The 72,089-nt window shown below is 44.6% G+C and overlaps 2 protein-coding genes across 2 annotated transcripts; one reads left to right on the top strand and one right to left on the bottom strand.

The window, feature by feature from the left end:
- The first annotated feature begins 5,764 nt into the window (after positions 1 to 5,764).
- On the top strand, positions 5,765 to 7,074 carry LOC117524910 (trace amine-associated receptor 13c-like). The gene is made up of 2 exons (XM_034186727.1): positions 5,765 to 5,958; positions 6,249 to 7,074. Exons 1-2 carry the CDS (start codon positions 5,783 to 5,785, stop codon positions 7,063 to 7,065), a joined length of 993 nt encoding a protein of 330 aa, XP_034042618.1. The 5' UTR covers positions 5,765 to 5,782; the 3' UTR covers positions 7,066 to 7,074.
- Positions 7,075 to 28,111: 21,037 nt separating this feature from the next.
- On the bottom strand, positions 28,112 to 60,354 carry LOC117524714 (trace amine-associated receptor 13c-like). Its single transcript, XM_034186528.1, has 2 exons — positions 60,016 to 60,354; positions 28,112 to 28,928 (listed from the first exon to the last, which is right to left on the bottom strand). Exons 1-2 carry the CDS (start codon positions 60,189 to 60,191, stop codon positions 28,112 to 28,114), a joined length of 993 nt encoding a protein of 330 aa, XP_034042419.1. The 5' UTR covers positions 60,192 to 60,354.
- Positions 60,355 to 72,089: the final 11,735 nt, after the last annotated feature.

Here is a 72,089-nt window from a genome sequence, read left to right as displayed (position 1 = left end):
TTGATCAGAGCGTCCCAGCGGGGGGGAGGGGGGTGGAGGTGTAAGAGTCCTACACATTTGCGTAAAAAAGGTCCAGTATTTTATTGTCCCTGGTTTTACACATGATGTACTGGGTGAATGTGGGGAGGGTGGCGGAGAGGGAGGTGTGATTAAAGTCTCCGGTGATGAGGAAGAGCGCGCATGGTTTTGTGTCAGCAGCCCGCGTGACTGTACTGTGAATTGCTCACAGGCAGTGGTGGCCTCATGCTCCACCGCGAGTAGCTCCATGTCCGAGGAGCAGTTCTGATCCTTCACGTGAATATGAGACCTGCTGCACCATTTCTCGTTCACATAAACGGCGAGCCTCCTCTCTTTTTTCTGCTCTCCGCCAGCGTCCTGTCCACGTGAAGCCGTCCATGTTGATTAAAGAGTCCGGTACATGTTCATCCAACCATGTCTCCGTGAAGCACATGAGACTGCAGTCTTTATACAGCCTCGGGAAACGTGTTAGCTCTGCTAGCTCCTTGGTCTTGTTGCAGAGAGACCTTACAATTCCCCATGACCACAGACGGAATATAAGTCCTTCTCCGCTTTGTCCGGCCACCCCTGCAGCCCCCACGTTTCTTCTGAATGTCTGTAGGTACATCCGGACCCGGCCCACTGTGCATTGAGTCTCTTAGTCCAAGCAGCTGATCCCGGCTATAAACAATGGGACGTCCGGAGGAAACAAAGGAAACAAAGGGATTTCCCCGTGCTGCCTCGAAAAGTTCAGAGAGCATCATGAAAATAATCACCAGAGTAACAAATGTGGGTTTCCCATGTGCATACTTGCACAGGGTACCACCCACTGCAAATAAAAACAAATAAGCACAATTAAAAAGTATTAAAAATAGCGAAAGTAGGAAAATAGGGGCCAGAGCTGAAGTAACAGTCTGCTGCTTCAAAAGTGCCATCTTGGAAAAAAAATGGAAGTAAAATGGAGTGTTAAAATGGAAGTGTTCGGTTAACAGTACTGTGTAATTCTTCAGTTGACTCCTACCTGGCCAATTCAAGTGGCCAATCAGTTTTTTCAAGAGTTAATATCTATGGAGTATTTGTGCCATATTTGATGCTTGTATCACCATTTACAGGGTTCCACTCTAAATATTCTCTTATTTGCTGCACTAGATGTAAGATGCTCCTCAGTGCTTCACAACTGCCCTCAAAAGTATTGGAACACTTTGTATTTCACACAATTTAATTTGTTTATGCTATTTCAAATACAGTTTTTATTCAGTGAATTGGAAATGTTCATGTTTCAATCTCCTGACTTGAAAACTGGCAATAAAAGTGATTATTATTTACAGGTGTTATCAAGTTTTAGAGATTTGCTTGCAGAGCCCCCCCAGAAGCTGAAAGGTTTTAACCATGCTAATGCTCCCCTGAAGCATTTGCTCTAAAAAAGTCAGAAGGACCTAAACGACATGATGAGATGTTGAAGTGCTTCGCTCGTTCATGTCTGCGACATATATATATATATATATATATATATATATATATATATATATATATATATATATATATATGTCAACAAAAATATAAACGCAACACTTTTGGTTTTGCTCCCCTTTGTATGAGATGAACTCAAAGATCTAAAACTTTTTTCCACATACACAATATCCCCATTTCCCTCAAATATTTTTCACAAACCAGTCTAAATCTGTGATAGTGAGCACTTCTCCTTTGCTGAGATAATCCATCCCACCTCACAGGTGTGCCATATCAAGATGCTGATTAGACACCATGATTAGTGCACAGGTGTGCCTTAGACTGCCCACAATAAAAGGCCACTCTGAAAGGTGCAGTTTTGTTTCATGGGGGGGGGGGGGATACCAGTCAGTATCTGGTGTGACCACCATTTGCCTCATGCAGTGCAACACATCTCCTTTGCATCATCCGTGAAGAGAACACCTCTCCAACATGCCAAACGCCAGCGAATGTGAGCATTTGCCCACTCAAGTCGGTTACGACGATGAACTGGAGTCAGGTCGAGACCCCGATGTTGAGGACGACGAGCATGCAGATGAGCTTCCCTGAGACGGTTTCTGACAGTTTGTGCAGAAATTCTTTGGTTATGCAAACCGATTGTTCCAGCAGCTGTCCGAGTGGCTGGTCTCAGACGATCTTGGAGGTGAACATGCTGGATGTGGAGGTCCTGGGCTGGTGTGGTTACACGTGGTCTGCGGTTGTGAGGGCTGGTTGGATGTACTGCCAATTCTCTGAAACGCCTTTGGAGACGGCTTATGGTAGAGAAATGAACATTCAATACACGAGCAACAGCTCTGGTTGACATTCCTGCTGTCAGCATGCCAATTGCACGCTCCCTCAAATCTTGCGAGATCTGTGGCATTGTGCTGTGTGATAAAACTGCACCTTTCAGAGTGGCCTTTTATTGTGGGCAGTCTAAGGCACACCTGTGCACTAATCATGGTGTCTAATCAGCATCTTGATATGGCACACCTGTGAGGTGGGATGGATTATCTCAGCAAAGGAGAAGTGCTCACTATCGCAGATTTAGACTGGTTTGTGAACAATATTTGAGGGAAATGGTGATATTGTGTATGTGGAAAAAGTTTTAGAACTTTGAGTTCATCTCATACAAAATGGGAGCAAAACCAAAAGTGTTGCGTTTATATTTTTGTTGAGCAAATATTTTGGAGCAATAGCGGATTAAAGGCCTTGCCCAAGAGCCCTTAGTGATTTTCCAGTCAGGAGGGGATTTGAACCCAGGATCTTCTGGTCTCAAGCCCAACACCTTAACCACTAGAACATCACCTCTTCGCATCAATGTGAACAAGACAGCTCCTGTATCAGCCTCCAGCCAACATGGTCAATCTGTCCATTCTGTGAAACTGTATGGACAGGTCCTGGAGAATGTATAGAATGTATGTTTGTATAGTTGTACCTGGGCAGCCATGTGTAATCAAATGCACACATTGGCGACTAGATACACCAACTCAAGTGTTCAGGAACTGCCTTTGGCTGGTTATGTTTTCAACAACAGAGACCCTCTACACGACCAGCCCAGTCTCACATTTATTTTCGTCCTCCCGTCATGAAATGATTCAAATTTTTGTGACGGGTTTTTTTTAAACTCACTATTACTAACCCTACTCCTCCCCCCACCCTAGCCATACCCCCCCCCCCCCGCTGCACTTTTAATTACGTGAAACCATCACAGAATGAATTAGAATGAATTTGTGCTACCATGATGAAAATTTTGCACTTTTTGTGACAATATGATGAACCAATAGATTAATGTATATTTCGTGCTGCTGAATCACGACAATCCGTGAGACCAGGTTTACACGAGATTAAATTCCTCGTCTACAAAGCTGTCGTCATGTCAATGCTTCCGGACCACCTACTGCCACCACCTGTAGACCTTCAAGCGATTCTAGCAACATTGCTTGAGGAATATCCTCCGTATCAGGTGGGAAGACTACCGTGCCAAGATCAGCATCCTGGCTGAAGTCAAACTTCAGAGCACAGAGTGTGTCATCAGCCACAACCAGCTTCAGTGGCTGGGTCACATTGGGCCTCATGTATCAAAGTTGCGCACTTGTGGCGTAAATTTACGGTGTAAATTTGAAGTACACCAAAGTCGCCGTGACATGTATCAAGCACTGCGCACCTGCCCATTTCCAGCGTACGCCTGACGTGATCTTGATAAATGCGGCGGGTGGAAACGATCGTAATTATAATAAACACGCCCATAAATATTCAGACTCCGCTTCAGACACACCCTCATTTTACGACATGGAAGTCAGGTAGACGGCAAAGAAAAAGAACTCCACCAATCACGACGCGTGCCAATAGAGCGTCAAAAGCGGCCGTCGTATCAATTGTCTTGTAGTATATAATCAATAAAGTGTTACAGTGGTCCCTCGTTTATCGTGGGAGTTACGTTCTAAAAATAGCCCGTAATACGCGAAACCACGATGTAGTCAGCGTTATATTTTACAATTATTATAGACGTTTTAAAGCTGTAAAACCCCTGTAAAACCACTTTATACACTTTCTCAATCAGGCATGAACATTTTCTCACTTTTCTCTCGTGTGTAAACACTCTCAAAGTTCAAACCTTAGTAGAAAAATAAGACCAAACTGTTTTCAGGCCAAAACATTTGTTTGAGAAATAAAAATAGAACGTTTTCCTATAAATAATTATGATGGCTTTTAGAACTAACGAATTTAATTTTAACGATCAACCTACGAGGTTGGACACATAAGAAATTATTAATAGTGACTGACCAGTATTTCACAGATCGGGCCTCTGCGTCCTGACGTCGCGCCTTTTTCCACTCACACCTCACTGCAGGTGTCTGTTTCCGTGTGGCAAACACAGTTATGAGTAGTTGTTGGCGCTCTTTTTTCTTCTGGGCAACAAGATTCTTATAAACAGATACGCAGAACACAGAACACTGTAAAAAAAAAAGGCATCCAAAATTGGACTAAATACTCCGCGAGACTCCGAGGCCGGTGAACGGCGTTATAGCGAGGGACCACTGTATTCTCTTTTCACGTCAATAATTCTTGACGTGGATATTTGCTCGCTCAATTAATAAGACACGCCTAATTTTTCAGATTTCTTTATTCTTAAAATGTATTCATTTATTTATTTTATTGTGACAAACGAATGGAGACGACAAAACCTGGTTGCAGCACAGGCGAAGGGAATGACAACACTACAGTTGTTATTATCAATTTCATTGTCTAAAACGATCACACCACATGAAGTTAAGCTCAGCGCTGCTCTGGCTCCAGGCTCTGGAGAAAAAGGCGAGCAGCGCTGTCTTTGCAGTCAGCGCTGTGACCACGGATCGTGCTCCATAACAATCCCGCAAAGGCGGGATTTGTATTGATTATTATGTAGTATAATCAGGAAAGTGTTATTTATGTAACATATGCATTGATTTGTATAATGGCACTGTTTATCATGTTGATCATCTTCATTTTTATGTGGATTCCAGCGCTGGTTCATTTTGGCGTATAATTTACGCCACCTCTCAACCTGGTGTATATTTTCAGCGCAGCGTACGCCAACGACCACACTGATAAATGCCAAGTGGCGCAGCCGTTTTGGCGTACACCCCATATACGCTCAAATATCGCCGTACGCAACGTTGATACATGAGGCCCACTGTGAGGATGGATTATGAAGAACCTCCTCTCAGCTGAGCGAAGGAAACAGTCCAGAGGAAGTCAGAATAAATGTTGCAGTGACCTACTGAAGCACGACCTTCTTCCAGAAGGGCTTCTTCTGAGGCCATTGAAGTTTGTCGCTTGGTTAGACTTTACCCTTGTGAAGGACCTTGGGGTGACATATTGTGATTTGGGGCTGTAAAAATAAATTGAACTGAAAGTAAATGTAAGGATCAATGCCTTATTTACTTTTTTAATTAGACTGAAATTACTTCATGTGCTTGTAGAGTGCCATGTGCAAATGCATGATCTCGAAAAACCAGATCAGTCGTCCGTATCAGCAGATAATGTGAAATACCTCGAATCAGGATGAGGGCAAAAAACCTGATCAGGACATCCCAAAATATTATTATTGTTGTTGCTGTTATTTTTAAGACAGAGAAAAGGTGAGAGTTCAGAGTGCAGAACGATGATGATGATGATGCCAGTGATGCAAGAATAATGAAAGAAGAGGACCTCAGTGTCCAGAGAGATGGAGGAGTGTCAGAAAGAGATAAATCAGCTGTGTGGCTGAGTTTTGGTTAGAAAGCTGGTGGAGCTCAGCAGCTTCTCCTCTCTGATGATGGAGACCCAGGACGGAGCAGAGCTCTGCTTTCCAGAACTCCTCAACACCTCCTGCAGGAAGCCGGCACCTCCTGGTTCTGACGCTGTGCTTGGACCCATCCTGCTGTCCTCCATTTCTGTGCTCACTGTGACTCTCAACCTGCTGGTCATCATCTCAGTCTCACACTTCAGGTAAAGACTCACTTCAAAACATCAACTACATGATTTTATGTTTTAAACTTCAGCTACAATTTATCCATTTGTAAATGAGCTTATATGAGGTAATTGTTTGCACAAATTGAAACAGCTGAATAGTTAATTTTGGGGTTGACATGCTGACATGCTGTTTAAACAAACTTAGACATCAGCATGGTAGAATTATATTGTGGTTTCCTGATAATAATGACCAATCATCTGCATGTAACAAATATAAGATATATGAAATAATCTGTTTATGAGTGTTTTTCTTTGTTTCTCTGCAGGCAGCTTCACTTTCCCTCTAACCTCCTCCTCCTCTCTCTGGCTGTCTCTGATTTCTTTGTGGGTCTCGTCGTGTTGCCTGTTGAAATGCTCCGACATTCAGCCTGCTGGTTTCTTGGTGACCTCATGTGTTCTCTGTATAATTATGTGTCCTTCATCATAACGTCTGCCTCAGTAGGAGACATGGTCCTCATATCAGTGGACCGTTATGTGGCTGTTTGTCATCCTCTGCATTACTCCACCAGAGTCACTGTGAGAAGAGTTCAAACCTCTATCTGTCTGTGTTGGTTCTCATCTGCTTTCTACAACAGTTTGATTGTGATGGATGTACTGAATGAACCAGACAAACATCATACCTGCTCTGGACAGTGTGTGATAATTATTAACTACATCGCAGGAGTCGTTGACCTCGGTGTGACCTTTATCGGTCCCATCTCCGTCATCGTGGTTCTGTATGTGAGAGTGTTTGTGGTGGCTGTGTCTCAGGCTCGTGCCATGCGCTCTCATGTTACAGCTCTCACACACAAACCATCAGTGAACGTAAGAACCATGAAGTCTGAGCTGAAAGCAGCCAGAGCTCTGGGTGTCGTCGTCGTCGCGTTTCTGATATGTTTCTGTCCGTATTACTGTTTTGCTGTTTCAGGGAGTGCCTTGCTGAGCTCAGCAGCTGGAGCGTTCATTCACTATTTGTTTTCTTTTAACTCCTGTTTAAACCCTGTGATTTATGCTTTATTCTACCCCTGGTTTAGAAAATCCATTCGTCTTATTGTTTCCCTTCAGATCCTGCAGCCAGGATCTTCAGAGGCCAACATGCTGTAGAGGTTGATGATTTTGCTCTGTTCTGAATAATTTTGTGTACAACCAAAGCACAACTCCACAAATTGATCTGAACACATTTGCCAGCTGTATTTTGGTTAATCAGACTTCTGTAAAAAAAAAAAAGACAAGGAAAAATTGAGGTTGTTTTGCTACAGAAGATAAAAAAAAATAATAATAATGAAGCAGAGTTACACCAAGAAGCATAATTTTGCATTTGAAATTAATATATAAACTATTTGTTAACCTTTACTGAACAAATTTAGGGAGAAGTATATTTGAAACAGTGTAGCTGTGCAGTTGTGGTCAGATGTTTACATACACTCACCATAGGTATGAATGCCTTGGAAATATTTAGCTTAAATTATGTCTTTGAACTGTTCTTTTGCCAGGATGGACTGACTGTACAGCATGACTCCAAAAAAGAATTTGGTGCACAACATATATATATATATATATATATATATATATATATATATATATATATATATATATATATATTAGATAGATAGATACTTGCTCACCATCAACAAGCCTCTGCCAAAATTCTGTTTGGATATTTGACCACTCTTTGTCACACATCAGAGGCCTGTACTATGAAGCGGGGTTACTGGCTTATCAGGGTAACTTCGGGAGTAAGTTGATGACGTGTGGAGTAACTTCCCGGTTAACCCGTACTACGAAAGGTGGATAGGTTTTGATCTTCGAGGTATGCTGCCATGGCAATTTATGCTGTGTGCCAAACCTGCTTCGAGCAGGTTATGTTCTCGGTTAGCTTGAGGTTTTCGCTTAACCACTCCCTTTATAAGTACCATCCATCCACCTTCAATCACTCCGAAGACAATGCCGGTCTACCTGGATGATCCGTTTGATATTGGGGCACAAATTGTGAGGGGCTCTCTTCGCAGGGTGAGGGCTTTTAAAGACCGCCAGAATCCGCTGACATACCCGGACGATATTCTCTATGAAAGATATAGATTCTCAGCCGAGGGAATTCCTTATCTTTGTCAGCTGATCGGGCCAGACGTCTGTAACATCACCCATCGTACACTGTAAAAAAAGACTGATGTTTTTACAGGAAAACACTGGCAGCTATGGTCACCAGGGAATTCCTGTAAAAAATACAGCAGTTAAATGTACAAAAAAGAGAGCTCTTGTTTGTAGATTTAACAGTTCTTTTAATGTGAGTCAGCCGTGGTTCATTCACTGTAAATCCATATACATATTATGTCTGTAATGTTATCTACTGTGCTGCTGTATGTTTTACAGGAATTCCCTGGTAACCACAGCTGCCAGCGTTTTCCTGTAAAAACAAGTCATTTTTTACAGTGTAGCAATGCCCCGACGATCGAGCAGATAATGTGCCTTGTGCCTATTTTGCCAGTGGACAATTTATGTATTCCATCGGTGATGCTGAACATCTGAAATTTGCAAGGTAGCACTTGCTCTGTCTAAACTGTTGGATGCATTTGTCGTTTTCTCTGGCCATTTATCCACTATGCAAATCAAAGAAGGGTTTTATGCAATCGCGGGTAATTACTAATATCAAAATAGTTCTAATGCATGTCCATTAATTAGGCGAAGTGGGGCTTATCAAGCTCTGAATATAAACCTATGGTTCTGAAGGATGTTTTTATATTTCATCTTCACCTGCTGCCAGGTGCGTTTTGCACTGCTATTACATCTGAAATATTGACAGGATTAGGAATAGCAATCATACAGTCAAGGTAGCCTATTTAGGAAACATTAAATTAACCTAACATTTATTAGTAGGCCTATGCCCACTTCTGAATCGTGTTGCATCTGGGCGTAATTAATGAAAGTAGGTCAATTTTTTACACATATTAGACATTACACAGGTTAATCATCTGTAACAGATTTGGGGAACAATTGAATTGTACGTACACATTTACCCGATCAGCAGTACGTTGCCAACAAGCCTGTCTTGCTTTATTGGCAGACGATGTGTTCGATTTCCCCCTTAACATTAATTTAAATTCCTCGTAGCACCGCATAATAATCGTGCATTCTTCTCTGGTAAAGTAAGGTGACTGCGCCATCATTGAAAAATGGTGACGTGTGCTGCAACCCGCCCCTTTTATGTGAATGCGCACAAACTCCACTTAGGTTAACACAGGTTCAACAAATCAACATCTTATTCAGCGTCGTCGTACCGATTAACACCACTTGAGGAAACCAGGTTTTGTCAACCCCGGTTTAAGAGGTTGACCCTGGGTTACATCTGAGTAAATTAACCCCGCTTCGTAGTACAGGCCCAAGGTCGTCTCATTCACCTTGTTTTATTTTGGTGGTCATAGTTTCCTGGTGAACTTTGTTAGCTTTCTTCCTGTGTGTTTGCTCAACTGTCTCCAGCTTCCACTAATTAGTTCCTGGAGTATATATTGACTGTCTCCTCTGCCAGACTGTCTCGTGTTATTATGGCAAGATACTCAGTGTTCAGTATTCTCGTGCCCTTTCATTGCCGACCTTTGCTGCCTGATCCTGACTCTACCTCCAAGCCTGCTGTCTGGGACGTTGGTATAGTTGCCCTTTGTGTTTTGACCTCCTGCCTGCTGTACAAACTCCTGTTTTTGCTTAACTCCTCATGGACTTGGTTGATTCTTAGACTGATGTCTTTGTGTACTCTGACCCGTGTCTGCCAGCTGAGTCGGACTAAAGCACATTTTATCCACTCACCTGTGTTCCACTCTGTGCAGGGGGTCCCAGGTTGTGCTCCAGTCATTACACGCTTCTTGGCAGAATTAGTAGAGTTCATTTAAATTGGTTAGTTTCCTGGCACAGACCAGAGTCACACCCCTCCCCCATCTAGGGAACTCTGACCACAATCTGGTCCACCTACAGCCACAGTTTACCCCTGTGGTACAAAGGCAGCTGGTTACCACTTGCTCTGTCAGAAGGTGGTCCCCTGAAGTGGTAAGTGCCCTGAGAGACTGCTAGAACACCAAGATCTGGGATGAGTTGATCAACCCACATGGTGAGGACATGGAGGGGCTGACACACTGTCTGATGGATTATAGCTTAGCTACAGCTACAGCTATAGGAGAAAGATGGAGTACAACCTGAAACAAAATAACATGAGGGAGGTCTGGGAAGTTGTAAAAACCATCACAGGCCATAAACCAAAGACCAGGGGGGACAACGGAGAGACAAACTTAAAAACTTCTAGGAAGAGTGCCCACCCTTTGGAAGACTTCATGCATCATTCCATTTCCTAAGAATAACTGGTTCAGAAGCTGAATAACTTCCGTCCAGTGGCAGTCACTTCGCACCTGATGAAGACATTGGAGTGGCTCTTTCTCAACTTCCTCAAACCCCAAGGTGCAACACGCCCAGGACTGTCTGCAGTTTGCATATCGAGCAGGTGTTGGTGTGGAGGATGCCATCGCACCTGGATAAGGGAAACGGTGCAGTGAAGATTCTCTTCCTGGACTTCTTGAGTGCCTTCAACACCATCCAACCCCTTGTGCTCCAGGACAAACTGAACAGGATGTAAGTGGACCCCTGCCTGGTCACTTGGATCTCCAGCTACCTCACAGACAGGCCGCAGTATGTCAGGGTGAGGGACACCACGTCTGACACTGTGATCAGCAGCACCGGAGCACCCAAGGGCATGGTGCTGGCCCCTCTTCTCTTCACCCTGTACACCTTTGATGTCTGCTACAACTCTGAGCTGTGTCACATCCAGAAGTTTCCAGATGACACAGCCATTGTTGAATGCAACAGGGATGACAGAGATGAGGAGTACAGGAGCCTATTGAAGGACTTTGCTGCTTGGTGCCACACAAACCATCTACAGCTCAACACCTCAAAGACAAAAGAGCTGGCCATTGACTTTGGGATGTCCAGACCAAGTCCACAACCAGTTCTGATCAAGTGATCTGAGTTGGAGGCTGTGGATTCCTACAAGTACCTCAGGCTGTGGCTAGACAGCAAACTTGACTGGACAACCCACACCAACCACCTGTACAGGAAGGAACAGAGCAGGCTGTACTTTCTGAAGAGGTTGCAGTCATTTAACATCAGCAGGAAACTCCTGTTGATGTTCTACCAGTCCGTAGTAGCCAGCATCCCCTTTAACACTGTGGCATGCTGGGGGGAGCAGCACATCCAAGAAGGACACATCCAAGCTGGATAAATTGATCAGGCGGGGTGGCTCAGTGGATGGCATGAAGCCAGACTCTCTGGTGATGGTGGCAGAGAAGAGAACACTGGACAAACTGCTGGACATTATGGATGATACCAGTCACCCTCTGCACTCTGTCATCAGCAACTAGAGGAGCCTTTTCAGTCACAGACTGCTCCTTCCCAAGTACAGGACCAACAGACTGAAAACTCCTTTGTCCCTCAAGCCATCAGACTGTACAACTCTTCACTCAGGGGGAGGAGGAGTAACAGGAAGACAGAGGACGGGAATGAGAGGAACAGTAGTAGTCAGTAAACCAGTACTGATCAGTATGTCCAGTCTTTATTTTCTGTATCTATATTTATACTTGCAAACTGTTTTTCTTTTTCACTTTCACTTTTGATACTGTGTGCTTTTTCCCTGTGTGCTGCTATACAGTGCTGCTGGAACATCATTTTCCCTGAGGGAGTCTTCCCAAGAGATCAATAAAGTTCTATCTAATCTAATCTAACTTTCAATGCAACTGAGGTCGGGACTTTGGGAAGGCAACTCCAGAAGTTTGATGCTAGCCTGCTTTATCTAACTCACAACCACTTTTGATGTGATTTGTGTTGTTGGACCATCCAATTGTGGTCAATTTTCAACCATCTATTTAACTTGAGAAGATGTTGAAGAATTTGGAGGTAGTCCTCCTTCTTTATTATTTCAAAAGACTTTGTGCAATGCACCGGTAGCACTGGCAGAAAAACAGCACCAGGGAATGATACTGCCACAACCATGCTTGACAATTGGCAGTGTTCTTAGGTTTGAAAGCCTCACCTTTATTCCTTCAGACATACCTCTTGTAATTGTGGCCATTAAGCTCAATCTTTGTCTCGTCTGACCATGAAACCTGTCTCCAGAAGGTATTTGACTTGTCCATGTGGGCAGCTGCAAATTTCAGTCCAGCTTAAAGGTGTTGATTTTGGAGCAGGGGCTTCTTTCTTGCTCGGCACCCTCTCAATCCATGGTGTAAAACTACTCTCTGTGCATAGTGACATTGGTGTTCCAGCAGTGTCCAGTTCATGGTAGACCTCAGCCTTGCTGGCTCCTGAGTTGTTCCAGACAATTCCAACTGATTTCCTCTCATCTGAGGGTGACCGTTTGGATCTTCTTCTAGTCCTTGGCAAAGTGGTGACACATTTAACTAACTTGTACTTAAGCACAATTGTTTGAACTGATGATCTTCGAATCTTCATTGATTAGATCAGGGGTGGCCAAGTTCGGTCCTCGAGAGCCACCTTCCTGACACTCTTAGTTGTCTCCCTACTCCAACACACCTGAATCTAATGAAAGACTCGTTAGCAGACTTTTAATGAGCCTTTCATTGGATTCAGGTGTACTGGAGCAGGGAGACAACTAAGAGTGTCAGGAAGGTGGCTCTCGAGGACCGAACTTGGCCACCCCTGGATTAGATTATAGATTGATTTAATTTGTCTCCAAGAGACCTTCCCAACTTGTGTAGAGCTACAGTTCTCCTTCTTCAAGCTTCAACGAGTACCTTGGAATTTCCCATTGTTCTGAGTATTGGTCAGTCCAGTGAGTGCTGCCAAACACGTCCTTTTTATGCTGGCAAAAAGAAACTACCAGTTGTCATGGTCACGAATGAGGAATTAATAGGCCTTGGCCTTGTCATGTTAAAAGACACTGTAAAACCTTCAGCACCACCTATTAAAAGTGAATGTATGTATATATTTGAGCCTGTATGCATAATTTTGAGTGTGGATGACAGAATATTCAAAATAAATTTAAACTTGCGCACCCAAGTCTTGGTTTTCAGAGTCATTAATGATGTTTGCTGTACAATCATTTCACCCTGACAAAAGAACAGTTCAAAGACATCATTAAAAGCCCAAATTACCATGACATTCATGTCCATGATGAGTGTATGTAAATGTCTGACCATAACTGTACATACATCAAATGGAAAAAAGGAAGTTTTCCCTATTATTTCTGAATATACTGGCAACTTTATTGATCTCTCAGTGGAAAAAAATATATTCACTCAGTACAAGTATAATTTCTACACATTATACCCTTTATCCCTATTACAGGACACACAACATTTGCATTATCCAAGCCAAACCAGGTGCCAAGTGCCCTGCTCTCTCTACACTTTGACTTGAATACGGCAATGTGGCAGGAAAGAAGTCGCCTGGTTCACAAAAATGTATTAATTAAAATCAGGTGTTATAATTTCAGAGGGGATGAACCCAAAAAAGCAGGAGTATAAAGTCAGGACATTACCATGACAGTAGTTGATAATGTGAGTCCAACAATGGAGAACAATCAGAATGTTCAGGAGCAAAGGAGGGGAGTAGGCAACAGCACCAGGACAAAGGGAGATGAGCAAACACAGAACAAACTACTACCACTAGGACCAGACAAACCGGAATGTCACAATAGTGACATTGTGACATGTGAGATGATTGATGAGAACCAGCTGTGAGGAACAGCAGGTGACAGGACCAAGCCTACAAACACACACACATGGACAGACAGAGAGATACATCAAACCACAAAGAAACCCGGGGTGAGTAGTACCTAAAACAAAACCATACGAGGTCTGTGAGAAAACTATCCAACCTTTTTATTTTTTCAAAAACTATATGGATATGAATCATGTGCGCTTGCATCAGACAAGCTTGAACCTTCGTGCACATGCGTGAGTTTTTTCATGCCTGTCAGTTGCATAATTCGCCTGTGGGCAGGCTTTGAGTGAGCACTGGTCCACCCCCCTCGTTGGATTTTTATTGTCAGGGAAATGGCTGAGAGGCTGCTGCTTTGCTCCATGAAATTTTTTTCAGAAACTGTTAGAGACAGCTAGTTGGAAACCATTTGAAAGATTCAGATGGATTTCGGTGGAGATTCTGTCGGCGTCACACGGATTAAGGAGTGTTAAACCCTTTTTAAAGACGGCCCTCCGTGGCGCACCAAGCGGCCATCGACAGGCTGGAACGACCAGATCATTTCTAAACTGAACGCTGTGTTGATCCGGGACATCATGTGACTACCACAGAAATGGCAAGAGAGCTGGACATAGCACTTTTGCGGCACATTCCACTGTTACAGGAGAGTTTGTAATGAAAGACGTGTGGAGGATTTCGTGCGTCGGCATGGAGCCGACGCGCTCAACAAAAAAAATGCTCAACAAAAAAAATGCTCAACAAAAAAACACCTCCGTGTTGGAAACCATTCGTAAGATTCAGACGGCTTTCGGTGGCTTTTCAGTCGAGTGAATATCCCAGAAATTGTTTAACAGTTGGGCATGTTCCAAATTGTCCTGTGAGACTTCCAACACGGAGGTGTTTGTCCTGCACCATGAGCGGCTGCATCTTGACGCGTGAATCTGTCCGCACATCTTTCATTACAAAATCTCCTTTAACAGTGGAATGTGCCGATAAAGTGCTGATCCCGACCTCTTCTGAAACTTCTCTACTAGTCACACGAAGTCCTGCATCAACAGAGCCTTAAATTTGGAAGTGATCTGCTCGTTCCAGCCTGTCGATGGCCGCTCAGGGCGCGATGCACCCTCCGCTCCGCCGCTATGGGCCGTTTTTAATCCAGTTTTAATGGTCCTTAATTCATGTGATACCAATACAATCTTCACCGAAAGCCATCTGAATTTTCCAAATGGTTTCCATCTGGCTGTCTGGCAGAGTTTCTGAAAAAATTTTCATGGAACAAAGCAGCAGTCGCTCCGCCATTCCTAAACAATAAATATCCGACGAGGGGGGTGGACCAGTGCTCACTCAAAGCCTGCCCACAGGCGAATGACGCAACCGACAGGCGTGAAAAAACTCACGCATGTGCACGAAGGTTCAAGCTTGTCTGATGCAAGCGCACATGATTCAAATCCATATAGTTTTTGAAAAAATAAAAAGGTCGGATACTTTTCTCACAGACCTCGTAAATAATGGCCAAACTAAGGGCCCCTTCACACATAACATTAGTGAAGCCGACTAGCACATGAAGGAGGAATAGAATGTCAGTCGTGAAAAATCAGAGCCATCTCCAATGCCTCGTACACATGTAGCTACAACTATTCATGCACACCAGTGGCCAAAAGACAGAGAGTGCCCTGTGAGAGCCCATTTGATCCCTCTCGCGGCAGGTGTCGGCCAAATTGCAGGTGACACACATGAACATCCAACACTGCTCGCTGGACATGTAAAAAATGTGTGGCCATTTGCCAGAGTAAATTTTGCTCAGCAAAATTTCCTGTGCAGGGAGCCCCTTGTGAGCACAGGCACCATAGCGAGGTCAGCTGGGCAAGTCCTCGGGACCTGCAACTGCATTAAGTGAGGTGCACCCATGCTCAGCCACCTTGGAACCAGGTACTGAAAACACAGTCACAGTGTCCTCTGGAGTGGGCTCTGGTCTCATGAGGGCTTCAGCTTCTTCTGGTGCTGGCACGAGTGTAGGAGCTTCATCCAGTGCTGGCACAAGGGCTCCAGCTTCCTTTGATAAGAGGTAAGCAGATTTAGGGCAGGTGCTTGAGTGGTTGTTTAGCATTTCCTTCTGGACCTGTAGAGTGGTGCATGAATGGGAGGGGTTTGGTCCAGAAGCTGGAGGAATGTCTGTGAATGATGAGCCTGGGAATGTTACTGTGGGTGACCCTGGGACTGACAGATGAGACAGGGATACAGAGGGTGGGAGTATAGGGGGAATAAGCGAAGTGCACATCTCGGGCCGCGCGGTGCATTATGGGTACGCTAAATTTTTCAGCTACCAATTCACATGCTATGATGGTGGAAAGCAGCGAGGAGTGCTATGATTTGGATCATTTCAACCGCTGGAAAGTTGACGACTTAAACCGTTTTTGTAAGCGGATTGCCTGTTACAACCAGGACTACGTACGGCAGTGGACAGAAACGAAAAGAAGAGCTGGCTGCGCTTGCATATGCTGCATCGTTACAGAAACTACCGCTGGTGCCGACGAAGGAGGAAAAGAGCTGCTGTTGAAAATGACCAGTCCTTGTTGATAGTTGGAGACAAACAAATTTCTGACCCCTTGAAGGCAACTGACGGATGGTTAGACAAAGTCCAGAGACTGAAACTGTGGATATTGCAGAATATTTGCTAAGCAGGGATGAGAAATCGCTACTCCGCCGGCTTTGTAATGACAATAAGGAAGGTGGGTCTCACATATAACTTCTTTGGTGTCACGTTTGTTTTGATAAGTTGACAGACATACAATGATATGTGCATGCATGCAGTTTGTTTATAGAACATGTCAATTTTACCATATTATGTCCCACGTCATTCATGGTGCGACATTACAGTCATAAGCCGATGCACAAAAACAGTGTCATCAGCCCCCCCACCCCCTTGTGTGACCTGCATGTTTACCTGGATACGGAATGAAATCCTCAGTTTGCAAGAACTACATGATATAAAGAAATGTTCATCAGTTCATGGATTTTCAAGTGCATTTTTTACTTTGCTGTAAACAAAAGTAATATCACAAAATTATTGTGGCATGCATGGACAGTGTTGCAGGAACAAGCAGTAAGCTTCAATAGCCCCAGATAACACCCACCTGGAAGAAGAAATTTTGCAATACCTTGACCTTGAAAGTGAGCAGATTCCCATTCAAGCACATGTTAAAATGTCCAACTTTAGAAGAAAAATAAACATGTTTACATCCTGGTACAATAAACAGTTTTGGTCTGTGTAGTTTCCCTCTTCATGACAAATGTAATTTTTCAAAATTTTAGTTTAAGACAATGGCTCCCAAAATTTTTAGGTCACACACGCCTCACCACCCTTGTGAAGCACCTTGGGATGATTTATGTTATGTTTAGGTGCTGTGTAAATAATTTAATTAGTTTGAAAGTGGCCAGTGGCCGGCGATCACCTTAGTATTTCCTGTTTTTCTTGTTGTTTAATGCTGACAAATTATACTGTATTCCTTGTCTGATGTCTGATTCTGTTTTTTCTCTCTGTTTAAGGTGCAACTCCTTCCAGAGATGGGTGTGGTATTTGTGCTGGAGACCCTCCTGTCCTGTGCACCAACATCATTTCCTGCATATTCGTTTTGTGAATTGTTCTGTAATTTATGTCTGTATCATGGCCCAAGCAGAGGGCCACCCCCTTGATTCTGGTCTGCTTGAGGTTTCTTCCTCAGAGGGAGCTTTTCCTTACCACTGCTGCTCTGGGGGTTGGTAAGGTTAGACCTTACTTGTGTGAAGCACCTTGAGGCAACTCTGTTGTGATTTGGTGCTATATAAATGAAAATAAATTGAAAAAAATTGAAATTGAAAAATTGAAAGTATTATTGCATTATTGATTTTTTTGATGTACACTGCAGTGACGTTAATGTTCCCTGTGCATTTGTATTATCGAGCAGATAAATAATATGTATATATGTACATGAATGAGTGAAGGTCTTCACCATCTCACCATGTCACCATTTCATTTAGGTCCTTCAGACTTTTTTAGTAAATGTTTCAGGGGAGCATTAACATGGCTAAAAACTTTCAGCTTCTGGGTGGGGCTCCACCCCCTCCCCCCCTAGACCCCCCGCCTTTTTAAGCATTTTTCTTTATTTGTGTCTCACATGTCTGGAAAGTCCTCAACATCTCATTTAGGTACTTCAAACTTTATTTGCAGTAAATGCTTCTGACGAGCATGAGCATGGCTAAAAACCTTCAGCTTCTGGGGGCTTTGCCCCCAGAGGCCCCTAATGACAGCCCTCTTAACCCACTGTCACTTTAAGCATTTAAAAAAAAAATGAATATGAAAGCAACCAGAGCTCTGGGTGTCGTTGTTGTGTTTCTGATTTGTTTCTGTCTGTATTATTCTGTTTCTCTTTCAGGGAGCAACTCGCTGAACTCTGCAACTGGAGCATTTATTAACTATTTATTCTATTTCAACTCCTGTTTTAAACCCTGTGATTTATGCATTATTCTACCCCTGGTTTAGAAAATCCATTCATCTTATTGTTGGCCTTAAAATCCTCCAACCAGGATCCTCTGAGGTCAACATGTGTACCGGGAATCCCTCCCCATAATTTCGATATATCAGCATTGTATGTGGCGAGTGGTTAGTCTACTGTTTGTGCAGCAGCTCCGAGTTGAAAAAAAACCCACTTTGCTGCATCACCACCGCTTTGTGACACAGAGAGAGATGAAACAAACAAGAGCAGCACATCTGCGGTGAGTTATACAAACGTGTTTCTGCTTTGTTTACTTTCAAAGTCTGTGTCATCTGGTTGTGTTCGAGTGGAGGCGACAGCAACTAAAAACAGCAGATGAGTTTAAAAAAATACTAAGGCTTTATTCTACATACGTACAACGTCTGTTTCTGAGGATAGCATGAGATAAAAGTGTGAATAAAACCTTCTAACACTGTTCACAACAGGAGTGCAACCAGAGGGATAGAGGGCAGAATCCCCCACACCCAACAGCCTGACACATAAGGTCCACTTTTGAAGACATATATTACATATATTACTACAACTACAGCTAGTATTACTACTACTACTACTACTACTAATAATAATAATAATAATAAAAGTCAATCAATTCAATTCAATGATGCCTTTATTGTCATTGTATACTGGATACAGTTAAACTGCTCCTTGGTGCCACAAAACAAATGTAAAGGAATGTAAAAGTATTATATAAAAATATTTAAGTAGCAAGTAGTAAGTATAGTAAGTATAGAATACAAGCTCTGAATTGTTTGTGCATTTGATTTTACATTCAGCTGGTCCTCATGATCATAATAGATACACAGCAGGGTAAAGTTTACGCAGCATTCAGTGCTATTATTGTTTTGGGATTAAAACGTTTTAAATCTATTTGTCCCCATCTTTATTGTCCTGAACCATTTGGCTGAGGGCAGCAGTTCAAACAGTGAGTGCTCACAGTGAGCTGGAGCTTGTAAAATGTTGGACTATTCTGCTGGTATACTGAGTAACCAATATTTTTTTTTTATAAAGATAAAAAAAAAAAAAAAAAAAAAAAACATATGCTCTTTTTCAAGCAACATGTACAACACATCTATGAACTACTGGGTGTTGTGAAAGTGTAGGAACACGGACCCACAACAGGGGGCGCAAATGAACGGACAATGGAGGAGTCAAATAACACTGTTTTTACTGTTGTGAAAACAGGCACAACAACACAGTCGATTACAATATTGAGACTGAGTCCAATTACAACGGTGTCGTGTGGGCAGGCTCGACGATAGGAGACGTCTGTCCAAGTCGAACCGGAACCAACCCGATTTCCTCTGCCACCGAACCCCGGGAATACTGGAGCCGCCAAGTCCCGAATTCCCAGGTGGCCACTGCCTCCGCTCGTCGGATCCGGTACTGCTGGCAAGGAACAAAAACAGTCAGGTGTGGATGCGGCTGCACCCAGTAACACGGAGGGTGGAGAGTCCACCTCCACCTCTCGTTAGCAACAATACAGGAGTGTAGGAAGGTGAGTACTTATCCAACTGTTGTCCAGTAGTCAGCTGTCCTACAAATACTCAACAAGAAATACAACAATGGTTATTTATATGTTTGGGCAGAGATTGTTACCTCTTTGATAAGGCGATATCTCGGCAAATGAGGTGGAGATGCCGTCCTGCTGATATACCTCCCTGTTGATTGGAATCAGCTGTCTCCAGTGATGGGTGACAGCTGTCATCCTGGCTGCTCCTGTAAGGCGGCAGCGCCCTCCGGTGCCTGGAGCCCGCACTCCAGGCAGGGCGCCCTCTAATGGTGGTGGGCCAGCAGTACCTCCTCTTCAGCGGCCCACACAACACTGGGGCTACCATTCAAACCACCGGTGAAACCGAGTACAGACAGCGTGCAGTAAACTTTACAGCACTTTCACCATTAAAGAGATCAATATGTGGACTGAGTTATATATAACTGTACTAATGGCAGCTATAAGCCAAAACACAGGATTGTCAGGAAAAGAAAAAGCTTGAAGAAATGTGGATTAAACCTCTGTTTATTTTATTCCATTTCCTACCGAGAAGATGCAGGCAGAGGTAAAACATGGATAGAAAGATGTTTCTTGCAGATTTAGTTTGTCAGTATTTCTGAAAATGAATTATTCTGACATTATTATACAGACTACAGCTTGGATACCTGAACCAGTGTCGCAGACCAAATGGTCCCCCCCTAAAAATCGATCCATCCTGCTTTCACTGCACATGCCTCAGTTCGGACCACAACAGCTCATCTGAGACTGAGTCTCTTCACCCAAAGTGATCAAAGGGAATAATGTGATTATTAACCATCAGATGACCAAGTAAAACCTCTTAAATCATTCTAAAGTCAGTTTTAGGCAGAAGCGAGGCCATAATCGGCTCATTTTGCGACTGACGCACCGAAATGAGGTAGGCGCAGCTGCCGTGCAGCTGCTGTACTCTGATCGGTCCACCATCTTTTATTACGACATAAGTCTGAATTTATGTGGAAATGATTGTTGTCCCAAAGCTTCAGATATCTGTCGCTGAGACAGATGATGACTGGAGGCAGTTTTAAGCAGAAACAAGGTGATAATCAGTGGATCGCAACTGACACTTAGAAATGATGTTGATGATGTTCTGAACTGATGCACGCACAGTGAAAGCATCGGGCCTGGTGGGACACAGTGGCTTGGGCCAGGTTCAGATAAATAGCTCGAAATAATAATCGGGTTTGGATTCAGTCAGCACACAGACATTGAAAGGCTCCAGAAAAAGGGTCACTGCATGTGTCATATATGTATGTAGATCTTCATAGAACAAACTTATTTTTGGTGTAATTAAGTCAGTTGCTTTATTTCAGATAAGGTTAAGATTAACTAAAAAATGTTTCATTGAATCATTACAACTAAACAGAGCAGGCAATTCATAATGAAGTATTTAAAGGCTTCACAGCTTCAGCACTTAAGCACCAAATCTCTGCCGTAAGTGAAATGAAGCAAATGCTTCATAAGAACCAGGCTCGGCTGTAAAAATGAAGCAAAATGAAGCAATGCTTCATAAGAATCGGACTTGACTCTACAAGCAAAATGAAATGAAACAATGCTTCATAAGAATTGGACTTGGCTCTTTAAGCGAAGTGAGATGAAGCAATGCTTCACCAGAATCGGACTTGGCTATCAAAGCAAAGTGAAATGAAGCAATGCTTCATCAGAATTGGACTCAGCTATAAAAGCGAAGTGAGATGAAGTAATCCTTCATAAAAGTTGTATTTGCCTCTATAAGTGAAGTGAGATGAAGCAATGCTTCATCAGAATTGGACTCAGCTATAAAAGCGAAGTGAGATGAAGTAATCCTTCATAAAAGTTGTATTTGCCTCTATAAGTGAAGTGAGATGAAGCAATGCTTCATAAAAATCAGACTCGACTGTACAAGCAAAATGAAATGAAACAATGCTTCAGAAGATTTGGACTTGGCTCTTTAAGCGAAGTGAGATGAAGCAATGCTTCACCAGAATCGGACTTGGCTATCAAAGCAAAGTGAAATGAAGCAATGCTTCATCAGAATTGGACTCAGCTATAAAAGCGAAGTGAGATGAAGTAATCCTTCATAAAAGTTGTATTTGCCTCTATAAGTGAAGTGAGATGAAGCAATGCTTCATCAGAATTGGACTCAGCTATAAAAGCGAAGTGAGATGAAGTAATCCTTCATAAAAGTTGTATTTGCCTCTATAAGTGAAGTGAGATGAAGCAATGCTTCATAAAAATCAGACTCGACTGTACAAGCAAAATGAAATGAAACAATGCTTCAGAAGATTTGGACTTGGCTCTTTAAGCGAAGTGAGATGAAGGAATGCTTCACCAGAATCGGACTCGGCTATAAAAGCAAAGTGAAATGAAGCAATGCTTCATCAGAATTGGACTCAGCTATAAAAGCAAAGTAAGATGAAGTAATCCTTCATAAAAGTTGGATTTGCCTCTATAAGCGAAGTGAAATGAAGCAATGCGTCACCAGAATCGGACTCGGCTATGAAAGCGAAGTGAAATGAAGCAATGCTTCATCAGAATTGGACTCAGCTATAAAAGCGAAGTGAGATGAAGTAATCCTTCATAAAAGTTGGACTTGCCTCTATAAGCAAAGTGAGATGAAGCAATGCTTCAACAGAATCGGACTTGGCTATAAAAGTGAAGTGAGATGAAGCAATGCTTCATAAAAGTTGGACTTGCTTCTGTAAGCAAAGTGAGATGAAGCAATGCTTCATCAGAATCGGACTCGGCTAATACACACTTCAGACACTGATCTGTTTCTGCTTTAAGAGACAAACGTGATATAGAAGAATTTTAATGAACAGAAATCTCCTACATGCGTGTGCATGTGTTATGTTACATGTACAAAGGGCATCACTGTCAATAGGTGGAGAAGCTCATCAATTCATTCTTCTTTGTTCTGTGGCAGTTTGCAACTGTGACCAGATTCACATTCTGTTAAATAACTCTGTCAGAAAAGAAAATGAGAAAGGAAAACAAATTTCCCCTGAACTTCTTTGCAAAATAGTCTGTCGATCTAATGCCCATTTATTTACATTAAGCTGGTGGAGCGATGTGGCGTGTGTGTGAGAGCAAGCCGCTCTTCTACACTGCCAGACACAGTCCTGGAATTTCACTGATTGAATGATTCCATCTGCTCAATCACCTGGTGGAGTTGGTGGTCGCAATGAAAACCTGCACCCTCTTGGCCCTTTCTGGAATCGGTTTGAGACCTCTGCATTAAATCCTCATAAATGCCAAAAAAATAAAATAGAATAAAATTAAAAATTCTGTTACCCTGAAAATACTTTGTACTGTCAAAAAACAAACAAACAAACATGTGGATGGGCTATTTTCTTTTTTCAGACACCATAGCAATAAAGCAAAGAATCCAGGGGTGACCTCTGATCCCACACTGTCCTTCAACCTACACATTGGTGAAATTAGAGAGAATGCTTTCTAGAATTTCTGTAATATTGCAAATATTTAACCTATTCTGTTTACGGTGACTGAAGAGACACAGATTCATGCCTTTGTTCTGACTTGGGGAAGAAGGTTTGCCCATATTTAACTGAACTGAAAATCTGACTTCTAACCAGTTAAAAATCTACATATCGTCGCTGTATCCTTGGGCAAAGCACTTAATCCACCTTGCCTGTGTATGAATGGGGTGGTGGACGGAGGGGCTGTATATAGTCGCAGCAGAATGGCAGCCACACTTCTCTCAGTTTGCCCCAGGGCAGCTGTGGCTACACTAGCAGTTTACCACCACCAACAGAGTTTTTCTTCTCATGAACCTGTTCTGTTTCAAACCTGCAGTGATTAAAACAATTCTTAAAAAATCCAACCTTGACTTTGGTTTATTGAAAAACCAAAGATCGATAGCAAACCTTTTTGCTCTAAAATCCTTGAAAAAGTAATTTCACAGAAACTTGAGAATAACCTCTTTGAGCCACTGCAGTCTGCATTTAGAATGCACCAATCCACAGAGACGGCTCTTACTAAAGTGGTACATGACCTTCTGCTTGCAAAGGACGCAGACACCACTGTGGTGCCATTACTGTTAGATCTCTCTGTCCTGCGTTTGACACTATGGGTCATCATGTCCTACTAAATATGCTTGAGAACCACTTTGGGATGTCAGAAAAAGCCTGGTGGACAGCCTTTTTAAGCAGTCACATTCATTGTGTTCAGTATAATAATGTTACTTCAAATCTTATTCCTATGAAATATGGGGTTCTACAAGGGTCCATCGAGGGCCCCTTGCTTTTCTCACTCCATGTAAAAAACATTTAAGATGGCGCTGTTGAAGCAGCAGCCTGTTACTTCAGCTCTGCTCTCTCTGTTCCTACTTTTGCTATTTTTAATACTTTTTAATGGTGCTTATTTGTCTTTATTTGCAGTGGGTGGTACCCTGTGCAAGTATGCACAAGGGAAACCCACTTTTGGTACTATTATGATTGTCTTTATGCTGCTCGTGGCACTTTTTGAGGCAGCACAGGGAAATCCCTTTGTTTCCAGCTCCAGACGTCCCATTGTTTATAGCCAGGATCAGCTGTTTGGATGAAGAAACTTAATGCACAGTGGGCCGGGTCCCCGCTATGCTGAGCACCCGGACGTACCTGCAGACATTCGGAAGAAACGTAGGGGCTGCAGGGGCGGGTGAACAAAGCGGAGCAGGACTTATATTCCATCTGTGGTCATGGGGAATGTAAGATCTCTCCATAACAAGACCAAGGAGCTAGCAGTGCTAACACATTTCCAGAGGCTGTATAAAGGCTGCAGTCTCGTGCTTCACGGAGACGTGGTTGGATGAACATGTACCGGACTCTTTAATCAACATGGATGGCTTCACACTTATCTGCACGGACAGGACGCTGGCTTCTCTGAAAAAAGAGAAGAGGGGGGCTCGCCATTTATGTGAGTGAGAGATGGTGCAGCACAACTCATATTCACGTGAAGTAGCAGATCTGGTCCTCGGAAGTGGCGCTACTCGCGGTGAGCATGAGGCCGTACTATCTCCCACGGCAGTATGGAAGTGTGATTACACTCTGTGCGTATATTCCTCCCTCTGCAGACGCCGCCGCTGCCTGTGAGCAGATTGACAGAACAGTTATGCGGCTGCAGATGCAACACCCACGCGCGCTCTTCCTCATCACCGGGGACTTTAACCATGCCTCCCTCTCCGCCACCCTCCCCACGTTCATCCAGTACGTCATGTGTAAAACCAGGGACAATAGAATACTGGACCTTTTTTTACGCTAATGTGGAGGATGCTTACACCTCCACCCCCCTCCCCCCGCTGGGACGCTCTGATCACAATCTCGTCCATCTGCTCACCCAATACACACCCAGGGTGAGAAGGGATGCCAGTGCAGAAAAGGTCATTGAAACTCTGGACTGAAGAGGCCACTGAGAGACTGAGGGGCTGTTTCAGAACCACAGACTGGAGCATGTTTCAAAACTCTTATGGTGAAGACATCAACAGCCTGACCCAGTGTGTCACTGACTACATGAACTTCTGTGTGGAGAGCACTGTGCCCACCCGGAGGGTACGGTACTTCCCCAACAACCACCCCTGGGTGACCCCCGAGCTGAAGGCTCTGATGAACCAGAAGAAGAGAGCTTTCAACTCGGGAGACAGAGAGGAGCATCGTAGAGTCCAACAGGAGCTCCAGTGGAAGATCCAAGCAGCCAAGAAAGAGTATGGAAGGAAGATGGAGGAGCAGCTGGCCCAGAACAACGTCACAGACGTGTGGAGATGCCTCAAGACTGCCTCCAGATTTGGACAGGGTGCCAGCAGGACTGCAGATGGGGATTCTCAGTTCGCAGAGGAGCTAAACAGTTGCTTTAACAGTTTTGGCTCCTCCACACCTACCCCCCCCCCCGGCTCCCAGCCCTCCACATGTCTCCAGCAGCCAGCCCTCCAGTCCCTCTGACCAACCACCATCTACCCCCTGGTCACCTCCACTGCACCCCGGACCTCGTCCCTCCTCCCCCGTGACTGTATTCAGCACCAGCCCGCCTCAGTTCACACCTCAGCTCCCCCTCCCCCCTCCCCCCTCACTGTAAATCCAACCGAGGTGAGAGGCCATCCCCTGCGGCTGAAGCAGAGGAAAGCAGCAGGACCTGATGGGATCTCCCTGAGGCTGCTGAGGACCTGTGCAGATGAGCTCTGTGACATCCTCAGCCACATCTTCAACATGAGCCTCAGCCTGGCAGTGGTCCTCACCCTGTGGAAGATCTCCTGTGTGGTCCCAGTTCCCAAAACACCGCAAGCCAAGGAACCAGCCCACTACAGACCAGTTGCCCTGACCTCCCACCTCATGAAGACCATGGAATGGCTCGTCCTGTCTCACCTCCATACCATGGAGAGCGACACCCGGGACCCACTGCAATTTGCCTACAGGCCCAACATCGCAACGAGTGCTCACCCACCTGGAGACCAGTGGGAGCGCTGTGAGAGTCATGTTCTTTGATTTCTCCAGCGCTTTAAACACTATCAGACCAGCACTGCTGAGGGGGAAACTGGAGGACACAGGTGTGGATGGACACCTCGCTGTCTGGACCATCAACTACCTCTCTGACTGCCCGCAGTACGTGCGGCTGTGTGGCTGTCAGTCTGAGGTGGTAAGGTGCAGCACTGGGGCCCCCCAGGGCACTGTCCTCTTGCCTTTTCTCTTCACCCTCTACACTTCGGACTTCACCTACAACACGGACAGCTGCCACCTCCAGACGTTCTCTGATGACTCCGCCATTGTGGGTCGCATGTCTGAGGGGAACAAGCTGGAGTACTGGTCGGTCATCACAGACTTCGTGGACTGGTGTGAGTGCAACCACTTGTGTCTCAACACCAGTAAGACGAAGGAGATGGTGATCGACTTCAGGAGGAACCCACCACCTCACCCACTGGTGAATATCCAGGGGGAGGACATAAAGGCTGTGGACAGTCTCAAATACCTGGGTGTTCACCTCAACAGCAAATGAAAAGAAGAAAATGTCCCAGTTCTTGCATGGCCGGCATACTCACCGGACATGTCACCCATTGCGCATGTTTGGGATGCTCTGGACCGGCGTATACGACAGCGTGTACCAGTTCCTGCCAATATCCAGCAACTTCGCACAGCCATTGAAGAGGAGTGGACCAACATTCCACAGGCCACAATTGACAACCTGATCAACTCTATGCGAAGGAGATGTGTTGCACTGCATGAGGCAAATGGTGGTCACACCAGATACTGACTGGTATCCCCCCCCCAATAAAACAAAACTGCACCTTTCAGAGTGGCCTTTTATTGTGGGCAGTCTAAGGCACACCTGTGCACTAATCATGGTGTGTAATCAGCATCTTGATATGGCACACCTGTGAGGTGGGATAGATTATCTCAGCAAAGGAGAAGTGCTCACTATCACAGATTTAGACTGGTTTGTGAACAATATTTGAGGGAAATGGTGATATTGTGTATGTGGAAAAATTTTTAGATCTTTGAGTTCATCTCATACAAAATGGGAGCAAAACCAAAAGTGTTGCATTTATATATATATATATATATATATATATATATATATATATATATATATATATATATATATATATATATATATATATATATATATATATATATATATATATAAGTTATATAAGTTATATAAGTTATATAAGTTGGGACATGTCCAGCTCTCCACAAGTTCTTTTATACTCACTCGACTGGTAAGCACTGAAAGCCGAGATAGACATGTCCCAACTTGTCCTCTAACACTCCGAACCGGAGGTGTTCCTTTGTCTTGCTTCATCAGCGAATCGGTCGTGACACGCGAAGCCTCCGCGCGGCTTTCCATGACAAAATCTCTTGTTAAAAGTGAAATCTGCCGGAAAATGGCTGATGTCCAGGTCTTGTGATAACCAGAGAAAGAGCACACAACGGTCTCGTATCCACAGAGCCATCAGCTTAGAAATGATCCAGTGGTTTGTGCCGCATCGTCGCAGCTCGCAGCGCGGCGCACCGACCGTCCTTAAAGGGGTCCTTAAAGCTGTAGTTAAAGTCCTTATTCTCTGTGAAGCCCGTAAAATTTTCACTGAAAGCCAGATACATTTTTCGAATGGTTTCCAGGTGCCAGTCTCTAACAGCTTCTGAAAAAATTCTGATGGAAAAAAAGTCCTTTTCATTCCGCCATTTCCAGACAATGAAAATCCGACGAGGGGGCGGGACCACTCCCTCCACAAGGCGTGCTCACAGGCGAATGACGTCACCGACAGGCGTGGAAAAACTCACGCATGCGCACGAGGGTTCAAGCATGTCTGACGTAAAAACATATGAATGAAATCCATATAGTTTTTGAAAAAAATAAAAAGGTACGATACTTTACGGACAGACCTCGTATATATATATATATAAGGTGTAGCACAGTCAGTGACACAGTCTGGTCACAGTATTTTTGCTCCAGAGGATCCTGGCTTCAGGATCTGAAGAGTAACAATGAATTTAATGGTTTTTCTAAACCAGGGGTAGAATAAAGCATAAATCACAGGGTTTAAACAGGAGTTAATAGAATACATAAAGGTAAGGATGAAGCCAGATGGTGTATTCATGAAGTTATTTCCTGAAAGAATAACACCATAAAGCGGACACAAACACATTATAAACACGACGACAACGACACCCAGAGCTCTGGCTGCTTTCAGCTCAGACTTCATGCTTCTTACGTTCACTGATGGTTTGTGTGTGAGAGCTGTAACATGAGAGCGCATGGCACGAGCCTGAGACACAGCCACCACAAACACTCTCACATACAGAACCACGACGACGGAGATGGGAAGAAAAAAGGAAATAACAATATCAGTCGTTACTGCAATGAATGTGATGGTGACCTCACAGTGACCCCGACAGGAATCATGGCTGCTTGTTTGAATCAAACCAGCACCTAAAAAGAGAATGATGTAGAAAACAGAACAGAGCCAACACAGAAAAATACAAATTTGAACTCTTCTCACAGTGACTCTGGTGGAGTAATGCAGAGGATGACAAACAGCCACATAACGGTCCACTGATATGAGGACCATGTCTCCTATTGATACACAGGTTGCAGTGATGGTGATAAAAGCAGAAAAAGAACAGATTAATGGACCAAGAAACCAGCACTCTGAATTTCGCAGGATTTCAAAAGTCATCACAAAAAGGCCCACGAGGAAGTCTGCAACAGCCAGAGAGAGGAGGAGGAGGTTAGAGGGAAAGTGAAGCTGCCTGAAGAGAAAAGAACATCAGATGATTAGAAAATAACAAATTCATAATTCAGTGTTTCATCTGACAAAGCAAACATGAAGGTAGTGAGCTCAATAATCAGATTATGCAGGTCTAATCTCACCATCTACATATTTAAATACAATAAATGCAGCTCTGAAACAAAGAGTTTGTGCCTGAAGTGTGAGACTGAGATGATGACCAGCAGGTTGAGAGTCACAGTGAGTACAGAGACAGAGGACATCAGAATCTGTAGAGGCAGAACTTCAGTCTGAGGGCGACTCAGCTTCCTGCAGGAGGTGTTGAGGAGTTCTGGAAAGCAGAGCTCTGCTCCGTCCTGGGTCTCCATCATCAGAGAGGAGAAGCTGCTGAGCTCCACCAGCTTTCTGACCAAAACTCAGTCACACAGCTGATTTATCTCTTTCTGACGTTCCCTTCATCCAGACACTCCTCCGTCTCTGTGGTGGACACTGAGGTCCCTCCTTCTTCACACCATACATCCTCTGGAGGTTTTTCATGGGGACTGTCCATGTTATAGTGCTGTGTGTGTGCTTTTCAGTCACAAGGCCGTTTCTGTCGTGTGATTGTGAGACAGAAGTGTTTGATGATACCAGTACATTTGGAAGCAATTGAAAGTCCAAGTCTTTCAGGTCCTGGAGCTTCCAGTCTGACTGTATGGTTCTATCCAGTGACAACTGGATGTGTTTTATACTAAGGCTGTAGTGGATCCTTGAGTACTGCTGAAATGACTGTGAACACAAACTCTTCTAGGGTCTCAGATGAGGGTTACTATACTCGCATTGTCATATCACAGTGGTGTCAAGGTATTCCAGAAAGGGCCAAGAGGGTGCAGGTTTTCTTTGGTTCCACTGCCTCCAGCAGGTGATTTCACTGAATTCATCTCCTCTGCTCAAAGTGATCAGTGAAATCACCTGCTGGAGTCAAGGCAACCATCATGTCGCAGCTGACCATTGTGTCATCACTACTCAAACCTGGAGAACACAAATCATGCCATGAATAACATCACCTCAACATGCCACTGTGATGCACATTTGTCGGTAGGCTCTCATGACATAGTGAAGAAAAAAAAAACAGCTCACCAGCCCGCTGTGCCTCATGTGACACACGATTGCAACGTCCACACGGTCTGTCCGTCATGTGACAGCCTGACTGACAGACCAGTGTGGACAGCTCATTTGCCCCACATCCTGGAGCCGTGAGCCATTCATGTGAGCACTTTGCTGCTCCAGACAGGTGGGCATATCACCAACAATGCAGTCATCATGTTGCAGAGCTGACTGCTGTGTCATCGCTACTCACAGCTGGAGAACACATATCGTGCCACAAAGAACATCACCTCTCAACATGCCACCACGATGGGCATGTGTCAACAGGCTCTCATGACATGGTGAAAAACACATATCACCTTTGGAACCAGTTCAGCTGCGCCTCGGTGCACAGTGCAGACACGCTGCCCGAAATGAAAATATCCATCTGATCATGTGAACGGCCAGCTGGCGAGGCAAATGTCACATCCACCACCCGAGTATAGTCCACATGAGGCGGTGTCCTTCGGTGTTCTGTGCAACAGTTGGACAGAGACAGCTGGATGCGCGGACCCTCTGAGTGGCTGTATGTGATGTGTGAGCACATCAATTCATTCATGTCAGTTCATTAATTCCTTGTTTACATTCATGGGCATGGTTCATGAACATAAAGGAACAGAAGGACGATAATTCTTGTATTGTCTGCTCTTTATAACAGGAATGAAATATTTTAACAGTGCCTCTGGATTGGCAGACCGGGGTGGTGGTCCCTCTGTTTAAGAAGGGGGACCGGAGGGTGTGTTCCAACTACAGGGGGATCACACTCCTCAGCCTCCCCGGTAAGGCCTATTCCAGAGTACTGGAGAGGAGAATTCTGTTGTACTGCTGGCCCACCACCAGAGGGCGCCCTGCCTGTTGGCAGGTTTCAGGCACCAGAGGGCGCAGTGGCCTGGTTGAATCTCCAGGGGCACCTGAGCTGTCAGCTGTCATCCATCACCTCATCACACCATTCCATAAAAGCCTGGGAGAGACACCATAACTCTGCTGAGTTATCATCTTATGTATTATATTGTATTGCAGGTCTCCATTGGCGGTGGAACTTCGTGGGTCCCAGCTCTTCTTTAGATAGGCGTCTCCTACCCTCAGGCCTGTCCACGCGTCACCGTTTTTGGATTGACAGTCTAAAGCATATTTGGTTATTTGTGCACTTTTGCAAAATAAATTGCATTTATTTGGGAAATCTATTGACTGTTCATTTATGCCCCCTGGCGTGGGTCTGTGCATTCACTTTCCCCAACAGGATAACTTGGCCATGTCATGGACTCCGAGGGGCGTTTACCACTGAGTGAACAACCAATGGAGATGCAAGGTGCGCAGGCTCCAGCAGGAGGTGTATTGGGTGAATTGCAGCAGATTCTCACCAACCTCACTGCTCGGTTGGATTTAGTGACCGAACAGAATATACCTCTCATCGTAGGATGGAGGCTGTCACCGCTCAGGTGGAGGCACACGCGCCAGGTGCAGCTGCAACCACTCCTCCTGCAGACCTGTTGCAAAATAAATAAAATCCAGTGGTCATTCAACGGACCCCCCCCCCCCCTTCACCTGAAGCTTACAGTAGCCCCCCAGAACCATACGGGGATTGTGTCGAGACGTGCGCGGATTTCTTAATGCAGTGCTCGCTCATCTTTTCACAACGCCCCGTGATGTACGTGTCAGACCACAGCCGGGTGGCTTATGTCATAAATTTGCTTCGAGGCGAGGCACGCGCCTGGCCTACGGCACTCTGGGAGCAGGACTCACGGCTCCTTTCGACCTATACTGGGTTTATTGGGGAATTTCGACAGGTGTTCGATCATCCTAACAGAGGCGAATCCGCTTCACATATGCTGCTGTCGATAAGACAGGGACGCCGGAGCGCGGCCAACTATGCAGTCGACTTCCGTGTTGCGGCAGCGAGAGCCGGCTGGAATTCGGTAGCGCTCCGTGCTGCCTTTGTAAATGGGCTGTCTCCGGCCCTAAAGGAGCATCTGGTGGCGAAAGATCAGCCGCGGGATTTAGATGGGCTGATAGATCTGGTTATACGATTAGATAATCGGTTAGAAGAACATAAATGGGAGCGAGATGAAGGACGTGGCCGGGCACATGTTGTCCCTCCCCCTTCCAGGTCCGACGCAGCGCCGTCTTCACCCCGCTCCAAAGCCAGGGCTTTCCGCGTAGCACCAGCTCCCCCTGCTGACGAAGCTATGGACACGAGCAGGGCTAAAGTGAAATCTGATAACAGACTGAGGAGGTTGGCCCGTGGAGAGTGTTTTTACTGCGGCTCGAGTAAGCATGTGTAGAAAGACTGCCCCAAACAGTTAAATGCCAACGCTCGCCCTTAGAGACTGGGTTAAGGCTGAGCCATAACACGCAGGCGGGCATTCCATGGAAATGCGCACGACTCCCAGTCACAATCCTCTGTGGGGATTTAACCCTTACTGCCCCAGCACTAATCGACACGGGGTCAGAAGGGAACCTACTGGATAGTAGGTGGGCTAAGGAGGTAGGGCTCCCTCTGGTGGCCGTTCCTTCACCACTAGATGGCACTCTTCTTCCAGAAATCACACACCAGACACACCCCTTAACCTTGGTTGTCTCTGGTAACCACAAGAAGGAGATTGTGTTTTATGTGACACCTTCTACCTCCAGAATTATTTTGGGTTTTCCATGGATGGTGAAGCACAATCACCGGATCGATTGGCCGTCTGGGGTTGTGGCTCAATGGAGCGAAACCTGCCACCGGGAGTGTTTAAGATCCTCGGTGCCACCCGGTGATGCTGTTAAATCAAATCAATTTTATTTATATAGCGCCAAATCACAACAAACAGTTGCCCCAAGGTGCTTTATATTGTAAGGCAAAGCCATACAATAATTATGGAAAAACCCCAACGGTCAAAACGACCCCCTGTGAGCAAGCACTTGGTGACAGTGGGAAGGAAAAACTCCCTTTTAACAGGAAGAAACCTCCAGCAGAACCAGGCTCAGGGAGAGGCAATCTCCTGCTGGGAATGGTTGGGGCTGAGGGAGAGAACCAGGAAAAAGACATGCTGTGGAGGGGAGCAGAGATCAATCACTAATGATTAAATGCAGAGTGGTGCATACAGAGCAAAAAGAGAAAGAAACACTCAATGCATCATGGGAACCCCCCAGCAGTCTAAGTCTATAGCAGCATAACTAAGGGATGGTTCAGGGTCACCTGATCCAGCCCTAACTATAAGCTTTAGCAAAAAGGAAAGTTTTAAGGAACTTTTAGGACAACCTGATAATAATGAATTACAATAGTCCAGCCTAGAGGAAATAAATGCATGAATTAGTTTTTCAGCATTACTCTGAGACAAGACCTTTCTAATTTTAGAGATATTGCGCAAATGGTTCCACAGGAGAGGAGAATGAAAGCTGAAGGCTCTGCCTCCCATTCTACTCTTACAAACCCTAGGAACTACAAGTAAGCCTGCAGTCTGAGAGCGAAGCGCTCTATTGGGGTGATATGGTACTATGAGGTCCCTAAGTTAAGATGGGACCTGATTATTCAAAACCTTATAAGTAAGAAGAAGAATTTTAAATTCTATTCTAGAATTAACAGGAAGCCAATGAAGAGAGGCCAATATGGGTGAGATATGCTCACTCATATGCTCTCTCCTTCTAGTCCCTGTCAGTACTCTAGCTGCAGCATTTTGAATTAACTGAAGGCTTTTCAGGGAACTTTTAGGACAACCTGATAATAATGAATTACAATACTCCAGCCTAGAGGAAATAAATGCATGAATTAGTTTTTCAGCATCACTCTGAGACAAGACCTTTCTAATTTTTCTAATTATATTTGTTTAATATGCGCATTGAATGACATATCCTGATCAAAAATGACTCCAAGATTTCTCACAGTGTTACTAGAGGTCAGGGTAATGCCATCCAGAGTAAGGATCTGGTTAGACACCATGTTTCTAAGATTTGTGGGGCCAAGTACAATAACTTCAGTTTATCTGAGTTTAAAAGCAGGAAATTAGAGGTCATCCATGTCTTTATGTCTGTAAGACAATCCTGCAGTTTAGCTAATTGGTGTGTGTCCTCTGGCTTCATGGATAGATAAAGCTGGGTATCATCTGCGTAACAATGAAAATTTAAGCAATGCTGTCTAATAATACTGCCTAAGGGAAGCATGTATAAAGTGAATAAAATTGGTCCTAGCACAGAACCTTGTGGAACTCCATAATTAACCTTAGTCTGTGAAGAAGATTCCCCATTTACATGAACAAATTGTAATCTATTAGATAAATATGATTCAAACCACCATGCGCAGTGCCTTTAATACCTATGGCATGCTCTAATCTCTGTAATAAAATAATAATAAATAAAGAGGAGGTCCGAGTCCCCCCCAATCTCACGATGGTGCCGACTGAGTATCATGATCTTGCTGATGTTTTCAGCAAAGATCTGTCACTCACTCTGCCTGAGCACCGGCTGTATGATTGTGCCATTGATTTGGTTCCAGGCGCTGAGTACCCGTCCAGCAGGCTGTACAATCTCTCACGTCCTGAGCGCGAATCAATGGAGACCTACATCCGGGACTCTTTAGCTGCCGGGCTTATCCGAAATTCTTCATCCCCGTTGGGTGCAGGTTTCTTTTTTGTGGGCAAGAAGGACAGCGGACTCCATCCATGCACTGATTATAGCGGGCTGAACGGGATTACGGTTCGCAACCGATACCCATTACCTCTATTGGATTCAGTGTTCACGCCCCTGCATGGAGCCAAAATATTTACGAAATTGGATCATAGAAACGCTTATCACCTGGTTCGGATCCGGAAGGGAGACGAATGGAAGACGGCATTTAACACCCCCTTAGGTCACTTTGAGTACCTGGTCATGCCGTTCGGCCTCACCAATGCCCCCGCGACATTCCAAGTGTTGGTTAATGACGTTCTGCAGGATTTCCTGCACCGATTCGTCTTCGTATATCTAGACGATATCCTCATCTTCTCCCCGGACTCTGAGACCCATGTTAAGCCTGTCCATCATGTCCTGCAGCGGTTGTTGGAGAACCGGCTGTTTGTGAAGGGTGAGAAGTGCAAGTTCCACTGCACTTTTTTGTCCTTCCTGGGGTACATTATCTCCTCCAACTCCGTCGAACCCGATCCAGCCAAGGTAGCGGCGGTGAGACATTGGCCCCAACCGGTAAATCGTAGGAAGCTGCAACCGTTCCTGGGGTTCGCCAATTTTTACAGGAGGTTCATTAAGGGCTATAGTCAGGTTGTTGGTCCCCTTACTGCCCTGACCTCCACAAAAGTCCCCTTCACCTGGTTGGATCGGTGCGAAGCCGCGTTTAGGGAGTTGAAACACCGGTTTTCAACTGCGCCAGTTCTGGTGCAGCCTGATCCTAACCACCAGTTTATTGTTGAAGTGGATGCCTCTGATTCAGGGATAGGAGCCGTTCTGTCCCAGAGCAGGGAGTCTGATAGTGTTCTCCACCCTTGTGCCTATTTCTCCCGCAGGTTGACCCCCACTGAGTGGAACTATGACGTTGGCAACCGGGAACTCCTGGCGGTGAAAGAGGCCCTTGAGGAGTGGAGACATCTGTTGGAGGGAGCTGTGGTCCCATTTGTGGTTCTTACTGACTATCAGAACCTGGAATACATACAGACCGCTAAGCGTCTGAACCCCAGGCAAGCCCGTTGGTCACTCTTCTTCGGACGTTTCAATTTCAGGATCACCTATCGCCCCGGGACCAAAAACCTGAGGTCTGACGGACTGTCCCGGGTGCACGAAGAGGAGATTGGAATGAGGCTGTCGGATCCACCTGATACCATCCTGCCAGAGTCCACTATCGTCGCCGCCCTCACGTGGGACATGGAGAAGTGGTCAGGGAGGCCCTGACGTGACATCTGCCGTAATGGACTTCTGTCATGGTTCCAAACTCTCCTGCCACCCAGGGGTGCGAAGAACTGTGGCAGTGGTCCGGCAACGGTTCTGGTGGGTGTCGGTTGAAGCCAACACCCAGGATTATGTCCGGGCCTGTACCACCTGCGCCAGGGGCAAAGCAGTTCACAACCGGAAAGTGGACTCCTCCAGCCGCTACCTGTGCCTCAGCGCCCCTGGTCCCACATCGGCCTGGACTACGGACCTGAAGAATGCTCCTGAGTGAAGAGGAGCTTCATCTTGGATCCCGCCCTCCTGGCGGACTTCTACCAGCGACACCCCGACAAGCCAGGTCGGGCGCCAGGGGGCACCCATTGGGGGGGATCCTGTTGTGAGGTCAGCCGAAGAGGAGGTACTGCTGGCCCACCACCAGACGGCGCCCTGCCTGTTGGCGGGTTTCAGGCACCAGAGAGCGCAGTGGCCTGGTCGAATCTCCAGGGGCACCTGAGCTGTCAGCTGTCATCCATCACCTCATTACACCATTCCATAAAAGCCTGGGATAGACACCATAACTCTGCCGAGTTATCAGCTTACCTTACAGGTAAACTTCTCAGCCGTTATTGTGCCGTATGCATGTTTTTGCTTCTAAACTCTTTGCAGTCGTAACCTTGTGTATACTTGCAGCTTGGAGCTGGTTTTGTGGAAGTTTGGAGGAGCTGGCGTTTCCACTCCTCAATTTCCTAAGTATTACATTAGGCGCTGCACGTACTCAGTTTTCCTGCTCTCTGGGAGTGGAGGATTTACCCTGTGTTTTTGCTGACTGTTTGCTGGGTGTACACACACCCACCATTAACCTGTGTTTGTTCCTGCCAGCAGTACCAGATCTGACAGCTGGAGTGGTGGCCACCTGGGGATTCAGGACTTGGCGGCTCCGGTGTGTTGCAGGTCTCCGTTGGCAGTGGAACTTCGTGGGTCCCGGCTCTTCTCTGGATAGACGTCTCCTACCCTCAGGCCTGCCCACGCGTCACTGTTTTTGGATTGACAGTCTAAAGCATATTTGGTTATTTGTGCACTTTTGCAAAATAAATTGTATTTATTTGGGAATTCTATTGACCGTTCATTTACGCCCCCTTGCGTGGGTCTGTGCATTCACTTTCCCCAACAAATTTGACCGATAGTCGAACCTCGGATTCAGGAGGAGCAGTGTGGTTTTCGTCCTGGTCGCGGCACACTGGACCAGCTCTACACGCTCCATCGGGTGCTCGAGGGTTCATGGGAGTTCGCCCAACCAGTCCACATGTGCTTTGTGGATCTGGAGAAGGCATTCGACTGTGTCCCTCGGGGCACCCTGTGGGGGGTGCTCCGGGAGCACGGGGTCCGGAGTCCTTTGCTAAGGGCTATCCGGTCCCTGTACGACTGCAGCAGGAGCTTGGTTCGCATTGCCAGTAGTAAGTCAAACCTGTTTCCAGTGCACGTTGGCCTCCGCCAGGGCTGCCCCTTGTCACTGGTTCTGTTCATTATCTTTATGGACAGAATTTCTAGGCATAGCCAGGGTGTATAGGGGGTTTGGTTTGGGAACCACAGAATCTCGTCTCTGCTGTTTGTGGACGATGTGGTTCTGTTGGCTTCGTCAAATCGGGACCTTCAGCATGCACTGGGGCGGTTTGCAGCTGAGTTTGAAGCGTCCGGGATGAAAATCAGCACCTCCAAATTCGAGGCCATGGTTCTCGACCGGAAAAAGGTGCTTTGCCCTCTTCAGGTTGGTGGAGTGTCCTTGCCTCAAGTGGAGGAGTTTAAGTATCTCGGGGTCTTGAGGAACGTGAGATCGACAGATGGATCGGTGCAGCATCTGCAGTGATGCGGTCGCTGTATCGGACCGTCGTGGTGAAGAGAGAGCTGAGGAGGGGGGCAAAGCTCTTGATTTACCGATAGATCTACGTTCCGATCCTTACCTATGGTCATGAGATTTGGCTCATGACCGAAAGAACGAGATCACGAGTACAAGCGGCCGAGATGAGTTTCCTCCACAGGGTGGCTAGGCGCTCCCTTCGAGATAGGGTGAGGAGCTCGGTCACTCGGGAGGCACTCGGAGTCAAGCCGCTGCTCCTCCACATCGAAAGGAGCCAGTTGAGGTGGCTCGGGCATCTTTTCTGGATGCCCCCTAGACGCCTCACTGGAGAGGTGTTCCGGGCACCGGGAGGAGGCCCCGGGGAAGACCCAGGACACGCTGGAGGGACTACGTCTCTCGGCTGGCTTGGGAATGCCTTGGGGTTCCCCCAGAGGAGCTGAGGGAGGTGTGTGTGAATCGGGAGGTCTGGGTGGCTTTGCTTGAGCTGCTGCCCCCGCAACCCGACTCCGGATAAAGTGGAAGAAAATGGATGGATGGATGGAAATATTTTAACAGAAAAAACGAAATCCATTTGTTTCCTCATTTCCACATCATTACAAGTAACATGATTGTTTTACATGTAAACAGTACATTCATTGTTCTTGTTATGTTCTGTGCTCTTTCATTATTTGGTCCTTACACATTTTGTCGATTTATGTATATTTGTACAATTTTTAATTGTTTCTGCTACTGTCTGCTACTGAGACCTCTCACGCGGTCGCAATGTTTTCGTGCGTGTGCACACGAGTGTGCACGACGCCATCACCACAGGATCGTATGGCATCTGTACATGGCTGTCCACCCATCTGTATCTCCCAACAGTGGCTGAAATTTTTTGAGGTTCGCCAATTCGCTCATTCACCCAACTTCGTGTTATGTGTGCCCGGGTCATTATCATGGGTGATGGAAAAAAACAAAAGCCAAAGACCAAGATGAGGACAAAAAGTCAAAACACGTGTACTCGCAATCTGGGGAGGAAGGAGTTGAAATAGCATGTTATGGAATGACCAGGACATAACAACACAAGAACCAACACACCATGTAGTGGACCCCCCAATGGTGGGGCAAACAGAGGAGGTTTAAATAAGCAGAGCAATAAAACACAGGTGGAATTAATCACTTTGACAAAGATGTGCACTATACAACAGATACATAACAGGCCACTGACGAACATAACACATGACAAACGACCCTTCAATAAAAGACATAGCAACATAAAATGATAACTAAACAGCTATCTGACCCCAGAGGACCCAAGACAATTGGATAAACAACATACAAGAATTGTTCTCTTTATTGATGGCTTTCTAGAAACATGTCAAGGGAAAAATAGATCAATATGTTCACTTCATTGAAGACTGCTTTACGTCAGTCATACAGAATCATAAACGGCATGGCAGTCCCCTGGGAACTCTGTCTGAAGAGTGTGACTCTAAAAACCTGAGTACGATACTACTGTAAACAGTATTGTGCCAAAAGGAGGCCAAAGACCAGGAGATTGAGGAAACATCATGACATAACTGAGGGAAGAAATCCTAAAACATGCATGCTTTGGGTTGCTGGAAGACCAAAGACCTTTGCCTCACACATCGTGTTATTACACTGGGCAGTGCATTTTGCTCTAAAAACTAATCTTTTGATTTCATTATTCCTTTGATACTTTTGATGGCTGCAGTATGAGAGGCAGCACAGCAGGCCCACAGCATGGTAAAACCTCCACCTCATATTTTACTAGAGGAAGAGGGATCTTTTCTTTATTGTCTTTACTTTAAGTTGACACTAGTTAACATTTGACATTGCATTTGTAAATAGCTCCAATTTTCACATGGAGCACTTTTCTAACCAAGTTAAGCCTGGGAGCATGCACTGGTGCTGTGCTTTCCTGCATCCACCACACCACAGAACCGACTTTGGTCCTGGATGGCAACCACCCAAGACATCGATTCAAGACTTTGTCTCTTCCAGAACAGATTCTTGTAATGTCTTATTTTCAGAATTACTGCAGATAGATAAGAGGTCTTTAAAAGATTCAAAATGCTGCTGCTGGAGGTCTGAGCAGGAGGACAAAGTTTGATCATATAATCCAGATTTTAGCCTGCCTCCATGTGAGGCTATGGACTAGCTCCTCCCTGTTTAGCTGTTCTAGTAATTAAACCTTATGTACCGGCCCGTGCTCTGCATTCTCGACATTCAGGATTACAGTGTGTTCCAGAGGTTAAGAAGTCAGCAGGTCACAGAGCTTTTTCTGATCATGCAGCTGTTCTGTATAACAATTAACCTACCAAGATAAGACATTCTGATTCCATGTGTGCTATGGTGAGACATAGGAAGTCAAATTGAACCCTGGAGTCTGGACCCTGGGATATGTGGACAGGCTGTGCCTTGACTGAATTGTCTGAGCCTAAACATCTTACTGCATTCTGGGCTCTGTCAACTATATCAGTAGACTTGTAGGTTTATATTTATTTTGTTATGTCTTAATATTAAATCATAGGATTATATTTTTAGTTTACGAGGGCTTAACCCTCTGGAGTCGAATGACTCACACTCGTGTAAAAAATCACATGACCAAAATAAAGGGGATGTAACACTCAATCTACTGCACTCTGAGGCTCCCTTTAAATGCGTGTTGAATGTGGAGACTTCAACCTTTATAGCACTTTTTAAATTTTGCTAATGGGCCTAGTATAACTTGACTTATGAGTATTGCCATTTTTTGCTGCGAGTTTATGTACACACACACACACACACACACACACACACACACACACACACACACACACACACACACACACACACACACACACACACACACACGCACAGACAGCCAAAAGGATCATTTCCTTCTCTACTGCAGCAGCTACAGTGATAGGAAAAAATATGTCTCCTTCTTGCTAATTGGTTGGCAGGATTGTGAATTTTCCACCAATCAGAAGTCACTAACCTCCCATGTGTTCACTAACCCCACGTGTGTTTGATCACAGCCCTCTCATTGTGTGGTTGCTTTCACTTTATTACTAGTGGAAAGCATGTGTGGTTAGTGTTTTGTTGTTCTTTTGGGGGGGTTTTTTGGTAAAAATGAGGCATTTTATGAATGTGGAGCAAGTGCTTCAGTTATTTTTTGACCTGGAGGAAGACAGAGCGTGCAGCACGTTGTCAGAGTCTGAAACAGACAGTGAGGATTCTGGTCATAAAAGAGATGATCCCTCTTCTGTTTTGGAGGAGCAACCAAAGCAGGTGGATCACCAACGTGCGCACGGAGAACTGAACAGAGGATCAGAGCCTGCGCTACTGTTTCCAGATCCAGATCTCCACTTGGACGTGCAGCAGAGACACGCCCTGGCGCTGACTGCTGGAACACAGAGGAGGATGCATACACCGCTCCAGCAGTAAGCAGATTTCAGCCTCGGAGAACACCAGGAGTCCAGGTTGATACACTTTGGACTCCACCCAAAGTCCAAAAGACCTTTTTCTTTTGTTTTTCGCAACTGACACAATTACAACAATTTGCACCATCACCAATAAAATTGCTGCAAAAAAAAAAGAAAAAAAAAAGAAAAAGAAATTAGGGAAAAATACAATTGGACAGACATTGAAATGGAAGATCTGTACAAATTTTTGGTCTTCTGATGTTCATGTTGTTGGTGTCAGGACAAGTGTCCAGGATTACTGGAAACAAAGTCATATTTTGTCTATACCCTTTCCAGCGAAAGAAATGTCCAGAGACAGATTTAGATCAATATTCTGGAACATCCACCTAAGTGATCCAGATGAGGATGTAGAAAACAGGAACAGCAGGTTCGAGTCAGGCCTTTTTATGATGACATCCTCAGTGCCTGCCAGGCTTATTACAATTTTTCCATTTCAATTTATTTTCCTTCATATAGTGCCAAATGACAACAGAGTTGCCTCAAGGTGCTTCACTCAAGCAAGGTCTAACCTTACCAACCCCCAGAGCAACAGTGGTAAGGAAAAACACCCTCTGAGGAAGAAACCTCAACCTCAAGACGTTATTACCAAACGAGGAGGGAGCTGGCAGTGGATGAAAGGCTGGTGGTGATGAAGGCAAAAACTGGAATGACTCAATATTTGAAGGACAGTCCAACAAAATGGGGCATGAAACTTTTTGTGTTGGCTGTTTCAAGTAATGGCTACACACTCAAGTTCACTATTTACACTGGCAAGACTGTGACCACAAGTGAGCACGGGCTGTCATATGATGTGGTCATGAACCAGATCTAGCCGTTCTCACTTGGTACTGGGTACCACATTTACATGGGCAATTTCACACAAGGCCCAAAACTGTTCATGGACCTGGCTACACAAGGACTTTGTGGTGGAGCTGGTGTGTCAACTGTGTGGCACAGACAAAACAGGTGTCCCACAAAACAGGAGCCAGAACCATGTTCCTGTGCCAACTGTGACAGGCACAGATCCTTGCCAAAAGGCCACAAAAGGCAGATTGAGGTGCCAACGGTGGACAACAAGAGGAGCAACACACCGTGGAAGTGTCAGGCCTGCGATGTGCCCCTTTGCATTGTGTTGAACAGGAATTGTTTTTTTGAGTGGCACAAATAATTTGCGTTGCATCTTATTTTGACGTGATTGTTTTGTAAAAAAAAGTTTAGCATTAGCATTTCCTGAACTATATGTTTTTAAAATGTACAATTTATATTTACATTCTAAATCTTATTGTGATAACTGTTTTGTAAATCCGGATTGTGATCCGGAGCCATGAATTTTTTAAAGGATTCTTCACCATTGCGGGATAGGAGGAATTTTGACATTCTAGTTTCTAACTCCACAAAAACAAGGCAGAAAGGCTTGAAAAAAATGTAGGATGTAACATAATCAAATGTTCTATCAAACAACAAAGTTTGGTGATGATCGGATCCGGATTCCAGATCTGGTGATCCAGAATCAGGGGCATAGGCAGAAATCATAAAACGGGTGGACCCAGAAAAAATCAGACGGGCCCAACCTTTGGGTTGTAGGTAAGGTATTATAAGGTAGGTAGGTATTATAATACACTGTTTGAAAAAGTATGCCTCGTTTGGACATCGCAAGCAACGTTATCACTTAGCCTACAGCACTGGCAAAGTGAGCACACAGACGCAACACGTCAGACACAAGTACTCTTCATGGATAATGCAAGCTGCAGTGCAGCGCCACACACACACACACACACACACACACACACACACACACACACACACACACACACACACACACACACACACACACACACACACACATTCAGTGCAAGTCTGGTAGCCTACTTGGCTCGGCCTAAACCCAAAACGTCAATAGGTATTTAAATAAGGCATTGTTTCAAAAATGAATTCCAAGTTTAATGATGAACACATCTCAGCCAACTGCACAGACGCTGTGCACAGTTACACAGACACAAAGTGTCAGACACAAGCAGCCCATGGACAATGCAAGCTGCAACACAACGCTTAGTCATGTAAAGTCCTTTAAAATAAAAATTCAAAATATATCCGCAACATGAAAACAGGTTGGCTCGGAGGCCAAATTAAAAACCATCAGAACGGACACCAACATGATTCGTGGCAGTTACAATATAATATTAACAATTAAGCCTATTTACAAGAAAAAGTAATTAATGGTCTCACACTTACATTTGATGAATCCTTTTAATGCTACAGCAGGAGATGACGGGGTTTTTGTTGAACTCTCTTATCACGTCATCATAGTCCAACGATTCAATCAGTTCTCTTTCAAGGGAAAGTGCATTCAGTCTGTGAGTCAACGTGGATGTTCTGGTGGATGTTTTTATCCGATTAACAGTAGAAAACAGCGAAATCCGCGAAGTAGTCAGTGCTATTTTTTGCAATTATTATAATTGTTTTAAGGCTGTAAAACCCCTCACTACACACTTTATACACTTTTCTCAAACAGGCATTAACATTTTCTCACTTTTCTCTCCTGTGTAAACACTCTCTGTTTTCTTCTGTGCGAGAAGATTATAAACAGACACACGCAGAACACAATGCGCAGCTCTCACTTCGGTCACTGCCTCCGGAGGTACGGATGCGGGACCCGCAAAGAATCCAAGTCCTCTCTCGGTGGCCACGGAGCTCTGCGGCTGCGATCAACATCCGCATCAAAACAGCGAGTGTATCTCTGGACCTGTTGCCAGATTTGGCGCAAATCCGCACAGCAGACAGGAGGAGGTGGCCCGCTGCTGCGTTTACTGAGCCCGCAGAAAGCGCATCGGAGGCAGTGAGAGCAATTGCGGTGACGCCGGCCGGTGCCGCAACCGGCCCGCCTGATAAGGACACAGAACACAATGTGCTGTTAAAAAAAAAAAAAGCATGTAAAATTGCTCTAAAAAAAATCCGCGAAACTGCAAGGCCGCGAAAGGTGAACCGCGTTATAGTGAGGGACCACTGTACTCTGAAAATAAATTAATAAAAATCACAGAAGATGAACCAGATTTTTTTGACAAAATTTATTAATTGTCACTCAGTGCTAATGCAATACCATATCATCGGAATACAATGAGGCAACAACAAGTGACTGTCGAGTGTCAACTCAGCCTTCTCATTGGATGGGCGGGCCTGGCTGACAAGTGGGCGGGCCCAGGCCCATCCAGGCCCACCCCTGGCTACGCGTAAGTCCAGAATATGCAAAAATATAGGGAAAATAGAAAATGTGTCAGTGTGAGGCGACAAATGAAGCTAGAGATGCACAACTAACACCAAATTGTAGCTGAATCTGTACAGATTCAGTAAGGTGTCATCAGATTTGATGTAGCTTCAAATGTTATGGAGCTACATCCAGAAGAAAACCGCCATTACCGAAAAATCATTTTTATACAATAACTTTTCAACTAATAAAGACATAAAAGTGATTCCAAGTTGTAGTTGTATGTTTTCATGATCAAGGATGTCAAATATAAAGGAAAGAAAAGTGTATGTATCATAGTTTTGGTTGTAACACTGAATTGTTGAATAGATCACTGTGCCAAGGAGGGAATCTCTTTAGGGTCAGTGACCCTATGGCCTTGGCGGACGTTTGCACTCTCTGAGTGCTTCTAGTTTCTACTTGGATTCTATGTTTATGTGTGATTTTAGGTTCACTGTGTTAATACAGTAGGTCAGAATGAATGAAAAACTGTAAAGTCGTACAGGTGAGGTTGTGCTGAAAAAAAAAAATGGCACAGAACAAGGCCAAGTAAACACCAGGTAAATTATAAAGGTAAAACCAAAAGTAGTCAAAAAACAGCCAATTATACCCTGGACTCCAGAGGGTTAATCATGTAAGTGGGGTTGTGTAGAACTGGTTTTTGCACTGAGAACAAAAGAAGGGTCAGATTACTAGACGGTTGATTTTACTGCAAGTCAGAACAAGGGAGGGACCTTCCCCTCTGCTCACAGGGACCAATTAAGTTAGGAAGTTGTGAAATGAGGTCCGTCCATTGTCACGCCTGTGTTATGTGTTATAAAAAGTTTTCTTTGTCTTTGTTCGGGGTTCAGATAACATGTTCTCCTGCAAGAAATATATGTCCTGAAACCCAGGCCTGTTAATCTCACCAAGTCTAAACAAATTTTAAATTGAGCAATAGACTGAATCCAGACTCTGATTGGGAGGGGGCACAAAAGATCAGGGAATTACAGCTCCTTCAACTTCTCCCTTTTTGTTGAGAGCTGCTACAGCAGATCTGATGTGGATCTGCATGTTGATTTGGCACAAGTTTGATCCTGGATGCCCTTCCTGATGCAACTCTACCTTATTATGATGTAGAAGAAAGCACACTAACCACTTGGCCACCTCACCCAGAGCTGTCAACTCACGTGTTCTCCTTCATGGGTCCTTGATCTTTCCTGGTTGATTGTTTAGACCTTTGGTTAATATGGCCACTGGATGTTATGAGTCACTGGATGATGAGCTGCATTTTGTTGTTATTGGTGCTTTGGCTAGAACGGATGGTCAGCCTTCTGAGTCTCGTCTGCTTGAGGTTTTGGGACGTTTTACAGCAGCTAAGGGCCCTGTCACATCTTGATGATTTAACTAGCATATGCCGATGTATGAAAAATGCCCTGAATATGCTAGATATGTTGAATACATTATGCAGCTGTAATACCTTGATGATTTAGCCAGCGTATGCTGACAGCCCCGTTTCCACGGAGCGGTCTGGGTCGGTACTGCACAGTATGGTACGGGTCGGAACAGTTAAATCTGGCTTGGTTTGCATTTCCACCACCAGCAGAACCCTTTTGTTTGGCAGGCGGAACACGGAAATATTGACAAGCACGTCATCGAGCATGCGTACGCTGTTGAGCGGCATTGTCCCTCCACACAGAGTCCAAACGGAGTAATTTATGATTTTTTAAAAATTTAATTTAATTTTATTTATGTCTTGGTGGATAATAGGATTTATTTGCATCATGTGCAGACTGCTGAAGAATCAACTGATGTCTGTGATCAATCAATCAATCAATTTTTTTATATAGCGCCAAATCACAACAAACAGTTGCCCCAAGGCGCTTTATATTGTAAGGCAAGGCCATACAATAATTATGTAAAACCCCAACGGTCAAAACGACCCCCTGTGAGCAAGCACTTGGCTACAGTGGGAAAGCGTGATGAACGCTGACTTGAACAAATGAGGTGCTGTGACTCTCAACTTTTAAAATAAGTAAATTTTTTTGTTGTGGCACAAAGCGCTGGTGTCCTCTGGTTCAGGCTGAGAGACAAACACAGAGGGACTTCTTTTAAAGCGCTACGTTTCTTCAGCCACGAGAAGGAACTGAAGTATTTTCAGATGTCGTTTTCCAAAATCAGGACGCTTTATGTGGATACGTTTTTGTCAGGCTGTGATGATGAATCCGACTGAAATAAACGGGTCAGATTAAGACTTTATATTGACTCCATGTATGAATGGTTTTAATATTTGAAACAGTCTGAACTGTTTGCATGAGGACTGCAGCTTTCAGTTTTGCAGCCAATCAATGGACAGCATCAATGGATGTATTTTGACTTATGAGTAACTTAAAAGAAACGTATGTCAAAAATTGTATAACTTACCTACAACTTATGGCCCCTGTATGTGGGATGTGCGAGTCATATGCTGGCATACGTCGAAAATATTGTGCATGCCCAAAATTTTTTGACATACTCGTTGTATATCAGCATGCTCTTAACTTATCCAAAACTTACCCATAACTTATTAGACGTACAAGGTCTGTCCATAAAGTATCGTACCTTTTTATTTTTTTCAAAAACTATATGGATTTCATTCATATGTTTTTACGTCAGACATGCTTGAACCCTCGTGCGCATGCGTGAGTTTTTCCACGCCTGTCGGTGACGTCATTCGCCTGTGAGCACGCCTTGTGGAAGGAGTAGTCCCGCTCCCTCGTCGGATTTTCATTGTCTGGAAATGGCGGAATGAAAAGGACTTTTTTTTCCATCAGAATTTTTTCAGAAGCTGTTAGAGACTGGCAACTGGAAACCATTCGAAAAATTTATCTGGCTTTCAGTGAAAATTTTACGGGCTTCACAGAGAATAAGGACTTTAACTACAGGGTTAAGGACCCCTTTAAGGACGGTCGGTGCGCCGCGTTGCGAGCTGCGACGATGCGGCACAAACCACTGGATCATTTCTAAGCTGATGGCTCTGTGGATACGAGACCGTCGTGTGCTCTTTCTCTGGTTATCACAAGACCTGGACATCAGCCATTTTCCGGCAGATTTCACTTTTAACAAGAGATTTTGTCATGGAAAGCCGCGCGGAGGCTTCGCGCGTCATGACCGATTCGCTGATGAAGCAAGACAAAGAAACACCTCCGTTTCGGAGTGTTAGAGGACAAGTTGGGACATGTCTATCTCGGCTTTCAGTGCTTACCAGTCGAGTGAGTATAAAAGAACTTGTGGAGAGCTGGACATGTCCCAACTTGTCCTCTAACACACCGAAACGGAGGTGTTCCTTTGTCTCGTTTCATCAGCGAATCGGTCGTGACGCGCGAAGCCTCCGCGCGGCTTTCCATGACAAAATCTCTTGTTAAAAGTGAAATCTGCCGGAAAATGGCTGATGTCCAGGTCTTGTGATAACCAGAGAAAGAGCACACGACGGTCTCGTATCCACAGAGCCATCAGCTTAGAAATGATCCAGTGGTTTGTGCCGCATCGTCGCAGCTCGCAGTGCGGCGCACCGACCGTCCTTAAAGGGGTCCTTAAAGCTGTAGTTAAAGTCCTTATTCTCTGTGAAGCCCGTAAAATTTTCACTGAAAGCCAGATAAATTTTTCGAATGGTTTCCAGTTGCCAGTCTCTAACAGCTTCTGAAAAAATTCTGATGGAAAAAAAGTCCTTTTCATTCCGCCATTTCCAGACAATGAAAATCCGACGAGGGGGCGGGACCACTCCTTCCACAAGGCGTGCTCACAGGCGAATGACGTCACCGACAGGCGTGGAAAAAAACTCACGCATGCGCACGAGGGTTCAAGCATGTCTGACGTAAAAACATATGAATGAAATCCATATAGTTTTTGAAAAAAATAAAAAGGTACGATACTTTATGGACAGACCTCGTATGCCTGCATATGCTAGCATTTTTAATATGCTCATGATACATTGGCTAAATCGTCAAGGTGTGATAGGGGTGTAAAGTGCCAGTCCTGCCAACGACTCTCCCAAAGGGTTCCCTGCAGGCCGGTGGACAGTCACTGTAAGTAATTAAGTCCCTTCACCTTCAGTCTGGGGTGCTTTAGACACAAATGCTCTTTGTGACGCAACTCCACATTACATGGACAACGGGCCTTAAACCAGGAACCTTCTGCACTGGAAACAAGTGCACATAACTGCTTAGCCACAAACCAGTTTGTAAAATAACATCATGATCATGATACACATGTAGACAAAATGCACACATCATAAAACAAAATACAGTGAGCTGGTTCCACGAAACTGATATTTCACAACTGACAGGAGAATATGATGACAAAAAACAAAAACAAACAAATGTGATGTTTATTTAAAAAGTCAAATTCTCCTCCTCATGATGAAATATGTCTTTGTTTGAATTCTTTAACAGATTTTGTTTTGATCTCTTTATTTAGCCGTAAAGGAGACATTGGCTGAATGATGAAGACACTTCAGTTTGTTTTTCAGCCGTTCTTTCATTGTGTGATGATGTCAGAGCTGTTTGTCTTTGTGCGTTTGATTGCAGTGAAACCTCAGACACAGAACTTCATGCATCTCCAACACACACACGCGCACACGTGTGTGTGTGCGCGTGTGTTGGAGTCTGTGTTCACGACTCAGATTGTTTATTATTAATTATCACGATTAAACTTGGCTCTAAGCTACTTCTTCTTTTTTTAAAGTAAGTGGGCAGGTTGCGTCCTTCAGTGATAACGGGGACAAACTCCTTGAAGGACTTCAGTACCTTCCTGCAGTGTGTTGTCTCCAGCTGTAGTGGAGACACTTGGGGATATACTGTATCTGGTGTTAGTTCAGGGGTTTATCACAAGTTCACAGTGGGATGTTGGCCAGAACATCACTTAAGGCCAAACTTCCAGAGGGTCCAAATAAACAGCATACAAAATACACCAATGAATAAAGGATAAATCTCTTGATCCCCTATAAACAGAATAAAGGGAGTATTGAAATTATTGCAACTCTACCTGTAACCCCCACTATCAGAGCCCTAAAACACACTTCAACAGACTCAATATAACCAAGGAAAATCCTTGGGCTGAACATCGGAGTAGGTTGAAGTAAATATGTCATTTTGGTTGTATGTGATACACCATAGATCAAATTTGCTTGGGTGTATGAAGGTCTTGAGATGAAGATACTTTAAAGAGACAGACATGATTTGTTAATGATAAACTATTCAAATCAAATCAAATCAATTTTATTTATATAGCGCCAAATCACAACAACAGTTGCCCCAAGGAGCTTTATATTGTAAGGCAAAAGCCAAACAATAAAACGACCCCCTATGAGCAAGCACATGGTGACAGTGGGAAGCAAAAACTCCCTTTTAACAGGAAGAAACCTCCAGCAGAACCAGGGTCAGGGAGGGGCAGTCTTCTGCTGGACTGGTGGGGCTGAGGGGAGAGAATCAGGAAAAAGACATGCTGTGGAAGAGAGCAGAGATCAATCACTAATGATTAAATGCAGAGTGGTGCATACAGAACAAAAAGAGAAAGAAACACTCAGTGCATCATGGGAACCCCCCAGCAGTCTAAGTCTATAGCAGCATAACTAAGGGATGGTTCAGGGTCACCTGATCCAGCCCTAACTATAAGCTTTAGCAAAAAGGAAAGTTTTAGGACAACCTGATAATAATGAATTACAATAGTCCAGCCTAGAGGAAATAAATGCATGAATTAGTTTTCAGCATCACTCTGAGACAAGACCTTTCTAATTTTAGAGATATTACGCAAATGCAAAGAAGCAGTCCTACATATTTGCTTAATATGCGCATTGAAGGACATATCCTGATCAAAAGTGACTCCAAGATTTCTCACAGTATTACTAGAGGTCAGGGTAATGCCATCCAGAGTAAGGATCTGGTTAGACACCATGTTTCTAAGATTTGTGGGGCCAAGTACAATAACTTCAGTTTTATCTGAATTTAAAAGCAGGAAATTAGAGGTCATCCATGTCCTTATGTCTGTAAGACAATCCTGCAGTTTAACTAATTGGTGTGTGTCCTCTGGCTTCATGGATAGATAAAGCTGGGTATCATCTGCGTAACAATGAAAATTTAAGAAATGCTTTCTAATAATACTGCCCAAGGGAAGCATGTATAAAGTGAATAAAATTGGTCCTAGCACAGAACCTTGTGGAACTCCATAATTAACCTTAGACTGTGAAGAAGACTCCCTATTTACATGAACAAATTGTAATCTATTAGATAAATATGATTCAAACCACCGCAGCGCAGTGCCTTTAATACCTATGGCATGCTCTAATCTCTGTAATAAAATTTTATGGTCAACAGTATCAAAAGCAGCACTGATGTCTAACAGGACAAGCACAGAGATGAGTCCACTGTCTGAGGCCATAAGAAGATCATTTGTAACCTTCACTAATGCTGTTTCTGTACTATGATGAATTCTGAAACCTGACTGAAACTCTTCAAATAGACCATTCCTCTGCAGATGATCAGTTAGCTGTTTTACAACTACCCTTTCAAGAATTTTTGAGAGAAAAGGAAGGTTGGAGATTGGCCTATAATTAGTTAAGATAGCTGGATCAAGTGATGGCTTTTTAAGTAATGGTTTAATTACTGCCACCTTAAAAGCCTGTGGTACACAACCAACTAATAAAGATAGATTGATCATGTTTAAGATCGAAGTATTAATTAATGGTAGGGCTTCCTTGAGCAGCCTGGTAGGAATGGGGTCTAATAGACATGTTGATGGTTTGGAGGAAGGGACTAATGAAAATAACTCAGACAGAACAATCGGAGAGAAAGAGTCTAACCAAATACCGGCATCACTGAAAGCAGCCAAAGATAACGATATGTCTTTGCGATGGTTATGAGTAATTTTTTCTCTAATAGTTAAAATTTTATTAGCAAAGAAAGTCATGAAGTCATTACTAGTTAAAGTTAAAGGAATACTCAGCTCAATAGAGCTCTGACTCTTTGTCAGCCTGGCCACAGTGCTGAAAAGAAACCTAGGGTTGTTCTTATTTTCTTCAATTAGTGATGAGTAGTAAGATGTCCTAGCTTTACGGAGGGCTTTTTTATAGAGCAACAGACTCTTTTTCCAGGCTAAGTGAAGATCTTCTAAATTAATGAGACGCCATTTCCTCTCCAACTTACGGGTTATCTGCTTTAAGCTGCGAGTTTGTGAGTTATACCACGGAGTCAGTCACTTCTGATTTAAAGCTCTCTTTTTCAGAGGAGCTATAGCATCCAAAGTTGTGCTCAATGAGGATGTAAAACTATTGACAAGATAATCTATCTCACTCACAGAGTTTAGGTAGCTGCTCTGCACTGTGTTGGTATATGCCATTGGAGAACATAACAAAGAAGGAATCATATCCTTAAACCTAGTTACAGCGCTTTCTGAAAGACGTCTACTGTAATGAAACTTATTCCCCACTGCTGGGTAGTCCATTAAAGTAAATGTAAATGTTATTAAGAAATGATCAGACAGAAGGGGGTTTTCAGGGAATACTGTTAAGTCTTCAATTTCCATACCATAAGTCAAAACAAGATCTAAAGTATGATTAAAGTGGTGGGTGGACTCATTTACATTTTGAGCAAAGCCAATTGAGTCTAATAATAGATTAAATGCAGTGTTGAGGCTGTCATTCTCAGCATCTATGTGGATGTTAAAATCGCCCACTATAATTATCTTATCTGAGCTAAGCACTAAGTCAGACAAAAGGTCTGAAAATTCACAGAGAAACTCACAGTAGCGACCAGGTGGACGATAGATAACAACAAATAAAACTGGTTTTTGGGACTTCCAATTTGGATGGACAAGACTAAGAGTCAAGCTTTCAAATGAATTAAAGCTCTGTCTGGGTTTTTGATTAATTAATAAGCTGGAGTGGAAGATTGCTGATAATCCTCCCCCTCGGCCCGTGCTACGAGCATTCTGACAGTTAGTGTGACTCGGGGGTGTTGATTCATTTAAACTAACATATTCATCCTGCTGTAACCAGGTTTCTGTAAGGCAGAATAAACCAATATGTTGATCAATTATTATATCATTTACTAACTGTTGGGGAAGTGTCGTGACACGGACCCACAACAGGGGGCGTTAATGAAGGGACAATGGAATAGCCAAAAAGTAACAATTTAATGTTGTGAAGGTGCACAACGTGATACAGACAGATACAAATATGTGTTATATCAATCCAACAAAAGGTGATGTGTGGCAGGCTCGAAGATAGGAGACGTCCGGTGAGAGAGAAGCCGGAACCCACACAAGCCTCACCACCAACGGACCTGAAGAACACCGGAGCCGCCAAGCCCTGCGCCCCAGGTGGCCACTGTCTTCAGCAGTCAGACCCGGTACTGCTGGCAGAAAACAGAAACAGTTCTGGATGAGTGTGAGTCCGCACACTCAGTAATCCCACAGTCTGTGTTCAGTTAAGGAGGGAGAACCTCCACCTCCAATCACACACTCGTGCAGCTCCTGAGTTAACCACTTATCTGAGTGGGGTGTGAGGCGAAGCCGTCGCAGTCCACACCAAACGCCAACTCCGCAGATAAGGCACACCACAGGAAAACGGCTGCAAAAAGAGATCAGACTAATACTCAAAGTTTAAGTCAGCAGAGAAAATTACCTGTATGGTAGACGATTTCTCGGCGAGGAGGTGGAGTTGCAGTCCGGTCTTTATAGTGGTGGTGATGGGTGACAGCTGGTGTTGATTGATGACAGCTGTCACCTCCAGCGGCTCCGACGCCCTCTCGTGCTTGGAGCCCGCACTCCAAGCAGGGCGCCATCTGGTGGTGGTGGGCCAGCAGTACCTCCTCTTCAGTGGCCCACACAACAGGACCCCCCCCCTCAACGGGTGCCTCCTGGCGCCCGACCAGGTTTATCCGGGTGCCGGGCGTAGAAGTCGGCCAGGAGGGCTGGGTCCAGGATGAAGCTCCTTTTCACCCAGGAGCGTTCCTCGGGACCATACCCCTCCCAGTCCACCAGATACTGGAAGCCCCAACCCTTGCGACGGACGTCCAGAAGCCGACGCACGGTCCACGCCGGCTCCCCGTCGATGATCCGGGCAGGAGGTGGTGCAGGTCCAGGGGTGCAGAGCGGTGAGGTGTGGTATGGTTTGATCCGGGACACGTGGAAAACAGGATGGATCCGCAGTGAAGCTGGCAGCCGTAGCTTCACTGCGGCCGGGCTGAGGACCTTGGTGATGGGAAAGGGTCCGATATATCTGTCCTTCAGTTTGTGTGATTCCACTTGAAGGGGGATGTCCTTTGTTGATAACCATACCTCCTACCCAGGCTGGTATGCAGGGGCCAGGGAACGCCGGCGGTCTGCATGGGCCTTGGCCCTCATCCGGGCCTTCAACAGGGCAGAACGGGCGGTCCGCCACACCCGGCGGCACCTCCTGAGGTGGGCCTGGACCGAGGGCACACCGACCTCACCCTCCACAAGCGGGAACAATGGGGGCTGATACCCCAAACACACCTCGAACGGGGAGAGGCCGGTGGCAGATGACACTTGGCTGTTGTGGGCGTACTCGATCCAGGCCAGATGGGTACTCCAGGCAGTGGGTTAAGAGGGCTGTAGTTAGGGGGTGTGAGCCCCAGAGCCTGAAGGCTTTTAGCCATGGTAATGCGTCCTAGAAGCATTTACTGACAATAAAGTGTGAAGGACCTAAATAAGATGGTGAGGACTGTCCAGGCATGTGAGACACAAATAAAGAAAATGCTTAAAATGGCACGGGTTAAGAGGGCTGTCATTGAGGGTCTGGGGCTTTGCCCCGGACTTCTGTAAGAAGCAGAGGAGTGAGGAAAGCCACCAAGGCCCCCCAGACAACCCAGAAGAAGTTATAGGCTTCTGTGGCTGTGAAGCAGAGGAGGATATTCTTTCACCAGAACAGATCACATCTAGGCTTGTATCTCAGATGTACCTTCTGGCAATTTGTAGCTAAACTTTTCGTTTTAAGAAAATTCTCCTCAAAAGTACTTCATCATGAAGACATATAACTCCATGCAGATTTACCATCGAGTGCCTTACTGTTTGTATTTCTTCATGGTTGATGTCCAAGACATATTCAGTGGCAACTTTACCATCACAGAAAATAAAGAGCTTCAGGCACAACTATCACAAAAGACTCCAAGCTGCCATTGATGTTAAAGGGGGCAACTCGGTATTAAGCCCAGGAGTATGTAAACTTTCGATCAGTATCATTTGGGTAGTTTCTGTTGTCATTATCATTTAAAAAGAGTAAACACAGTTGTTTGACAATAAATGGCTTCACACAACCATGAAAAAAGTGAAAGTAAAAAAAAAAAAAAAAAAATGCAAATATAAATATAAATACCAGACATACTACTACTGGGTTACTGGCTACTACTGTTCCTCTCATTCCCGTCCCTGTTTTGAGGGACAAAGGACTTTTTCAATCTGTTGGTCCTGCACTTGAGAAGGAGCAGTCTGTGGCTAAAGAGGCTCCTCGGGCTGCTGATGACGGTGTGCAGAGGGTGACTGGCATCGTCCATAATGTCCAGCAGTTTGTCCAGGGTTCTCTTTCTGCCACTATAGAGCCAGCCCGCCTGATCAGTTTGTCCCAGCCTGATGTGTCCTTCTTGGATGTGTTGCCCCCCAGCACACCACGGTGTAAAAGAGGACACTGGCTACTACAGACTGTTAGAACATCCACAGGAGTTCTTGCAGATGTTAAATGACGGCAGCCTCCTCAGAAAGTACAGCCTGCTGTGCCCCTTCCTGTACAGGTGCTTGGTGTGGGTGTCCAGTCCAGTTTGCTGTCCAGCCACAGCCCAAGGTACTTGTAGAAATCCACAGCCTCCACTCAGCTCCCTGGATCAGAACTTGTTGCAGTCTTGGCCTGACTTTACAAAGTCAAAGACCAGCTCTTTGTCTTTGAGGTGTTGAGCTGTAGATGGTTTGTGTAGCACCAGGCAGCAAAGTCCTTCACTAGGCTCCTGTACTCCTCCTCTATGTCATCCTGATGCATCCAGCAATGGCTGTGTCATCTGTGAACTTCTGGATGTGACACAGCTCAGAGTTGTAGCAGAAGTCAGGGGTGTACAGGGTGAAGACAAAAGGGGCCAGCACCGGGTGGAACCCCAGTGGGGGGAACGGAGGAACAGAGGTGACAGGCTTTGCTCCACCGGGAGATGGTTCCGGCCAGCCAATCAACACCAGGCTTGTGAAGGGTTAACAAGGGGTGCCCCCAAAAGGATAGAAGGTGTGGTAGGAATAAACATAAAACCTGTAAAGACTCATGATGATTACCTGAGACTAACAATGTGACAGGAATGGTCTGATGTGTAATTGAGGGAAGAGGACTGCCGTCAAATGCAAAATCCTAGTTAGGAGAGTGCAGTCCACCACCAGGTTGTGAACCTGGTCTATAACACTAGGATCTAAGAAGTTAGTATCAGCATCTGAATCAATGAGGGTCTGGAGTTTAACGAACTGCTTACCAAAAAAGAGTGTAACCAGGATTTGGGTACACGATGCATGGTCACCCATGATGGGTTCAGCTCATCAATAGCCCGGAGTCTATTGGCTAGCATTCTCTTTTCGCTAGACCGGGCATTAGCAAACGATATGTCCCCGGGTACCGAAATACAGGATATCTTGATAACTAAAGAAATCAGACTTTTTAGGGATGAGAGAAGATCTTGGACTGCCAGTTAATCTTTGAGCATCTCAGATAAGCCGTTAGTAAATACACTCCATAGTGCGGTAGTGTTCCAGCCTGACTCTGCTGCCAAAATGCGGAATTCTATGGAATAGGCTGCTATGCTACAGGTCTCCTGCCTGATGGACAGCAATGGCTGGGAGGTCACTTGCACCTGCATCGGGTGATCAAAGACCATCCGGAATTCATGTTCGAACTGTCTAAAGGATGCTAACACCAGAGACTGCTGCTCTCATAATACTGTGGCCCAGTCAAAAGCCTCCCCCCGAAGCAGGTTAACCAGGTAAGCTGTCTTATCATTATTGGTAGAATACATGGACAGTTTTTGTGAGAAAACAAGGGAGCACTGAATCAAAAAGGATGCACATCTATCAGTGGAGCCGGTATATGGTTCAGGGTGACAAAGGGATGGTTCCTGTGGTTAGGGAGCTAATGCTACAGACGTAATGGTAGCGTGGTTGGCACGAATGGTGAAGCTGCTGCTGCGGCAGGTGGGGTCATGCTAGCTGATAAACACTGAGTGAGTTCAGAGAGACTTGTACACTGTTGCAATACCTGAGTTTCTAGAGCTTGTTGTGATCAGATAGAGCATAAGTTGGTGTTCCTGTTTACAGAGTATGGCTCTGCTCCTGCTATATATAATACAAATAATGAATGTTTATGAGTTCAATGATAGGAATATTTCATGAGGTTGAAAGCTGAACATACCATTCAACCATTGAAAGAATGTAAAAACATAATTTTTTTGTTTTATATAACAGCTAAAATAGATCCTTGTCATTTGATATTTTATTAATTTATAAACAACAGAAAAGGGACTTACATTTTGGTGTTCCATTGCTGCTGAAGTCCAAATTGTAATGTGTTGTCCAGTGATGCTGTGCACTGACTTCAGACTTCCATTAAAAAAAAAGACTTTGTGTAGTTCCTCAGTCCAGTCAAAAATCACGTCAGCTTTTCATCTGAACAGCTCTCATGCATCCAGACGGTTTACAGTGGAGTGGATTTTGTGGTGTTGTGTTACAATTAGCAGCGTCAGTTAGCTCAATCACATCATTGTGTCGGTTGTCTCCTGCGCACGCGCACACACACAACCGGGTCAGTGCTTGTGTGCACGTGTACTACCAAAAAAAAAGACTGTATGTTCTCAGTGCAGCGAAAGAAAAAATCAGGTCAGAAATGAGTCCAGCTTTTCATTCTTTATTCTGCAAACAGCCTCCAGGACAGCACAGTGGATTTGTGTGTGTGTGTGTGTGTGTGTGTGTGTGTGTGTGTTAAAGAATTAGCAGTGTCAGTTAGCTCAATCAAATTATGTGTCGGGAGAGTCGTTGTCCCCCGCGTGCATGCGCACACACGCAATCTGGTTGGCGCTTGTGTGTGTGTCTACAACAAAAAAAGACTGTATACATCCTCAGTGCAGTGAAAAAAAAAAATCACATCAGAAATTAGTCCAGCTTTTTCATTCCAACTTTTGCCAACAGCCTCCAGACAGCATTTATTTTGTGTGTGCGTGAGCGCGCGTTATGTGTGCACAAGCACGTGTGCGCGTATATGTGCATGCACGAGCACATGTGCGCACGTGCACATCCTCATACACGCCATACGTGTGTGTGCAGAGTGCAATGGTACCAAACGTATGGAACCAAATTTGCACTGTAAATGGAACCAAGCCGTGCTTTAAATGCAATGCAACACAAATGGGATGACAAGTGGATCCTTGTCATTTGATTGGTGCCTTGTATGTCACGTGACATGGGTTATTCATCCCATTTGTGTTGCATTGCATTTAGAGTGCAATTTGTTCCATTTAGATTGCAAATTTGGTTCCACACATTTGGTACCATGGCACTCTGCACACACACACACACACACACACACACACACACACACACACACACACACACACACACACACACACACATGGTGCATGTGTGCCCACACATGTGCACGCGTGTGCACGTGCACCCACACACATGCATGTGCTTGCGCAAACACAAAACGAACCCACTGCTCTGTCTGGAGGCTGTTAGCAGGAAGTTAGAATGAAAAGCTGGACTAATTTCTGACATGATTTTTTTTTTTTTTTTTGCTGCACTGACGATGTACACAGTCTTTTTTTGGTAGTACATGCACGCACAAATGCCGACCCAGTTGTGTGAGTGCGCACGCGTGACAATGACACAAGCGAGATGACGATTTGATTGACCTAACTGATCTTGCTAATTCTTGCAACACACACACACACACACACACACACACACACACACACACACACACACACACACACACACACACACCAACTCCCCTCCGCTGTAAGCTGTTTGGATGCATGAAGAGCTGTTCAAATGAAAAGATGAAAAGCTGATGTGATTTTTGGCTGGACTGAGGAACTACACGCATCACTGAACTACACGTTACAATTTGGACTTTAGCAGTAGTGGAACACCAAAATGTAAGTCCCTTTTCTGTTGTTTATAAATTACTAAAATATCAAATAACAATCCCCCTCTAGCTGCCACCTTATCGTGGTGGGGGAGTTTGCGTACCCGGATGATCCTAGGAGCTATGTTGTCAGGGGCTTTGTGCTCCCTGTAGGGTCTCCCAAGGCAAACAGGTCCTAGGTGACGGGTCAGACTAAGGGCAGTTCAGAACCTCCATGACCAGTAAAAGATCAAGGACCGTGACGTCGCCCGGTATGGCGGAGCCGGGGTCCCACCCTGGAGCCAGGCCTGGGGTTGGGGCTCGCGTGCGAGCGCCTGGTGGTTGGGCCTTAGCCCATGGGGCCCGGCCGGGCTCAGCCCGAAAGAGTGATGTTTTTTCACCGGATCTATTTATGAACACAACTCAGTTTAACCAGAGGAAACACACACAGGCCCTGCTCTCCCACTGAAGTACACACCATGGGACCTGGTCTGTTTATCTTCTGAGATCTGACAGGATCTGTTGTGAAAGTGTAGGAACACGGACCCACAACAGGGGGCGCAATGAACGGACAATGGAGGAAGGTGAATAACAAGGTTTACTATTGTGAAACGAGCACAATGAATACAACAATCACAATTTGGGGTCGAATCCGCTGGTGTCGTGTGGGCAGGCTCGAAGGTAGGAGACGTCCGTCTCAGTCGAACCGAACCACCCAGATCTCCTCTGCCACCGAACCCTGGAAATACTGGAACCGCCAAGTCCCGAATTCCCAGGTGGCCACTGCCTCCGCTCGTCGGATCCGGTACTGCTGGCGGGAGAGAGCAACAACACAGGCGTGGATGCGACAGCACCCAGCAACGGAGAGGGGAGAAGCCGCCTCCACCTCCAGTTACAGTATGACAGGCAGGTGAGTACTTATCTAAGCAATTCAGCTGTCCTGAAAAGGTTTAACAAATCTGTTAGCTATTTAGTCAGAATATAAATGCAGAGAACGTTACCTTCGTCTAAAGGCGATATCTCGGCACTGAGGTGGAGACGCCGTCCTCCTGATATACCTCTGTGCTGAGTGGAACAGCTGTGTCCGGTGATGGGTGACAGCTGTCACCCAGGCTGCTCCCATAAGGCGGCAGCGCCCTCTGGTGCCTGGAGCCCGCACTCCAGGCAGGGCGCCCTCTGATGGTGGTGGGCCAGCAGTACCTCCTCTTCAGCGGCCCACACAACAGGATCAGGTCCATACAGACCAGACCAGCTGCTTATTTCTAACAAGTTGATGGCCAGACTTTGTTGCCAGCAGACATAATATAAGTCTACTCTGCTGACATCTGAGGTCAAGATGAACCAGAAATAATTATATTTCTTTTGTGTTTATTTATACAGCACAAAATCACAACATATATCACATCAAATTAAGTACTCATGATTTGAATTACAACAATAACCTCACAGTCAGAAATTAAATTATCTTGTTGATGTTTTGAAGCAAATTTGTACCTGAAGTGTGAGACTGAGATGATGACCAGCAGGTTGAGAGCCACAGTGAGCACAGAGATGGAGGACAGCAGGATGTGCAGGAGCACAGCTTCAGAACCAGGAGGTGTCGGCTTCCTGCAGGAGGTGTTGAGGAGTTCTGGAAAGCAGAGCTCTGCTCCGTCCTGGGTCTCCATCATCAGAGAGGAGAAGCTGCTGAGCTCCACCAGCTTTCTGACTAAAACTCAGTCACACAGCTGATTAATCTCTTTCTGACGTTCCCGTCATCCAGACACTCCTCCGTCTCTCTGGACACTGAGGTCCTCTTCCTTAATTATTCTTGCATCATTGGCTTCATCATCCTCTCTTTGCAGTCTGAACTTTCAATCAATCAATCAATCAATTTTTTTTATATAGCGCCAAATCACAACAAACAGTTGCCCCAAGGCGCTTTATATTGTAAGGCAAGGCCATACAATAATTACGTAAAACCCCAACGGTCAAAACGACCCCCTGTGAGCAAGCACTTGGCTAAAACTTTCACCTTTTCTCAGTCATAACAGGAACAACTACAATAATTGGTAATGTCCTCATCAAGTTTTTTGTCCCCATCCTGATTCCAGTCATTGAACATTATCTGCCGATATAGATGACCGATCTGGTTTTTCTAGATGATACACTTGCACAGACCACACTACAAACATGAGTCAGTTCAGTCTACATATAAATAAATCATGCAATTCAATAAATTTATGATCAACTGCCAAATCACAATAGAATAGCATCAAGGCGCTTATTTACAATATTTACATTTCAACAGCGTCTGCAGGAGGCATTGCGTGTGCATGTACATGAACTTTTGACAAGAGAAGTTATGCAAATCAAGGAATATTTTTGTAGATCACCTTCTGTGCATTTGCAGGTATAATTGAGACAAATACTCCATAGGAAGTTAGCGGAATTTTGGTGTGCATGCTAACGTTTGCAATTTTCCTCCAGAGGTGTTATTAGATTGCAAAAAGTGTTGTCAATTTTAAAAGTCTTTTTTTCTTGCTTGCTTTTACATAATAAAGGACAAAAAGGTTATATTAACACACAAACGAAACAGAGTTTTGAAGCTAGCTAAATCATCCTGTGACATCAACATGCTAAAGTCATCAAAATGTCTTCTAAATCACTTCATAGGTGTTATTATATTCCAAAAACAGCATTTTCAGTTTTAGAAGTGTTTATTTCTTGCCAGCTTTTAAATAATATATGAGCAACATGTTATGTAAACAAATAAATGTACTGATTTTATACAGACCTGCCATTGACATCATGGCACAGCTCTACTCTGATTGGCTGTCAGCCCTGCCACTCAAAAAAAAACAAAAAAAAAAACCTGAACACATTGAAACAAAATGTGACTTTTTAACCTCTTAAAATACCTCTTAAATTTGGTAAAGGTTAGCCATCTTGGGACTTGTCCAAGGTCCGTGTCCCAAGAATGTTCCCTATGAATTTGAAGACTTTGGCTGTAATGGAACTGGACTTATGCTGAACACAGACAGACATACATACGTACGTATGTATGGATAGATGGAGGTGACGGATGCAAAGTCTTCACAATATCCGATGGCCAAAATTGATCGCCTTAGGTAAAAATGAATAGGGTGCAACTGGCACCATCAAGTCAGTGAAAGTCCTTTTGGTTGTTCCCTTGTATCCACTTGGGTTTGCCACAGCAGATTGGAGGTGGATCTGCATGTTGTATAAAAGTCAATAATTATATTGTTCCAATGAAGTCCAGGTCCTCAAGCTTGTACAGCAGAATAGTCTGTGTTACTCTGGTTCACAACACAGACCGAAGAGTGAAGGTATGTTCTAGGGATGGGTAATGTCAATGTCAATACCATTATCGATTCCGCTTATCGATCCGATTCCTTATCGATACCTCCTGTGAAATTTCTGTGTACTACAAGCAGGCTTTATGGGTTTTCTATGTCAACAACATTTTATTGAGTCTTAAAGTAAATAAATATGAAATTGGTCACTGGATCCGTGATCTGTGGACATAGATAGAAATAAACAAAATCTGTCATTTTTGTCAAAAGCGTTTTCTTTCAGACATTAATGGTATGAAAGTCTCTCCATATGTCTGAGCTGAACTCAGACAGCTGCTGGAATCTGCAGGTCTGCAGCCATACAGTCTTGGGCTGCTGCACGTCAGCGCAGAACATCTCATTTTGGGAGGAAAAACATTTTGATTGATTGCAGTTAACTGTTGTTATTACAACGTTTGGAAAGAGGTGTCATTTGATTTAAACAGCGGACTCGACTCAGCGGAGAGAGCGGCGTAGCGTTTGAAGCAATGGAACAGAGGACAATTCTCGTTACTTTATCGCAACAAGACAGGAGTCCCAGTTAGTCACTTTAATCCACAGAAAAGTGACTCACGATTGACATATTTTAATGGCTTTGAGAGGGATTAAGTAGCAGAGTTGCCACTTTTGAAGAGGAGGTTCAAGATTCAAAGCACAGCCACGTTGCAGAAACAGTTGATTACAGACCTGCTGCAGGGCTGATCGAGGCTGATCGCGCTCCTGTAAAGCCTTGCCACTGCAAACAAATACACAGTGATCAAGCATCACTTCCTCAAAACATTTGGACTGTCAGATGCTGACAAGGCCAGGAGGCTCTTCTCTTTGCACAGGCTGGAGGACAGTAAGCCCTTCATACTTCATGGACAGAATGCTGCAGCTCCGCCGGACGTTTCTTGCAGCTACTCTCTGCTCAGGTGGGCACAGCACTGGAACAACACCACAATCGCAGACTGCCGTGCGCTGGTAATTTTTCCTGGCCAGCCAGCACCACAGCATGCCCACAGCAGCACTCGCCACATCATATGCAGCGGCAGAAACCCCACACCACACACCAGCACCGCTGCGGAGGAGCTGCATCTCTCCTCCACAAAAGTGTTTACAAACCGACTTCTGTACTGTGTGAAAACATTCAGCTGGTCGAACAAAGTCAAACTAAACACTAACATTACAAAAACTAAGCAAACAATAAACAAACGGCAAGAACTACAGCAACATGAAATACGGACGTATTGAGGTTTTTGGCGGCATTCGTTCAAATTTTTCAACAGTTTAAAAATCCAGATGAAGTGCCAGCTGCAGGAATGAAGCTGCGCAAAGTTTAAACAATGCCAACGAAAGTCAACGATAGTCCAGATTTCTTGTTTCTTTTGGACTTCGTTGCCCTTCATTAAGTGCCGTGTGACCGGGCCTTAAGGTTTAATTACTCAAACAGGGAGGTGCTAGTGTAGCAGTTTTAATCTGCGTTGTGTTGTGACTCTACTCACTCGCTGTCCTCTGCATGCAAACTCACAGTCTCCAGCATAGGAGATTGTCTCTCAAAGCAGAAGGCTAAATCCCAGGACTCTGGACTTGTAGTCAGAGAATCCTTTTAGCTGTTAGGGAGTGAGGTTTCCTGACTACACTTGCACAGCGACTCCTGCTGGGCTTTGTCACACTTACCGCCCCCCCCCAAACTGCACTCACAGCACCTCTTCTGGTCACAGCGCCAATGTAGAAATTTGTACTGTAGTGGAAAGCTGTGATCAAACAACCAACATCTTAAGCTTGCATTACATAGAGGCCATGAAGTTACCTCAAAGAAAAAGATAAACTCCATCCAGCAAGGCCTGGTATATCTCCAGGTGTCAAAGAGGAGACGCTCCAAGCCAGGCACAGCTTGTCAACAAACCCCCACCATATTCAGGATTTAAGACTCCTCAAAGTGCATTCCTCACAGAGCTGTGAATTCTCTTATCAGTACCCCAAACCAGATGTATCAGCTCCCCTCTTACCATAAAGAACCCTCCACAGAAAAACATATTTTCCTCACCAAAAGTCCTAATAAGAGGTCTTTCACACTAGACTCAAAAGGAAACAACTCACTGAAGGATTACCCTCAAACTAATGATTATTGCAAAGCTTCTTTGGTTGAAATCGACTCTGTATTACGTTTTTTCAGTTTCTACAAATAAATACAAAATCCAGCTATGGAAGAAGAGTGACCCATGTTGGACGATTTGGGGAAGGACAGGTGATTGACTCCTGCAGACTCAAAATTGTAACCACATTTTATAAAGGAAATTTCATTGTATTGTTGTAACAAAAGAAAAAAAGGGAAAAGGAAACATGTCACTCTTTTCTATTTATGCATGAAAGTATTATATTTGATGTGCTATACTCTGTTCATTGGGGAATGTTTACTTCTGTGTTCTTTTTATATATATGTGTGTGGTATATAATTCCAGGTAAACCAGTTACAAGATTTATTCTACAGGACTTGGTTTGGTTTCAAAGTGGAATTTTAGGGCCACGCTGATTTATATATATAAAACTAGACGAAGGAAACTCTAGAAACTACATCACCCAAAATTCTTGGGGGTGGAGCTTGTTAAACTTTTAAAAGAGTTCGCGCCCGGGAATTTGCTCTCTTTGCTCTTCTCTCTTTTCTCTTAACTCTTAGCTCTTCACTTTTCTGCATTTGCCGTGTGCTTCTTGAGTCTAAAGACACGGCCAGCCATCAACAGAAAAATTTATGGCTCTTTGTTTAAAGCCACATGCTACTTAAGACTCATTCTTGGTTGGGCGCACTGACAAGAATTTACTTTTACTGACAGATCATTTTTGCAACTTTTGTCAAGTTCAACGTACAGGCGCATTTAACTTCCTTTTTCCAAATTTTCAAATGAAAACCTTTTTCTTCTTCAAACTCCAAATTCCTTTCACGAACATTTTTCTTCTAAAGTCAGCTATTTTTGCATTGAGTTTTGATTTGACCAAGCTTCCAAAAGTCGACTGAACCAGACGGCATCCAGCATCGGACCTCATGGAGACCCGCTGCACTGCGCAAAGTAAGACCGGGCTATGTTCTCAGATAACTCTATTCAAAATCATTAATCTTCTCTCAAGTTAATAAATATCAAAGTAAATTAACTGTTAAATTAGGACGAATCTTACTCCTAAAACTCCCGCTACGAAACCAAATTATCTGAACGTCATATAATCATTGCTCATGGAATGTCGTCATCATTAAATTGCTCACTGTGATATTTCCTGTTATTTACCTCCTACCAGAGTTAAATAAATATCTTAAATGTGTGAAGTTGTCTGTGATTTTTGTATGGTTTTACAGAGGGTGTCGGATCTGACCTGCAGAGCTTACCCCTGAAAGTTTGAGACTGATTTTAATATTTCCCATCGACTGTTTCCCAAACTCAATGATATTATAACCTGGTTGTAATAACATTAAGGTAGCGATGGGTGCTGCCCCCTATTCGAGGTAAAATTATCCACAAAATTATCCACAATTTTCAATATTCCAAACACATTATTATATTCACCCTGTGGCCTTTGTTCCTACAGTATATTGGTGCCCCGTGTGAGGCCGCACTTATCAGGTCTGAACCCCTGTAAGTCATATGAAAACACAGTCAATTAAGCTGGAAGCGTATAGAGCAACTTAATCTGTCCTTATTCAACTGTGTGTGTGTGCATGAGAGAAAGAGAGAAAAAGAAGAAAAAAGAAAGCGCTGTGTTATTTTCACATGAGAAATTCATGTTTAAAATGAGGCCTTGGTGACAGTGTGAGTTAAAATAATGTTGACAGTTAACAGTTAACAGTGACAGTTAAAATAATGCGAGTTTCCAGATATAACCTGCTCATCCAGATACATATTGCAAAATTGCGAGATTCCAATTATTGTAATCACTGTATTCGTGACTCCGAGGGACTAGTTAAATTAGCTACTTAACCAGTCACAAACCTTGTGAGTCAGTCAGCACATTGTGCTCTGATTGTCCAGCCACGATTTGCGTGAGCTGAGATTTTGATTTTACACTAAGCCTGTATTCCAGAAAGGGATTGCCAGTGATTGCTTCCCTGACCAGGAAACGTCCTGATCAAAAGCTTGTTTGAGAGAAAAGTGAGGGGGACCCCCGTGTCTACCATCTTGTGTTTTAAAGGTGCTGTATTATTCACAGGACCGCTGCGTCCGCCATTTTGTGAAAAAACAAGCACATTTTTAAGAATTGATTGTTGTTGAGTGGAAAAGTTTGAAGAGGAGGCGTTGCCTGTTTCAAAACCCCTCTTTGTGCGAATCACGTCACGACGCGCTGACGTCACGTCATCAACAGCTTGATGCGCCGCCGTCAACCTGCGCTACATCAAATGCACAACGTAAACAGTCACCATCTTAGTACGCCTGCTCTGAACGGCCTAGCGGCCACGAGCAGTATTGAGAATCATAACGATTTGCTTCATTAAGCATTACTTGGTGAACCAAGCTGCTTCTAACGGTCACTAACTGCATAAAACCTGCATGTTAATCATTCCGTGTAATTTTGTTCAATCGATTTCCGCTGTCGGCGCTTCGCATGACGGTATGGCCCTGCTAATAACGCGCTAACATGCACTAGCTTCTACAGCCATGCTAACGGCCCCTTAACCCGGATTGAACACTAATCAGCCATCAGAAAGCCAGAGGCAATAGAGTGCTAACAGGCCATTAGCTGCTCTCAAATGCCGAGGCTCCGATCATTGAATTAACCCAGGTGCTAATCACCGCAGCTAAAGTGCCTAACCAGTTACCCTAGCTTCTGCTAACACATAATAGCATGCTACAGTAACCGGATAGCACGCCGACTGCTGGTAGCTAGCCTGTGTTGCATGTAAATAATTTCCAGCGATTTTTTAACTCTTTCCTAGCACTTAAAAGAATAACTACTATTAACCGAAATATTTATTATCAAGTTTTATCTTACTTTTTTTTTTTTTTGCTCTTTTAAGTCGCTTCTCCAATTCTAATTGGAAATATTAATCTTTTATTCTACTGTTTTGATATTAATCAAGTGTACACAATTACATTTAATCTTGTTATTTTCACAACTAGCTAATGAACTTTATAGTTTCAATCCTCAATCTCAATCGCAATCTCAATTTATTTATAAAGCACTTTAAAAAGAATACCAACAACCAAAGCGCTGTACACAACAAGAACAGGCAAGTTAAAATAAATAAATAAATAAATAAACCACAGTTAAAAGCAGAAACACACACACAAAAAAAAACAACATGTCAAACTGCGTTAAAAGCCAAAGCAAAGAAATGTGTTTTAAGAGAAGATTTAAAAGCAGAATCAGCCTGCCTAATGTGCAAAGGAAGATCATTCCACAGTCTTGGGGCAACGACTGAAAAAGCTCGATCACCTCTACGCTTCCTCTTTGACCTTGGGATAACCAACAGTGACAAATCAGCTGACCTGAGTGAGCGTGAAGGGACATATAAATGGAGCAGGTCAGACAGATATAGCGGGGCAAAGCCATGAAGACATTTAAAAACAAATAAAAGAATTTTAAAATCAATTCTAAAATGAACTGGGAGTCAATGAAGTGAGGCCAAAACCGGTGTAATGTGCTCGCACCTTCTAACACCAGCCAAAAGTCGAGCAGCAGCATTTTGCACCATCTGTAGGTAAGTAAGCAGTGTCTGATTCAGCCCAATATAAAGTGCATTGCAATAGTCCAGGCGATTAGTGATAAAAGCATGGATTAAAATCTCAAAATGATGCCGTGAAAGAAATCGCTTCACCTTGGCCAGCTGTCTAAGTTGATAGAAACTAGACTTGACTACTGACCTAATCTGAGCATCAAATTTAAGATCACTGTCCAGTTTTACACCCAGGTTTATTGCTGTCTGTGTCACATACTGACTCATGGGCCCCAGATCAACATTGATTTTGGAAGTGTCACTAGGTCCAAACAGCAAAACCTCAGTCTTTTTTATCATTTAGATGTACAGAATTTATGGACAACCATGCCTTAATGTCACCAATGCACTCTAGGAGATGGTTTGCAGAGTATGCATTTTGCTGCTTCAGTGGCAGATAAATTTGACAGTCATCAGCATAAAAATGAAAAGAGATATCATGTCTCCTAAAAATTGATCCCATTGGGAGTAGATACAGAGAAAAAAGAAGCGGACCAAGTATGGAGCCTTGAGGCACCCCACATGTAAGGGGTGCTGCACAAGATTCAACAACTCCAATACAGACACAAAAACTTCTCTCTGATAGGTAGGATCTAAACCAGTCTAAAACAACACCCTTAATGCCCACCCAGTTTTCCAGACAAGACAAGAGGATCTGATGGTCCACTGTATCGAAGGCCACTGTTAGATCCAACAGGACCAAAACAACACAGTGACCAGAATCAGTAGCTACACAAATGTCATTAAAAACCCGCAGCAGTGCCGACTCAGTACTGTGACGGGATTTAAAACCAGACTGAAACAAGTCCAGAGTGTCATGATTATTTAGAAAAGAACTCAACTGGCAATATACAATTTTCTCCAAAATTTTAGAGAGAAAAGGAAGTTTGGAAATTGGCCTAAAATTGGAAAGTTCAGAAGAATCTAAGCCAGATTTCTTAATAAGTGGGGTCACCACTGCATTCTTGAAACTGGTAGGCACTATACCATTAATCAAACTCCCATTAATAATATTCAGTACAAATGGTGCCAACATGGAAAGAGCCTCTTTAAAAAGACGAGGTGGCAAAGGGTCATTTGGAGAACCAGCAGGCTTCATATGACCAATAATATCTCTCAAAAATGGCAAACTGACAGACTCAAACTGGTCAAAAACAGCTGAGCATGTCACGGAGATAGAAGGGTCATAAGCAGGAGAACTAATGAGGGCCCTGATACCAACTACCTTTTTAAGAAAAAAACTCATAAAATTCTCACACAATTCAGTGGAGCTCTCCAGACAATTCAATTGTGGTGCACTTAAAACAGAATTTACAATCTTAAAAAGAACACAAGGATTATGACAGTTCAAAGCAATAACATCAGAAAAGTACTTAAATTTAGCAGCCTTCATAGTTTTCTGATAAAAACGCCAGCACGCAGTAACTGGAAGGACAACTGAGATCTGTCCTTCCACTTTCGCTCAGCTTCCTACACTCACGCCTGACAGTGCGCGTAACATCATTCATCCAAGGATCGACGTTTGGAAGATCTAAGTTTCAATGGAGCTACAGTATCTAAGACACTCTGACAAATCAAGTTGAATTCAGAGGTGAAGGTGTCAACATCTAAATTAAAGCCGAGACACTCAGAAGAGCTGATCACAGCACGAAAAGCAGTGGAAAACTAAGCAGCAGTGGAAGAATTAAGAACATGACAGCGCTGAGTAGGAGCGCAAGATTTAACCATATGACAAAAAGGAGGCATGTCAAAAAGAATATGGTGTTATGTGTCGGACGCAGCTCGGAGAACCGACCAGCGTTTGAAGGACCCAGTATGAAATAAGCAGAGCACGGTACAAAGGCTAACTGAATTTAATACATAACAGTGATACAAAAAATAACAAAAGAAAGTGCGGTCTGGCGTGGTGCGCTCCCAGCAGCGCTAACGGTCCGGAGCCAGAAGCTGTTCGGACCCAAGGACCCCGCCGACACCCCCCAGGTGGCCGCAACAAACCGAGTCTGTGAAAGAAGGAACCATTATGTGAGTCCACACTCTACACACAGAGAGAACACTTAAAGGTGTACAAACAGCAAACACTTCCTGGCTTGATTACTAATCAGCTTCCCAACCTGCAGGCATGGAACATCCAGTTCACAAAACTCCACTGCAGTGGAAGCCGATACATGACTAACATACAGCTCAATATAATAAAGGTGTGAGGGACACCACATTTACTGACTGTATAAATGTTAGTCACAAAATCTAATGTACCTCAGGAAGTGTGCTGACGAGCGTGAGACCTCACCCCCTCCTCTTTCACAGACCGTGCATCAAACCCTGGATGTTCTCTGCATCCACTGATGATGAGATGGCTCCCGAGACGACGATCTCACCCATCTGGTCACAAGGTCGAGTCTCTGGCAAATACACACTGTATACTCCAGTCTTAAATGCCACCATGTTCCAATCCATATAGATGCACCTCAGCTGTGAGTCCTGACGAGCCGCAGGTGATCAGGGTGAGGTCCTGATAACCTCAGCAACACAGCCACTCAGTCCCAAATGCAAGCCACCTGGAAGGAAAAACAAAAGACAGAAACAAAAGGCAGCCAGGCCCCCCAGCCATACAACAGTACCCCACCCTCACGGGAAGCCTCCCGGCGACCACACAAACCTGGCCCAGGAGAAACACCCCCCTCCAGGGACCATGGCTGGAAACCACATCTGCATTCGTCTTCCAATAGAATGGTTGATGTCCTCTCCTCTGGCTGCATCCTTGCCTTTGTTTCAGTCAGTCACTTAGCACAGGTGTGGCCAGGAGTTCTTAAACCTGTGCGGTCAGCCTTTATCCAACCATGTGCGGTCATTAGTCATAAAACAAAAAAGACAAACACAAACAACCAAACCACCCCCCCCTCCCCAGGGGACCGTCCTATCAAACCCCGGGATGAGGAGAAAAGAAAAACCCCAAACTTAAGCTTACAAATAAAAGCGCTAAAACACCCCCCCCCCCCCCCCAAACGACATGTAGGGACCAACACCCCCCAGAGGACTTCCCGCCAGCTCCAGGAGTAATAACCACAGCCGAGGTCCCTCTGGGATCCAACGTCACCCACGTGGACTCCCAGCGCCTCCCAGAGGACCACTCGTCAACCCCAGGAGACGCCTCCCCTCACGACCAATGGACCCAGCCCCGGCCGTCTATGGCTAGATGGACCCACAGCCCTTTCCCCCCCAGAGGACACCACAGTCAAACCCTGAGGGCGGAAACTGGGGGGAAACACCCCCCCCCCAGGTGCAGAGGTTACCTGGGAAACGCCCAGCATAACCACACTGCACCACTCCAGCAACGCCGACACTACGGCTCACACGGCTGGAGCCAGAGGAGAAGAGAGGGAACAAAAGAAAATACCCCAAACCCCCCCCTCCGCTCCCGGGTGCAGAGTTTACCTGGGAAACGCCCAGCACAACCTAACTGCACCACTCCAGCAACGCCGACACTACGGCTCACACGGCTGGAGTCAGAGGAGAAGAGAGGGCATAACAAAAAACAAAACAAAAAAAAGAAAGAAAAAAACAACAACCCAAATACCCCCCCCCCCCCATGACCCCCCAGGGGACCGTCCCATCAAACCCTGGGAGGTGAAACTGAAAAAAAATAAATAAAAAGAAAGACTAACAGACTGACATAAGGTTGCTCGGGTCCTTTTTTTTTTTTTTTTTTTGGGCAGAACTGCAGGGTCACGACCCCAGACACTAAATAGTGAAAAACAAAAAATAAAATCCCACACAAAAACCAACTCAAAAAACACCCACACAAAATGAACTAACACAAAACAAATAAGTGATTTATACCATCAAGCTCCAACAAATGGAACACACCTGTTCCAACTCAAGAGCTTGACGGTAATGTGACTCAGTCACCAAAAGAGGGAGCCAAAGTGCTAAAAATGAAAAACCCCCTTTGGTGACAAAAAACAAACGAGCTGCATCTCGGTGCGCAGCTGTGTGCAACACACAACCAAAATGTGCTCAACTAAATAACGCCGGAGCTGATACAACAGACGCAGTAGTTATCTTTATCCGGGGAAACGGGGCTACAACTGTAACACAGGAAGCTCAGCGACCTGTGCCACAGAGCTCCGCCGTGCGCGTGCACCCATTACAGACACACTCTTGCAGCTCCCGTTTAAACCTCTTATCCGGTCGGAGCGTGACGCGAAGCCGTCGCCAGTCACACTCCACCACGACCCACGGATAAGGCACAAACACAGGAACACGGCTGCAAGAGAGCACAAATCAGTATTCAGTAATGGATCTCAAACACGCACCATCCGGGCGGAGAGCACCCGCAACTGATCCGGATAACTACTGAACGTCTGCTGCCGCCTTCCCGGCGCGTTACCGTCTCTGCTACCGCTGGGTCCGTGATGTTTGGCCAGAGACTACTGTTATGTGTCGGACGCAGCTTGGAGAACCGACCAGCGTTTGAAGGACCCAGTATGAAATAAGCAGAGCACGGTACAAAGGCTAACTGAATTTAATACATAACAGTGATACAAAAAATAACA

Source organism: Thalassophryne amazonica, chromosome 14 (genome assembly GCF_902500255.1).
Source record: "Thalassophryne amazonica chromosome 14, fThaAma1.1, whole genome shotgun sequence".
Lineage (NCBI taxonomy): Eukaryota > Metazoa > Chordata > Actinopteri > Batrachoidiformes > Batrachoididae > Thalassophryne > Thalassophryne amazonica.
Note: the sequence above shows the minus strand (reverse complement) of the source record. Positions and strands in the feature narration are given on the sequence as shown.

Bases quoted from the DNA above. Each gene is read 5' to 3' on its own strand.
- LOC117524910 (XM_034186727.1), top strand. From the start codon at position 5,783: ATGATGGAGACCCAGGACGGAGCAGAGCTCTGCTTTCCAGAACTCCTC. The intron at 5,959-6,248 runs GTAAAGACTCAC...GTTTCTCTGCAG, and splicing joins ATCTCAGTCTCACACTTCAG to GCAGCTTCACTTTCCCTCTA.
- LOC117524714 (XM_034186528.1), bottom strand. From the start codon at position 60,191: ATGATGGAGACCCAGGACGGAGCAGAGCTCTGCTTTCCAGAACTCCTC. The intron at 28,929-60,015 runs GTACAAATTTGC...TTTTCTCTTCAG, and splicing joins ATCTCAGTCTCACACTTCAG to GCAGCTTCACTTTCCCTCTA.